At 43.4% G+C, this 72,089-nt stretch overlaps 1 protein-coding gene across 1 annotated transcript; it reads right to left on the bottom strand.

Annotated features, from left to right (window-relative positions):
* Window positions 1–3,993: 3,993 nt before the first annotated feature.
* LOC143776041 (ADP-ribosylation factor-like protein 8B-A) lies at window positions 3,994–59,085 on the bottom strand. The gene is made up of 7 exons (XM_077264931.1): window positions 58,131–59,085; window positions 57,767–57,847; window positions 51,243–51,316; window positions 46,310–46,403; window positions 7,934–8,001; window positions 6,638–6,708; window positions 3,994–5,435 (listed from the first exon to the last, which is right to left on the bottom strand). The coding sequence occupies exons 1-7, from the start codon at window positions 58,251–58,253 to the stop codon at window positions 5,386–5,388; spliced, it is 561 nt and encodes a 186-aa protein (XP_077121046.1). The 5' UTR covers window positions 58,254–59,085; the 3' UTR covers window positions 3,994–5,385.
* Window positions 59,086–72,089: the final 13,004 nt, after the last annotated feature.

The raw sequence follows: 72,089 nt of genomic DNA on the forward strand, positions 1-72,089 counted from the left end.
CTTTTATTCTAAGAACTTCTGACAACATGTCTCCGAAGTTCCAAGCAATACATTTGTATTTATTTTCTGAAAATGAGAAATGGTCAAAATAGCAAAAAAAAAAAAAAAAAAAAATGTACTGCATGTAGGCCTTCATAATCATTTAGAAACAACAATACTAATTTTAACTTCGGAAGAGTTCAGAAATCAATAATTTGTGGAATAACCATAATTTTTAATCCCAACTTTCATGCATCTTGGCATGCTTTCCACCAGTCTTTCACACTACTTTTGGGTGACCTTATGCCACTTCTGGTACAAAAATTTAAGCAGTTTTTCTATGTTTGATGGCTTGTGACTATCCATGTTCTTGTTGATTACCTTCCAGATGTTTTCAATGGGGTTTAGGTCTGGAGATTCCGCTGGCCATGACAGGGATTTGAAGTGATGGTCCTTCATCCACACCTTGATTGACCTAGCCGTGTGGTATGGCGTATTGTCCTGCTGGAAAAAACAGTCCTCAGAGTTGAGGAACATTGCCTGAGCAGAAGGAATCAACTGTTTTTGCAGGATAACCTTGTATGCGGCTTGATTCATATTGTCTTTCGCAAAGATTAACCTGCCCAATTCCAGCCTTGCTAAAGCATCCCCAGGTCATCACTGATCCTCCACCAAATTTAACAGTGGGTGCAAGACACTGTTGCTTGCACGCCTCTCCAGGTCTCGGTCTAACCATTAGATGACCAGGTGTTAGGCAAAGCTGAAAATTAGACTCATCAGAGAAGATTACCTTACTCCAGTCCTCTATGGTCCAATCCTTATGGTCTTTGGCAAACTTCAACCTGGCTCTCCTTTGCTTCTCATTGATGAAAGACTTTTTTCCAGCTTTACATGACTTGAGTCATGCCTCTAGGAGCCTGTTACAAACTTTTCTTGCCGTGCACTTCACCCCAGCTGCTCTTTGCCATTCCTTTTGTAGGTCACTTGATGTCACCCTGCGGTTGCCGAGTGACATTCGAATAAGATGACGGTCAGTAGAGAGTCGTTTTTGCCCTCTGCCGGTCTGTAGCTTTGATGTCCCCAATGTCTGCTGCTTGACCTTGTTGTAATGGACTGCCGTCTTTTAAATTTTAACCCCTTCATGACATGTGCCGTACTATTACTGCGCATGTCGTGTCTCCCCCTTTGATGTGGGCTCCGGTGCTGAGCCCACATCAAAGTTGCGACATGTCAGCTGTTTTGTACAGCTGACAGGTGCGCGCAATAGCGGCGGGTGAAATCGCAATTCACCCGCCGCTATTAACCTGTTAAATGCCGCCGTCAAACGCTGACAGCGGCATTTAACTACCGCTTCCGGCCGCGCGGCCGGAAATGAGCGCATCGCCGACCCCCGTCACATGATCGGGGGTCGGTGATGCGTCAGGATGGTAACCATAGAGGTCCTTGAAACCTCTATGGTTACTGATGCCGGCCTTCTGTGAGCGCCCCCCTGTGGTCGGCGCTCATAGCACACTGCAATTCAGCTACATAGCAGCGATCTGATGATCGCTGCTATGTAGCTGAGCCGATCGAGTGGTGCCAGCTTCTAGCCTCCCATGGAGGCTATTGAAGCATGGCAAAAGTAAAAAAAAAGTTTTTAAAAATATGAAAAAAATAAAAAAAAATATGAAAGTTTAAATCACCCCCCTTTCGCCCCATCCAAGATATATATATATATATATATATATATATATATATATATATATATATATATATATATATATATATATCTCAAACCTACACATATTTGGTATCGCCGGGTTCAGAATCGCCCGATCTATCAGTAAAAACAAAGCATTAACCTGATCGCTAAACAGCGTAGCGAAAAAAATAGAAAAGTCAAAATTAAGTTTTTTTGGTCGCCGCGACATTGCATTAAAATGCAATAACGGGCGATCAAAAGAACGTATCTGCACAAATGTTGTATCATTAAAAACGTCAGCTCGGCACGCAAAAAATAAGCCCTCACCCGACCCCAGATCACGAAAAATGGAGACGCTACGGGTATCAGAAAATCGCGCTTTTTTTTTTTTTTTTTTTTTTTTTTAGCAAAGTTTTGAATTTTTTTTCACCACTTAGACACCAAACATGTCTAGGTTATTTTTTATCTATGAACTCATAATGACCTGGAGAATCATAATATCAGGTCAGTTTTAGCATTTAGTGAACGTAGCAAAAAAGCCAAACAAAAAACAAGTGTGGGATTGCACTTTTTTTGCAATTTCACCACACTTGGAAATTTTTTCCCATTTTCTAGTACAAGACATGGTAAAACCAATGATGACTTTCAAAAGTACAACTCGTCCCGCAAAAAACAAGCCCTCACATGGCCAAATTGACAAAAAAATAAAAAAAGTTATGGCTCTGGGAAGGAGGGGAGTGAAAAACGAAAACACAAAAACGAAAAAGGGCCGCGGCATGAAGGGGTTAAGGATGGAGAAAACATGACGCTCACTGTGCCCCTCTGCTAGTAAAGCCAGATTTGAGCCCTTCTTTTCCCTCACTCAAGACTTTTCTTTTCAACTCCTTTGGCATGGTTAAAAGTTATTTTTTCATTCCTATTACTTTTGGGATATTACTAGCACTTGTTTTGCCATCCAGCATGTCCTACTGCAAGAAGATTGTGAACACCACAGCAGGGGTTTTTATACTTTCCTTCGTTAAATAAGATTTGGTTCAGGTGATCACCTAATCAGAAGCACATTAAGTAGAATGAGGTGTACTCTGGTTGGAATTCAACTGACACTGGATTGGAATGGCTGTCAGACATGAAGAGAAGCTGGTTTTTATAAAACTGTGCAGTGGTCTCTTAATTTTTGCCAGAGCTGTATGTTTCGAAGGAGACCCAAGTTACGTTCTACTGTCCCGTTCTAGTGGAGGCACATTCTGCTTAATATGGATAACTAGCCCTCAACTTTCACATGAAGTGAGAGGAGCTACTGACATGGCATTCATCAGCTTCTTGTTGTGTCTGGTGCATGACTGGTTAACCTCATGCGCCTGCACTGTTAATTTGACTGTGGGGAGACATGTACAATACAAGGCAAGAATCTGACGGATGCCCAGCCAGTAGCACCACACATCTGAATGTGCAAGTGAGACACCAGATAATCCTCTTATTGGGGCCTTTAAGATGAGTTATCCTATTTTAAAGCAACCAGATGTTTCAGGATATCAGTGTGTCCTTACACAGTGATAGTCACTATTAATTGGACACAGTCAGTGTAAGGACACAACCCCTGGTTCCCAATTCATTTGTGCAGTTCCTGGGGGAAGAACAAAAGGATGAGATCATGAGAGTTGTAAACAAATTGTTTTTTTTTAATGGGGTAACCAGTACTTACTAAAATACAATTATCTTGCTTACCTCTTTGCTATAGCGTTGTTTTAGTATCACGGATGTCACCATCGCGCACAGTGACTGATGCAAGGGTCCCATGTCCAGATGCCATAACAGCATTGAGCTGGGTAAACAGACCGGCAAAACACCAGGGAAGCATATGTACAGGAGTAGTAGAGGCGTGGTAGCATTAACCCTTATGTTATATTATACTATCGTCCGCAGTTTGTGAAAGATTTCTTACCCCATCTGATAGCAACATAATGTAGGGGCATAAACACAGATTCCAGCAACATTACTTACTGGGCTACTTCTTGACATTTTGATAAAATTACTGTTTTAGCTGGTGCAAATCTACTACTTCTCTGATTATGAAGCTCTGCATTACCCCTCCCACACCACTAATTAGCAGCTGTGTACACTGTGCATAGGCAGAAAGCTGCCATTCAATGGTGGGAGCAGGGTTATACAGAGCTCATGAATATGGAAAACTACATGTCAGTAGTTTTACTAGTCCTCTAGTGATAAAATTATAACAACTATACAGTGTGCTGCTTTCAGATTAAGTGGCAAAAATCTGGTTAGAAGCTCCTTTTAAATAGCATTTAAGTTTAGTAACACAAACAGAATTATCATTAGGGATCACAGAAACTCTCCACCTTTTTATTGAAACAAAGTTCATCCAAATGTAACAATTGATGGCTGTTGACATGCGTGGACAAACATCAATACTTAATAGAGATTCTTCATAATTTATTACCATGGTATAATAGAGTTGTGTTTTGTGCCTCAGGGCAGCTTGTTGCAGAGCGGCAAGTTATAGGCACAGACAATCATTTTCACCACATTCACATACTGTACTACAGCAGCAACACCACAAATAAGAAACTAAAGGATGCACAGTCTTCTATGTATTTCCAGGGTCCATTTTAAACTGTTCCTGGAAAATGAAGGGGGCAAGAAACACAACCCTCCTAAAGTGCTTATTCCATACTGGTGGCCTGTCCGGTGACCCGGCACAAATTTGTCACCTGGTGTAGTCCATACATGTTTGTGTTAGAACTCCGTACAATCGGTAGGAAACATCGTCAAAGAATGACAAGTGATTTACATTGCTAAAACATTAGGGCAAAAAAAAAAAAAAAATGATTAATGAAAAAAGAAAATATATAGATGTCATGAATAAGGGTTCTCTAAGTGCACAGCTATGAAGTTAGCAAGAAAGGACATAGTGGGAACGTTTGCATAGGGTATAAAAAGTAGTGAATCCAACATTTCACATGCAATACATTTTTGCTTTTAGATTTCATTAAAGAAATGCAAGTTACATTGGAAAGAGATACTAAGTAGGCTGTAAATTCAATTTACTGAATTACCAATGATTGAACTTCTTAAGAAAATACCTTTGGCAGACACAACATTATGCATATTATATTTAAGGCAACCCTGATGAGTCCTAGTGATATTTACAGCAACTTAATTAAAAAGTATCCAAGGCAAATACGTACACAATCATGTTCATCTCATTTTTCACTATAAAGTTAGATATGGATTTGGTGAAGCAAAGCAATGCCACGTATAGCTCATATAAGCAATACATAAATCCAATACATGGTTGTGATAGAGCAGTAATTGCACAAAAAGGTAAATCAGGTTTGCATGGGCAGGAGAATGCACCTCTGTGTTGACCCATCTTGTAGAAGGGCCCTTTTACCATCTGTATATTATGGAACAAAATGGCTAAATTTAACTGTACATCAAATATTAAGTAGGAATTCAGTGAAATGCTTTCCTACACGCAAGTGCTAAAAGGGTCAGAAATGCGGAGTATGACAAGATCAAACCACATTCCCAGTTTTGTAAAGAGAAACAAAAAACAAAAGCATCAAAAACCAGCAGTTGAACCTTCCATAAACTCCAAATGATGTGTGAATTCCAGTAGCAGCAGCAGTCTCGAATCCTCTTCTGCCAGTGTATAACAAGCAGAACAGAGAAGAAATTGGGAAAGATCGCTTGGTGGTGGAACATCAGTAATGTCTGGACTTGGAATGCTGAATAAGCCACTGCAATGTGATGTCTGAAACAGAAAGGCAGGCTCATGGTCAGTGCAGCACCACACCATCAGGCACTTCTTTATACAGACAACTTCACTCATTAACCCAAATCCTTTATAAACCGTATGGTGTGATATCTGGCACCAGTCTGCACAGAAGGTCTGCAGATTAACCCCTTCTGCCTTATTTTTCCCCTTTCCTTCTTATAAAAGGCCCACAATTTTATTTTTCCACCAATATAGCCGTATGAAGGCTTGTTTGTTTTTTTTTGTTTTGCGGGACAAGTTATACTTTTGAGTGATACCATCCACTTAATCATGTGATTAACTGGAGAACGGGCCGAAAAAAAAAAGGCTAAGTGTGCCGAGATGGCAGAAAGAAAAAACCCCACAAAAACCCTTCCTTCCCACCAAACACCACTTTTATGTCCACATTTTTACTTTGTTAGCCCATTTAGGCACTAAGAGCAAATACAAAGAAATTGTTGTGTATTCCAAAATTCAGAGTCTCCTCAAAGCCTAACCACAGCCTGGACTTCAATGGAGCAAAGACACGAAAGGCATGGGAATATCAGATGTCATGGTGACCCATCAGCATCATGTAATCGCATCATGGGAGGTCCTATGGGTACTTAAAGCTGCGCCCCCCGGGATGCATAAATATTGCTGATCTTGATGTTATAGAGCAGGAGGAGCTGATCAGACTGATACCCCACAAATTGTGTCAGTTTCAGGAAGCCTTGCACTTTATTCACGAGTCCACTGGGTGGTGCTACTCAGAGACTGACAGCCATCACTACATACACCATAAATACAGGAAAGACTGTCCAAGTAGGACTAAGTAAATTCACCGGCCTCATCTTGTCTAATATTATAGGCAGGTTGTATGATCAAATCTGGTGACAGATCCGCTTTAGAGGGAATAAAATCACGTTTCTGTTACCCCATCTGACAGCAGCATTATACAGGAGTAGAGACCCAGAGTCGAACCACTTCACGGGGCTTCTCGCTGCAGTTCTGATAAAATCATTGTTTTATATGCTGCAGATCTACCAGTTCACAGATTGCTGAGCCCTACCCACACCACCGATTGTACAAGTTATAAGCAGAAAGCTGCCAAAGTTACACAGAGCTCATCAATCTCATGAATATGCAACATGTAAAAATGTTACTTATTTGCATGTTTCAATAATAATAATAATAATACGGACTAAAAATAAAATTACCTATATTATCTTTTTCTTTACAGGAAATAGAATAACAACAGATTTCTCGATCTTGAATTGCTGAAAGGTTTCTGTAGTGAAAACACAAAACAGAAGAAAAAAAAATAGAAAGTAAGAATCCCAGACAAAACAGATTTAATGACAAACGCTCGTTTGTGGCAGTGGTATATGTAATTACAAACACTTGATTACAGGTTTATACAAAATGTCTAGGACTGGTGCGGATGAAAACGTTACTAAATAAGAATGCTTTCAAAAATAGACGTTACTAGTTTGATTTGGATTTCTTTTGTTCAATCACATTGCGTCCTGTAAATGATAAATATAAATCAATATTTGATGTCACAATCCTTTGCTTTAAAAAAATCGAGTTAATTCTTTTTAGGTACTTGCACAGAGTTTTTGAAGGAAGTCAGCAGGGAGGTTGTTTCAGACATCTTGGAGAACTAACCACAGGTCTTCTGTGCACATAAACTTGCAAAAATTCTCATGTCTCCTGTAATCCCACACAGATTTGATGTCGAGTTCAAAGCGCTCTATATCATCACTTCCAGGACTCCTTGTTCTTTAGGCCGAAGATAGTTCTTAATCACATTGGAGAACTAATCACATTGGCTGTATGTATGCTACAGAATACATACAGCCAATGTGATTAGTTCTCCAGACAGACCCCTCCTTGATTTTGTTATTGCAAGATGGATAAGCATCTCTGCACTTCTCAACATTACAGACACCATGAACCTTGACCAAATCCCCAACTGAAATGCAGCCCCAAACTTGAAAGGAACCTCCTCCATGCTTCACAGTCAGCAGACACTCATTGTACCGCTCTCCAGCCAGTCTGACAAACTGCCTTCTGTTACAGCCAAATATTACTCATTTTGACTCATCATTCCAGAGCACCCGAGGCTAATTTTCGGCATTCCAATTCCTATGTTTTTGATCAGGTTTGGTCTTTGGCTGCAATTCTTCCATGAAGACCACTTCTGGCCAGGCTTCTACAAACAGATAGCAACCAGTGGGACCCAGTTAAACCTGACAGTTCAGAGTTGACTTATTTAAAAAAGTAAGACAGTTCCACACAGTTACAAAACAAGCTCATACAGCTACCTGCCACTACTAACTGTCACATTAAAGCCCACTTTTTCCTGTGAGAGTGGCCATTTTCCCATCAGTGGTCAATTGCTGAAAGATAGAACATCCCTTTCCTTGTGTGGTCAACAAAAGGTCATGAAAAGCCAATTAAATTCTAAAGTATAAAGGTTGGTTCAGTATTGATGCTGAACATGAACTTACAGTTTTTCAATAAGTTGTTTCTCGTCCAGTGCACCCGCAAGGTCCCTCTTGTTTCCTAGAACCAAGACCTATTAGAGAGGGGGGTTGGGAGGGAAAAAAAAAATAAGCAAATAAGGATTTAATAACATAGGGAATCTTTAGCAGGATTTCACACCCTAAACTATTTATATGCACATGTAGCTTTTTTTTTTTTTTTTAAAGATAAGTCCAGCAATACCTTTAATGGTCGGTCCGTTCCTCAGTTACTGAAAAATCAGTGTTTGAATTGATATGCAAATTGCCATGGTAGATCTGAATGACTGCTCCTTTACCTGATTTGACAATATGGAGGCTGTCAGTCAAGCAGGAGGAGGTGGCACTGTGCGAGGAATAGAGCTGGAGTGACAGGCTTCGCATCTACAGTTTCATTTGGGTATCAAGTCAAACATGGATCTCTTAAGAATGAAATAATTAATTGGCTATGTAAAGGTATTGTGGACTTTTCTTTGAAAAAGTCATATGCACATCTAAAATAATTAAGGAGGTAGGAATCACTGACAGATTTTCTTGAAAAAAAAATAATAATTACAACGAAAACTACACAGTTTATGCTTTCACATAACATTTGCAATGCACAATCCATTCTCCAAGTGTGTAATGAATGGACTGGATGAGCAAGTTCAGAAGACCTCTTGATAGAGACTTTTTTCATGACATATTGTACTGCATGATAGTGGTAAAAATTTGATATGACTTGCAAAATCTTATTTTTTTCACAAATAAATGCAAGTTTCAAACTTTTAGTTTGTATGCCCTTAATTCAGAGAGTTAAGTCACACAAAATTGTTAAGTAACATTTCCCACATATCTACTTTACATAAGCACAATGTTTGAAACAATTTTTTTGTTATAATTTCCTAAGAGTTAAAAAGTTGACCAGCAATTTCATTTTTAAAAAAAAAAAAAAAAAATTATAGAAGTTTTTTTTTTTTATGGAACCATATTACATTTGAAGTGATTTTGAGGGATCTAAATGACAGAAAATACCCAAGAGTGACACCATTCAAAAACTGCACCAATCAAGGTGCTTAAAACAACATTCAAAACGTTTATTAACCCTTCAGGTGCTTCACAGGAATTTTTAGAATGTGGAAGGAAAAAAATGAACATTTAACTTTTTGTGACAACATTTATTTACTTTAGAACCAATTTCTTTTTATGGTAACAGAAAAAAAATGAGCCCCATAATTTGTTGTGCAATTTCTCATGTGTATGCAGATACCCCATATGTGGGGGCAAACTAATGTTTAGGCACATGGCAGGGTTCCGAAGGGATTTAGCGCCATTTGCCTTTTTGAATGTAAAATTTACTGGCATAATTAGTGGATGCCATGTCACATTTGGAGAGCCCCTGATGTGCCTAAACAGTGGAAACCCCCACAATGACACCATTTTGGAAACTACACCCCTCAGGGAACTTCTCTAGATGCGTGGTGAGCATCTTAAAATCCCGGGTACTTCTCCTCAGAAGTTTGTAACATTAAGCCATGAAAATAAAAAAAACATTTTTCTCACAAAAAAAATAAAAATTAGCGCAAAATTTAGCATTTTCACAAGGGTAATTAGAGAAATTGTACAACAAATTGTGTGGTGCAATTTCTCCTGAGTACAGCAATACCCCTTACGTAGGGAAAAACTATTGTTTGGGCACACACCACTGCTCAGAAAGGCATGAGTGACGTTTTGGAACGCAGACTTTGAGGAATTGTGTGCATGTGCCATGCTGTGTTTGGAGAGCCCCTGATGTGCCTAAATAGTGGAAATCTCCACAAGTGACCCCATTTTGGAAACTAGACCCCTCAAGGAATTTATCTAGACATGCGGTGAGCACCTTGAACCCCCAGGTGTTTCACACAAAAACACATTTTTCCCCCCACAAAACTGTTTTAGCTCAAATTTTTCTCATTTTCATGAGGATAGCAAGAGAAAGTGGACCACAAAGTTTGTAGTGCTATTCCTTCTGAGTAAAACGATACCCCATATGTGGTTGAAAACTACTTTTGAGGCACCGTGCAAAGTTCAGAAGGGAAGAAGCGCCATATTGGAGTTCAGATTTTGCTGAACAGTTTGAGGGTGCCATGTCACCTTGGCAGAGCCCCTGGAGATGCTAGAACAGAGACCCCCCCCCCCCCTCCCATATATGACCTAATTTTACAAACTACACTCCCCAATGAATTAATCTAGGGGTGCAGTAATCATATTGACACCACCTGTGCCTCACAGATATTTATACTATTGGGCGTGAAGAAATAATAATTACATTACCAATAAAATGTTGTTTTAGCCCCAAGTTTTAATTTTCCTAAGCGCTAATAGGAATAAATGGACCTTTGTTTGTAAAAACTACACTTGAATGCACCAATTCCCTACATGTAAACGGGAAATACTTTTCAAGCACAATACAAAGCTCAGAAGGGAAGTAGTGCCATATTATATTGCAGAGCTTACTGTTATAGTTAGCAGGTGCCATGACCCACTGAAACAGTCACTGAGGTGCTAGAACAGCAGAACTCTTCATAAGTGACCCTATTTTACAAGATACACCTCTGATGAATTAATCTAGGAGTGAAGTGATCACATTGACATCCCGGGTGTGTCAGACTTTTATACCATTGGGCTGTGAAGAAAAAAAGAAAACATTTTTTTTTCTGTGGTAAAATTGTTTTAGCCCCAGATTTTACATATTCACAAGGAGAAATGGGTAAACATTTGCCCAAAAATTTTGCTGAATGTAGAAATACCCTAAAGTTGGCTGTATATTTGTACTGCTTAGCCATACATAGAGACTCGGGAGGGACAGAGCACTAGTTGCCTCTTGGAGCCCAGATTCTCCTAGAATAGTCTGCGAACTCCATATATAGAGCCCCCAAGTAGTAGAAGAACAGAGTTCCCCCTCAAGTGACCCCATTTTGGAAATTATACCCCTTTGGGAATTTATCTACAGGTGTAGTGAGAATTTTGACTCCATGGGCATTTCCCAGAAACAAGAAGCAGTGATTGTTACTGAGTAAATTGTAAACTGCCACTGTAGTGACCAAGTGACCAGTACGTTATGCCCAGCTTGTGCTTCTGGAGACACACCAATAAAATCAGGTGGCCTGTCATCGCTACAGAAATGCCAAACATGTGGATGCTAAATGTGTTTTAAGCTACTTTCACATTAGCGTCGTGCACTGCAAGTCGCAATGCGACGTTGCGGCGTACCGACGCATACTGTGGAAGCGCCGCACAACGGGGGCAGCGAATGCTGTTTTTCAACGCATCCGCTGCCCCATTGTGAGGTGCGGGGAAGCGGGGGTGGAGTTCCGGCCGCGCATGCGCGGTCGGAAAAGACGGGTACGACGCACCAAAAAACGTTACAAGCAACGTTTTTTGGTGGCGACGGTCCGACGCAACCGTTGCACGACGGTTGCGACGTGTGGCAATGCATCGCGCTGCGTCGCTAATGCAAGTCAATGGAGAAAAAACGCATCCTGCAAGTACTTTTGCAGGATGCGTTTTTCTACAAAACGACGCATAGCGACGTGCAGTGCACGACGCTAGTGTGAAAGTAGCTTAAGGCACACTGTGGTTCTCCGAAGGGTAGGAACCATTTGGATTTGGGAGTACAGAATTTGCATTTTTTTTTTTTTCTTTTTATGGGGGGCGAGGGCCATTTTATTTCACTTTTCCAGAGCCTTTGCGCTGATTCAGATGAAACCCCAGAGGGACCCATTGAAGTGTCTGGCACAGAGTCAGGCGTCAGCTGTCTGAATCAGCTGACACCCGGCAGCGATTGCATGCAATATTGCCTGGACATACTCAGAATGTATAAGGTCGGTAAGTACCATCCGACCATGACGTACTAAGTCGGTCCAAGATTGGAAAGTGATTAGAGGATCTGGGAATGTTTAGCTTGCAAAAAAGGCGGCCAAGATTAGATTTAACAGTGGTCTACAAATATTTGAAGGGATGTCACAGTCATCCTTATTCTGATTTTCACATGGAAACGAGAGGTAATGGAATGAAACAAAGGGAGAAGATACAGGTTAGATAATATAAAAAAACTTTTTGACAATCAATGAGTGGAACAAACTGACACAAGAGGTGAAGAGTTCTTCTTTAATGGAAGTCTTCAAACAGAGGCTGGACCGACATCTGTCTGAGATGGTTTAGTGATTTCTGCATTGAGCATGAGGAGGTTGGACACGATGACCCTGGAGGTCCCTTAGGCTACGTTCACATTTGCGGTCAGCGCCGCAGCGTCGGGCGCCGCATGCGTCATGCGCCCCTATATTTAACATGGGGGCGCATGGACATGCGTTGTGCTGCGTTTTGCGCCGCATGGCCGCAAGCGTTGGCCGCAAGAAACGCATCAAGTTGCATTTTTTTTGCGTCCAATTTTCGGCCAAAAACGACGCATGCGGCGCAAAACGCAGCGTTTTAGCGTGCGTTTTGCCGCGTTTTTGTTTGCGTTGTGCGCTGCGGCGCCGACGCTGCGGCGCACAACACAAATGTGAACGTAGCCTTATAAACTCTAAAATTCTATTAAATCAAATGAAAGTCTCTAATCAGAAGGAGTGCAAAAATTTTATATCCATTAGAGCAAAAATGTAATTCCCGTAATGCTTTAACACTAGCATAAAAACTATTTCTGGCATAAAACAGAACATTCTGTTATTTCTGGTAACACTTCCTGCAGTCCTCTATTTTAGGAGTAATAACAGGTTTTACTTGAAGAGAAGAGACAATACAGTATGATCATCAAAAGAACTTACCGTATTTTTCGGACTATAAGACGCACTTTTTTCCTCCCAAAATGTGGAGGAAAATGGGGGGTGCGTCTTATAGTCCAGATGTATGGGCTCTGGTGGGGAGGTGAGGGAGCGGTTTTGGTGGCGCATCGGGACACAGGAGGCTGGAGCCGGCGGCTCCGGCTACCTCCTGTGCCCGCTGCTAAAGAGAAATGAATATGCACTGCATTCCACGCTCATGGGCGTGGAGGGCAATGCATATTCATTTTTCTGGCATCCCTGGTATAAATGGCCTAATCCTGTTCCTGGAATGTTGGTTCCATCCTTTTTCTTTTAGGATTGGCCCCATCAGGAAAATAAAAAAAAAACGAACAAACAAAACAAAAAAAACCACACACGACACTCACCTATACGGCGCTCCCTCGCAGCATCCTGCTCCGGTGCCAGCAACTGCTTAATGCTTGAAAGCAGCGCATGGCAGGGATGTCATGCGCTGCTCACAAGCAGAGCGAGCACAGCTGCCAGAATACTCACAGGGACCGAACATCGCAGAGAGCTGTGTGAGTATCCATTCCTCTTCAGTATCGGCACACGTGACCGCTGGTCCTAGCAGGAAGCAGGCGGCTGACACTGCGAGCTACTGAAGATGAGTGGATACTCACGGCTCTCTGTGATGTTCGGTCCCTGTGAGTATTCTGGCAGCTGTGCTGGCTCTGCTTGTGAGCAGCGCATGACATCCCTGCCATGCGCTGCTTACAAGCATTAAGCAGTTGCTGGCACCGGAGCAGGATGCTGCGAGGGAGCGCCGTGTAGGCGAGTGTAATGTTTTGTTTTTTTAATTTTTCCTGATGGGGCCATGGATACCAGGAACAGGATGAAGCCAATTATAAAATAAAAAGGATGAGGCCAAACATACCATGACCGGGATGGTGACAATTATACCAGAATAGGGATGGGACCAATCAAACCAGGACCCTGATGGGGCCAATCATAACAGGACTGGGATGGGGTCGTGCAAACCAGGACAGAGATGGTGCCATGCACACCAGGATAGGGATGAGGGAGCCATGCATACCAGGATAGGGGATATTACAGTACAGAATTGACCTTTTGATTCAATTTTTTTCCCCTAATTTCCTCCTCTAAAATCTAGGTGCGTTTTATAGTCCGAAAAATATGGTATGCCTTTATAGGGTCTGGAACATGATCAGCAGCTGAGCCTGCACTGTACACTATAAGTGTTTTACACAGCCAGTATATGCCTCTAACATCTTGCACAAGCCAAGCATATTTGATCTGTAGAAGTGTGACCTATCAATATATGAAATTAAATTATTCCAAAAACATATTGCAATAAAAAAAAACGTTATTAAATCATAATGTGGACAACAAATTTGGGAGAAATAAAAAAGCCCTCACACAGTTGCAATGAAAAAAATTAAAATGTTAAAGGTCCCTGAAGAGGATGAAAAAAAAAAAAAAAATGTTTCCCCACACTTTTTCAGTACATTATATGGGAACGTGGATGGAGGCATACCAAACGAACTCATCCCAACAACAACTCATACAGCCATGCAGACGAAGAGGAAAAAAATATAATATTATACATATATAAAAGCATAAAAACTAAAAAGTTGGCAGGAAGTAGTCTATTGTAGTCTGTTGCACAATAGTTATTGCTGCATATCATATTTCTGTATGTTGGCACTCCTGTCAGTGGTGTAATTTCGGTTACAATGGATTTCCCTGCCTCTCATTATATCAATTGCCGGTTACCACATACAAATTTACTCTGTGATCGCAAAAGAGAACGTATTGAAGAATATTGCAATAAAGCCACGAAAGAGCCCCACCTTAACATGAGCAGGAAAAGACAACTTTGTTGACCACCAGCCTGCAGTCTAGCCATAAAAAGGCACATACTATTTACAGGAACACTTGGAAAATTGCTTATTTCAGTTTCACTTAGTTTATTGTGCCTGCAGAACAGACGCCCAGAATTCTCCATGAGGCCTGGATTAACAGTATGCTCAGCATGCAGATTATGCCACTATGGCACAGAGGCTCCTTTCAGCGCAGTGTTGGAGCCTAAACTGTGCAATGTCTCTTGGACAATTGGACCAGGACATGCACACACTTATAAATGAGCATTAACCCCTTCAAGTCGCGGCCCTTTTTTGTTTTTCTCTTCCCTCCTTCCCAGAGCCATAACTTTTTTATTTTTCCGTCAATATGGTCATGTGAGGGCTTATTTTTTGCGGGACGAGTTGTGCTTTTGAACACCATTGGTTTTACCATGTCTTTTACTAGAAAATGGGAAAAAAAATTCCAAGTGCGGTGAAATTGCAAAAAAAGTGCAATCTCACACTTGTTTTTTGTTTGGCTTTTTTGCTAGATTCACTAAATGCTAAAACTGACCTGCCATTGTGATTCTCTAGGTCATTACGAGTTCATAGACACCTAACATGTCTAGGTTATTTTTTATGCAAGTGGTGAAAAAAATTAAAAACTTTGCTTAAAAAAAAAAAAAAAGTGCCATTTTCCGATACCCTAAGCGTCTCCATTTTTCGTGATCTGGGGTCGGGTGAGGGCTTATTTTTTGCGTGCCGAGCTGACGTTTTTAATAATATCACTTTTGGGCAGATATGTTCTTTTGATCGCCCGTTATTGTATTTTAATGCAATGTCACGGCGACCAAAAAAACGTAATTCTAGCGCTTCGAATTTTTTTCGCTACGCTGTTTAGCTATCAGGTTAATGCTTCTTTTTATTGATAGATCAGGTGACTCTGAACGCGGCGATACCAAATACGTGTAGGTTTGATTTTTTTTATTGTTTTATTTAGGATGGGGCGAAAGGGGGGTGTTTTAAACTTTTATATTTTTTATATTTTTTTCATATTTTTAAAAACATTTTTTTTTTACTTTTGCCATGCTTCAATAGCCTCCATGGGAGGCTAGAAGCTGGCACAACTCGATTGGCTCAGCTACATAGCAGCGATCATCAGATCGCTGCTATGTAGCTGAATTGCAGGTGTGCTGTGAGCGCCGACCACAGGGGGGCGCTCACAGCAGGCCGGCATCAGTAACCATAGAGGTCTCAAGGACCTCTATGGGTACTGTCCTGACACATCGCCCGACCCCCGATAATGTGACAGGGGTCGGCGATGTGCTCATTTGCGGTAGTTAAATGCCGCTGTCAGCGTTTGACAGCGGCATTTAACAGGTTAATAGCGGCGGGTGAATAGCCATTTCACCCGCCGCTATTGCGCGCATATGTCAGCTGTACAAAACAGCTGACATGTCGCGACTTTGATGTGGGCTCAGCGCCGGAGCCCACATCAAAGGGGGAGACACGACATGCGCAGTACTAGTACGGCGCATGTCGTGAAAGGGTTACATTTTCAGGGATAGGGTTTTGTGACATTATAGGCAGAGCTGATCACTGGTCGTCTGTCAAGTGTCAAAATGGATCATCATTTCTCCCTGACCAGCACTGGAGTTATTAGCAGGCAAGTATATTCAAAAGAATTAAAAAAAAAAAAAAAACCTCCAAAAGTTGCAAACTTAAAAATATCCTGTGGGGAGGTGTAGAGAGACATGCTTTGAAACAGAATGATTAAGCTATGTTCACACGTTGTGTTTTAATATGCAAATTGTAAGCTACTTTTCACAGCACCAGCAAAAGCCATGAGGTTTTAGAAATCTCATGTCCACATGTTTTTTTTTTTTTGCACGTCACTGCTTTCATTGCTTTTCACCCATAGAAAGCAATGAGTTAGGGTACCATCTCACAGTGGCACTTTGATCGCTACGACGGTACGATCCGTGACGTTCCAGCGATATCCATACGATATCGCTGTGTCTGACACGCAGCAGCGATCAGGGACCCTGCTGAGAATCGTACGTCGTAGCAGATCGTTTGGAACTTTATTTTGTCGCTGGATCTCCCGCTGTCATCGCTGGATCGGTGTGTGTGACACCGATCCAGCGATGCGTTCGCTTGTAACCAGGGTAAACATCGGGTTACTAAGCGCAGGGCCGCGCTTAGTAACCCGATGTTTACCCTGGTTACCATCGTAAATGTAAAAAAAAAAAAAACGTACATACTCACATTCCGGTGTCAGTCAGGTCCCTAGCCGTCTGCTTCCCGCACTGACTGACTGCCGGCCGGAAAGTAAAAGCAGAGCACAGCAGTGACGTCACCGCTGTGCTCTGCTTTCACTTTACGGCCGGCACTCAGTCAGTGCGGGAAGCAGACGGCGAGGGACCTGACTGACACCGGAATGTGAGTATGTACGTTTTTTTTTTTTTTTACATTTACGATGGTAACCAGGGTAAACATCGGGTTACTAAGCGCGGCCCTGCGCTTAGTAACCCGATGTTTACCCTGGTTACCCGGGGACTTCGGCATCGTTGGTCGCTGGAGAGCTGTCTGTGTGACAGCTCTCCAGCGACCACACAACGACTTACCAACGATCACGGCCAGGTCGTATCGCTGGTCGTGATCGTTGGTAAATCGTTTTGTGTAACAGTACCCTAAGGCTATGTTCACACACATTGCTTTTTTGGCACTTTTTTTCCTGCAGCCAAAACCTAATCTCTTAAGGTACCTTCACACGAAGCGACGCTGCAGCGATAGCGACAACGATGTCGATCGCTGCAGCGTCGCTGTTTGGTCGCTGGAGAGCTGTCACACAGACAGCTCTCCAGCGATCAACTATGCCGAGGTCCCCTGGTAACCAGGGTAAACATCGGGTAACTAAGCGCAGGGCCGCGCTTAGTAACCCGATGTTTACCCTGGTTACCAGCGTAAAATCTAAAAAAAACAAACAGCACATACTTACATTCACGTCCCCCTGCGTCCACTTCCTGACTGACCGAGCGCCGTACAATGAGAGCAGAGCGGTGACGTCACCGCTGTGCTGCTTTCACTTTCACTTTGCGGCGCTGAGTCAGAGGAGGAAGCAGACTGCAGGGGACGCAATGTGAGTATGTGCTGTTTGTTTTTTTTACATTTTACGCTAGTAACCAGGGTAAACATCGGGTAACTAAGCGCGGCCCTGCGCTTAGTAACCCGATGTTTACCCTGGTTACCAGTGTAAAATATCGCTGGTATCGTTGCTTTTGCTTTCAAACACAACGATACACAGCGATCGGACGACCAAATAAAGTTCTGGACTTTATTCAGCGACCAGCGACATCACAGCAGGATCCTGATCGCTGCTGCGTGTCAAACGAAACGATATCGCTAGCGAGGACGCTGCAACGTCACGGATTGCTAGCGATATCGTTATAATGTCGTTTCGTGTGAAGGTACCTTTAGCAGGAACAAAAAACAAACAAACAAACAAAAAAAAAAAAAGCTGCTTTTGTTGGATTTTTTTCTGCTTTTTTCAAGATCCCAAAGTGTAGCTTTCCTTCCACCATCCAAGAATGAACAATTCAAGGTGTTAGGGTACTAAAGCAAGATGTAGGTGAACCCATAAAACATTTTTGTATAAAAGGGCAAATTGATCCAAATTATTTAGTGGAAAAATATTTTTTGTGTTCAGAATACCGTAGTTACTATTTTTTCAAACATAAAATCTTTTTCTACTAAATTGTTTGATCAATTTTCCCAAATTTTTTTTTATGGTGTCACATAGGTCTTGCGTTGGGGGCCCAACACCATGTATTATTCAAGATTATTTAGTGGAAACAAAGCTGGACCTTGGGATCCTGAAAAACGCAGCATGAAATGCCTGCAAAACATGATTTTTGTCTGCAGCTTTTTTACTGCCAAGAGATCAGGTTTTGGATGCAGAGGAAAATAAATCAATCAAGTGAATATAGCCTTAAAAAGGGAACTGGTCAGCAAAATTAACGCTATAAACTAAAGGCACGGCCCTAATGGCACGGTCATGCTGATTAATAGGATACCTGATGTGAAAGGATCCGCTCAGTGGTGGTTTAATACTCACATGATGTCTTGCATGTGTCGAGGCAGGACATGGAGGCAGGGTCTTCTCATTCATGGCCCCCCACCAGCCTCCTCTGCTTCTTGTGCAGGTCACTGATTATTCAGTGACCTGCCTTTTTAAAATTCTGCACCGCCGCTATCATTGTGTGTGGTGCGTGCACAGTGGGAGCTGGTGTCCTGAGTGCAGGACAAATAAAATGGCGCAGAGGCAGCGCATGCACAGATCGAAATTTTAGCGGCGCCATTTTATTTAAGTGCTGCACATAGGAAGCCAGCTCCTACTGCGCATAAACCACCCCACTCAATGATGGCGGTGGCGCAAAAAGGAGGTAGGCCATTGAATAATCAATGACCTGCACAAGAAGCAGAAGAGACTGGGGGGAAAAGCGGAGAACGAGAAGAAAACCTTGCCATCACATCCCACCACAAAGCATGTCATTTTAAGAAAACTTTATTAAGGGAAGCATTAAATAACCACTGAGCGGATCCCCTTGACATCAGGTATCATAAGCAGCACCACAGTGACATTATGGCCATGCTCTTTAAACTAAAAAGGTACGGGCAGAATGGTACCGTCATGCTGATTTAATACATACGTGTATTTAAGAGAAGAAAAAAAAAAAAAAAAAAAAAAAAATCAGCAACCTGGTTTTTGTTAAATCAACATGAGAACTTTCGATTCGACACAGACACGGCCCCTCCGCTGCATCCATCATCTTTGCAATTTAAAATTTTGGGTTGGCGCTGTCCTAGCTGTGGGCGGCACTCTTGCAGATTCATCTGGTGGTGGTCTTCATGAAAATGGCGATGGCGCATGCACAGAATGAGATCTCTGCTAGTCACCGAGTTGAGATCTCATTCTGCACATGCGCCACTTTCCTAAAGCCTTCTGGAGGCAGATTTGCATATGCGCCATTTTCATGGAGAACACCACCAGCCAAATTTGCAAGAGTGCAGCCCATAGCTAGGACGGTGCCAACCCAAAATTTAAATTACCAAGATGAGGGGCCGTTGCTGAGCCCAAGACCCTACTCACAGTCCTGCCCTTAAGCACAAAGATGAGGAAACCGAAATTTATCATGACAGCGCTATTCTGCCCATACCTTTAGTTTAACATGTAGTATTGTGAGTAAAAAGGGAGAGAAGCGCAAAATAGGGTCTTATCCCACAAATAGAGTAAGTGATTTGACAGAAAACTGCTCACCTGGTATTAGGTATTGAAAGCATGTATAGGTAAGGGCTACCGCAGATCCACAAGTTGGTCACCGACTGCATGAAACAGAACTCTGCAAAGGAATACGTGGATTTCATCCGCACTGCAAAAATGATGAGATTTCCTGAAGAAGAGGTTGCAGAAAACCTTGAAACGCTAGAATAACCCACTGTCAAACTAATTACTTTCTGGAATCTCATCATTTGGGCAGCGCAGACGAAATCCACGTATTCCTTTGCAGAGTTTAGTCTAACATGGACATTCCTGCTGAGCAGACGTTCTCTTTAAAACCTTAGAGCTAATTGCGAAAAACTTGCATTAAGATCGTCCAAAATATGCCAAATTTATAGAGGCATGCTCCTTTTAATCCCTTTACCCCAAGGGTTGTTTGCACGTTAATGACAGGGCCAATTTTTACAATTTTGACCACTGTCCCTTTATGAGGTTATAACTCTGGAACACTTCAACGGATCCTGATGATTCTGACATTGTTTTCTCGTGATATATTGTACTTCATGATAGTGGTAAAATTTCTTTGATATTACCTGCGTTTGTGAAAAAAAAACAACGGAAATTTGGCAAAAATTTTGCAATTTTCCAAATTTGAATTTTTATGCCCTTAATTCACAGAGATATGTCACACAAAATACATAATAAGTAACATTTCCCACATGTCTACTTTACATCAGCACAATTTTGGAACCAAAATTTTTTTTTGTTAGGGAGTTAATAGGGTTAAAAGTTGACCAGCAATTTCTCATTTTTACAACACCTTTTTTTTTATTTATTTTTTTTTTTTTTTAGGGACCACATCACATCTGAAGTCATTTTGAGGGGTTTATATGATAGAAAATATCCAAGTGTGACACCATTCTAAAAACTGCACCCCTCAAGGTGCTCAAAACCACATTCAAGAAGTTTATTAACCCTTCAGGTGTTTCACAGGAGTTTTTGGAATGCAAAAAAAAAAAAAAAAAAAAAACACAACAAAAATAAACAAAAACGAACATTTAACTTTTTTTTTTTTTATTATACACAAAAAAATTTACTTCAGCTCCAATTTGTTTTATTTTACCAAGGGTATCAAGAGAAAATGGACCCCAAAAGTTGTTGTACAATTTGTCCTGAGTACGCAGATACCCTATATGTGGGGGTAAACCACTGTTTGGGCGCATGGCAGAGTTCGGAAGGAAGAAGCGCCGTTTGACTTTTCAATGCAAAATTGACTGGAATTGAGATAGGACACCATGTTGCGTTTGGAGAGCCCCTGATGTGCCTAAACATTGAAACCCCCCACAAGTGACACCATTTTGGAAAGTAGACCCCCTAAGGAACTTATCTAGATGTGTTTTAGGAGCTTTGAACCCCCAAGTGTTGTTTCACTCTGTTAACGCACGCAGAGCCGTGAAAATAAAAAATAATTTTTTTTTTCCCACAAAAATGGTTTTTAGCCTCCCAATTTTTATTTTCCCAAGGGTAACAAGAGAAATTAGACCCCAAAAGTTGTTGTCCAATTTGTCCTGAGTACGCTGATACCCCATATGTTAGGGTAAACCCCTGTTTGGGTGCACGGGAGAGCTCGGAAGGGAAGGAGCACTGTTTTACTTTTTCAACGCAGAATTGGCTGGAATTGAGATCGGACGCCATGTCGCGTTTGGAGAGCCCTTGATGTGCCTATACAGTGGCAACCCCCAATTCTAACTGAAACCCTAACCCAAACACACCCCTAACCTTAATCCCGACTCTACCCATAACCCTAACTACACCCCTAACCCGAACATGCCCCTAACCCTAACCACGCCCCTAACCAAACCCCTTACCCTAATCCCAACCGTAAATGTAATCCTAACCCTAATGTTAGCCCCAACCCCAATGGGAAAATGGAAATAAATACATTTTTTTAATTTTATTATATTTCCCTAACTAAAAGGGTGATGAAGGGGGGTTTGATTTACTTTTATAGCTTTTGCGTCTCCACATTTTGAGAGCCATAATTTTTCCATATTTTGGTTCACAGAGTCATGCGAGGTCTTGTTTTTTGCGGGACGAGTTGAAATTTTAATTGCTAGCATTTTCGGGCATGTGACATTTTTTGATCGGTTTTTAATTCCAATTTTTGTGAGGCAAAATGACCAAAAGCCAGCTATTCATGAATTTCTTTGGGGGTTGTTTATACCGTTCCACGTTTGGTAAAATGGATAAAGCAAGTTTTATTCTTCGGGTCAGTACGATTACAGCGATACATCATTTATATCATTTTTTTCTATGTTTTGGTGCTTTTATACGATAAAAACTATTTTATAGAAAAAATAATTATTTTTGCATCGCTTTATTCTGAGGACTATAACTTTTTTATTTTTTGCTGATGATGCGGTGTGGTGGGTCGTTTTTTTGGCGGGACAAGATGACGTCTTCAGCGGTACCATGGTTATTTACATCCGTCTTTTTGATCGCGTGTTATTCTACTTTTTGTTCGGCAGTAAGACAATAAAGCGTTTTTTACCTCTTTTTTTTACGGTGATCACTGAAGGGGTAACTAGTGGGACAGTTTTATAGGTCGGGTCGTTACGGACGCGGCGATACTAAATATGTGTACTTTTATTTATTTATTTTAGATAAAGAAATGTATTTATGGGAATATTTTTTTTTTCTTCATTTAGGAATTTTTTTTTTTTTTTTTTACATGTGAATATTTTTTTTTGTACTTTATAACACCGCCCCGGGGGGAGGAGAGGGGGCATCATGCTATAATGTCAGATCGCTGATCTGACACTTTGCAGTGCACGGTGTCAGATCAGCGATCTGACAGGCACTGCAGGGACGCTTGCAAGCGCTTGCTCTGAGCAGGTGCTTGCAAGCCACCTCCCTGCAGGACCCCGAAGCAGCCCTGTGGCTATATTGGACCCGGGGCCTGCAGGTAGGAGACCCTGAGAGCAACGCGATCACATCGCGTTGCTCCGAGGGTCTCAGGGAAGCACGCAGGGATCCCTGTCCCTGCACGATGCTTCCCTGTACCGCCGGAACGCTGCAATCATCTTTGATCGCAGTGTGCTGGGGGTTAATGTGCCAGGAGCGGTCCATGACCGCTCCTGGCACATAGTGCCGGATGTCAGCTGCGATAGTCAGCTGACACCCGGCCCCAATCGGCAGCGCTCCCCGGTGAGCGCGGCTGATCGGTGATGACGTACTATCCCGTCGGTGGTCATACGGGCCCATGCCACCTCGACGGGATAGTAAGTCATATGTCAGAAAGGGGTTAATAAATTTGGAGCAATATACTCCAAATTTAAAACCCTAGTGATGAGCGAGCTTGGATAAGATGTGATCTGAGCATGCTTGTGTGCTAATAGAGTGTCTTCGTCATGCTCGAATAATATATTCGAGTTCCCGCACCTGCATATCTCACTGCTGTTCCACAGCAGCAACACATGCAGAAATTTCCTAACAGGCAATCTTTGAATGTGTTGTGGCTGTCGAACAGCAACAAGACATGCAGCCTCGAACCCATTTTTCGAGCACGCGAGTATTTAGCAGCACACGATCATTGAATAACATTTATGATACACTGCATACATGAATAGCCCAGACTGCGAAAAACAAACGTCTCAAGAATTCATTATTTATGCAAAAGCAACAGATGTAACAAATATTGTTTTAGACCTGCAAGCAAAATGAAATACCTGGAAATGAACGTGGCTGCTGGAAAAGCTACAATAACTGGTTTTGTTCTCTAGAAATCTGCCTGTGGCCATTCACTACAACCTCTGATACGAGTTTATTTCAACTTTACCAAGATGAGAAGCTATCCCCCCACACCATGCACAGGATACGGGACTTCCTGACCAAATGGGGGCCAACCGCTGGGACATCCGCTAACCCCAAGAGCGGTGCTCTAAAGAGACTGAGCATGTGCAACTCTACTCCATTCATTCTAAATGGGATCACCAGAGACAGAAATCCCATAGAAAATTAATTGAGCATGTACACTTCCATTCTGCTCAATAAAGAACCCTGCAGAGCCTTGTTGTAAGGATCACTGGGTAGGGGGTGGGGACATCTTCACATGGTATGGACCATTTAAAAAGGGTCCTTTCTGCCGCCTTAGTTTACACAGGGAGAAACAACCCTTTGACTAGAAGTGTAGGAGCCATGCAAAACTTGCAATTAGCCCAAGAGTTATTCTCATGGTATAAAATAGTTATAGCTCTGCTGCATTTATTCTGAAAGATTATAGCGAACAAGCATTCTTTCAGCTTTTTCTATTTACTGTCATTACTGTGCTGAAAGAGCATTTTCGCTTACTTACAAAATGGACAGCTTGCTAGCAAAGAGATCAACCCCAAGAGTTAACTCATAAGATCCCAGATGGCTCTACAGGTCATTGATTTTTCTACACCAGTTAGCTGCTCGCTTTCCTCCCTTTCCTGGTCAGCTTTTGACTGACCTAATCTCATCAGTCCTACGTAATCATGATCCCCTGGTGACCAGCATCTGCAGTTTGCAGAGTTCTTCTAACCACTCTTCACCTTTTTAAACAAGCACATGGCATAGCGAAAGTGAGCTGTTCTCTCTACATGCAAATACAGTGAGGGCAGTGTAGACTTCAGAATAAGCACTGACAAACTGTTAATCTGAAGTAAAAATACAGTGGAAAAAAGTAGATATGTTGTAAGCAAGTGAACGTTCAGAATCTAAGGAGGCACAATAGACTCATAACCGCAGTCTGTGATTGGCAGACCCAAAATCGAAGGTGAGCTAAGCCCACCAGCATCAGGGGCTTATGTACAGCATTCTGGAATGCTATAGATAAGCCCATGATGTATCCTAAAAAATGAGAAAAAGAGGTTAAATTATACTCACCCAGGGGCGGTCCCGGTACGATGGGCATCAAGGTCCGGTCCGGGGCCTCCCATCTTCTTACGATGACGTCCTCTTCTTGTCTTCACTCTGCGGCTCCGGCGCAGGCATACTTTGTTTGCCCTGTTGAGGGCAGAGCAAAGTACAGCAGTGCGCAGGCGCCGGGAAAGGTCAGAGAGGCCCGGCACCTGCGCACTGCAGTACTTTGCTCTGCCCTCAAAAGGGCAGACAAAGTACGCCTGCAGCGGGGCCGCAGCGTGAAAACAAGAAGAGGACGTAATCTGATGAAGATAGGAGTAGGGTTGAGCGAAACGGATCGTTCATTTTCATAAGTCGCCGACTTTTGGCAAAGTCGGCGTCTCATGAAACCCGACCCGATCCCTGTGTGGGGTCGGCCATGCGGTACGCGATCTTGGTGCCAAAGTCGCGTTTCGTATGACGCGTTTAGCGGCATTTTTTCAGCCAATGAAGGAGTGTGGGCAGAGTGATGACATAGGGGTTAGGGGCGTGCACGCCTATCATCATTTTATCGCTTGTGCGTAGCAGGGATTTGCAATGTGTAAAACGAAATTTTCGGGGCTGGGACGGAAGAGAGAGAGAGAGAGAGCGAGAGCGAGAGCAAGAGCGAGAGAGAGAGAATAAAAAGAAAAAAAATATATATAATAATCCCCATTGACGTGCATAGGGTTTCGTGTTCGCAGTAATCGGCCGATTTCGCCCGACTCGACTTTTCAAAAAGTCGGGTTTCGCGAAACATGACTCGACCCTAAAAAAGTCAAAGTCGCTCAACCCTAGATAGGAGGTCACGTCCTGGAAAGCGACGCCCATCGGACTGGACTGGGACCGCCCCTGGGTGAGTATAATCTAACTTCTTTTTCTCATCTTTTAGGATACATCGGGGGCTTATCTACAGCATTCCAGAATGCTGTAGATAAGCCCCTGATGCTGGTGGGCTTAGCTCACCTTCGATTTGGGGGGTGACAGGTTCCCTTTAAATGATTCAGAAATACACTCTATACATTGTTAATGTGGTAAATGACTATTCTAGCTGCAAACGTCTGGTTTGTAATGCAATATCTTCATAGGTGTATAGAGGCCCATTTCCAACAACCATCACTCCAGTGTTCTTATGGCACTTTGTGTTTGCTAACTGTGTAAGAAGGCTAATGGATTTTTAGAATACCCTTGAAAACCCCTGTGTAAGTATGTTAGCACAGCTGAAAACAGTTTGGCTGATTAGAGAACCTATAAACCTGACCTTCCTTTGAGCTAGTTGAGAATCTGGAGCATTACATTTGTTGGTTCCATTAAACTCTCAAAATGGCCAGAAAAAAAGAACTTTCATGTGAAACTCGACAGTCTATTCTTGCAAGAAATTGCCAAGAAACTGAAGGTTTCCTACAATGGTGTGTATTACTCCATTCAGAGGAGAGCACAAACAGGCTCTAACCAGAGTAGAAAGAGAAGTGGGAGGCCCCGCTGCACAACCGAGCAAGTACATTAGAGTCTGTAGTTGGCGGGGGGGGGGGGGTTGGGGGGGAACGATGCCTCACAGATCCTCAACTGGCAGATTCATTAAATAATACACGCGAAACGCCAGTGTCAATGTCTACAGTGTAGAGATGACTTCGGGATGCTGGCCTTCAGGGCAGAGTGGCTAAGAAAGAGCCATATCTAAGACTGGCTAATAAAAGGAAAAGATTAAAATGGGCAAAAGAACAGACATTGGACAGAGGAAGATTGGAAAAAAGTGTTATGGACAGACAAATCCAAGTTTGAAGTGTTTGGATCACACAGAACATTTGTGAGATGCAGAACAACTGAAAAGATGCTGGAAGAGTGCCTGGCGCCATCTGTCAAGCATAGTGGAGGTAATGTGATGGTCTGGAGTTGCTTTGGTGCTGGTAAAGTGGGAGATTTGTACAAGGTAAATGGTATTTTGAATAAGGAAGGCTATCACTCCATTTTGCAACGCCATACCATACCCTGTGGACAGCGCTTGATTGGAGCCAATTTCATCCTACAACAGGACAATGACCCAAAGCACACCTCCAAATTATGCAAGAACCATTTAGGGAAGAAGCAGGCAGCTGGTATTCTATCTGTAATAGAGTAGCCAGCGCAGTCACCAGATTTCAACCCCACTGAGCTGTTGTGGGAGCAGCTTGACCGTATGGTAGGCAAAAAGTGCCCATCAAGCCAAACCAACTTGTGGGAGGAGCTTCTGGCAGCATGGGGTGAAATTTCTCCAGATTACCTCAGCAAATTAACTGCTAGAATGCCAAAGGTCTGCAATGCTGTAAAGGGAACATTCTTTGACAAAAGCAAATTATGAAGGAGAAAATTATTTCAAATAAACTTGTTTTTGAACCTTGTCAATGTCTGGACTAGATATTCAATTCATTTTGCAACTCATTTGATTAATAAAAGTATGAGTTTTCATGGAAAACACAAAATTGTCTGGGTGACCCTAAATTTTGGAACGTTAGTGTATGTAATGGTAAGAACTTGCTAGTTGTACATGAAAATGGTAGTTACCTGCCGATAACGGTATTTCTCTGATCCCATGATGGCACCACGGAGAGAGGGGTCCGCCCCCAGGGACAGGAAACCTACAGATGAAAAAGGGCGTACCTCTCTCCCACATCAGTTGGATTACAGAGCCTTATACAGAACTTCAGCTGCAACTCAATATTTACACAATTTAAACTTAACCTATTAAACTTAACAGAGGCACCGTGACTAAGCTAATGACCAATACTTTATAATGTGCACACCTGTGTGTGAAAAAAAGGGAGGGAATATACGGGTGCCATCATGGGATCAGAGAAATACCGTTATCGGCAGGTAACTACCATTTTCTCTATCCCCATGATGGCACCACGGAGAGATTTGAATAGATAGAGCTATTAGGGAGGGACCACTGCCTCTAGAACCCTTCGCCCAAAGGTAGGATCAGAGGAGGTCAAGTCTAAGCGGTAATGCTTGAAAAATGTAGATTGGGAAGACCAAGTGGCCGCTCTACATATCTGCTGTATTGATGCGCCAGCTCTCTCTGCCCAGGATGATGCCACTGCTCTGGTTGAATGAGCCTTTATGTTCTCTGGGATGGCTGTCCCACAGGATGAGTAGGATAGGGCGATGGCATCTCTTATCCATCTTGCTAATGTTGCTTTCGACGCTTTTTGTCCTTTGCGTGGACCCTGGAAGCAGACAAACAGAGCCCTATCCTTTCTGCACTCCCTAGTGGCTGATAGATACCTAACTAGACACCTTCTTACGTCTAGGGTATGCAGTGTTTTCTCCCCCTCATTTTTTGGTTTGGGACAAAAGGAGGGTAACGAAATTTCCTGCGTTCTGTGAAACTGTGACGCTATTTTAGGGAGATAAGCTGGGTCGGTTTTTAGGATGACTCTGTCATCAAGTATCTGGGTAAAGGGCGGGCATGAAGATAACGCCTGTATATCGCTGACACGGCGGGCTGAGGTTAGAGCCACTAGGAGTGTGGTTTTCAGAGACAGAATTTTTAAAGAGACTTCTGTTAGGGGCTCAAAGGGAGGTTTGGTTAGAGCGTTTAGTACGAGGTTTAGGTCCCATGGGGGAGAGTTGTGGAGGGGAATGGGTCTAGACCTAGATGAGGCTTTAATAAAACGCATGACCCAACGATTTCTGGCCAAATCGTAATTATACAGAGCTGCTAAGGCTGCTACCTGCACCTTTAAAGTACTTGTAGCCAAGCCTCTTTCCAGGCCTTTCTGTAAAAATTCAAGGACTTTCCCAATAGGAATTTCCCCGGATGGGTCTGCCCCTGATACCGATATGAATTTTTTCCACACTTTCCCGTATATTCTAGTGGTTACGGGTTTTCTACTTTGTAACAGGGTGGACACTAAGTTGGGAGAGAACCCTTTGTCTCTTAGTAACCTCCTTTCAAAAGCCACGCTGTCATGTGTAGATTTTTCACGTTGGGGTGAAACACTGGGCCCTGGGACAGAAGTTTCGGAGTGTCTGGTAGAACCCATGGACTTGATATGGACATTTTTCTTAGCCAAGAAAACCATATTCTGCGGGGCCAGAATGGCGCTATTAGTATCACTGTAGACCTCTCCTCCCGAATTTTCCTCAACACTAAGGGGATGAGTGACATTGGAGGGAACGCGTAGGCAAGGTGATAGTTCCAAGGAATTGTCAAAGCGTCTAGAGCTACAGGGTTCCCCCGGGGATCGATTGAGCAGAATGTTTCTACCTTGCGGTTTTGGCTGTTCGCGAATAGGTCTATTACTGGTAGGCCCCAGAGACTCACGATCTCCTCTTCGCTGCCTTCCCCTGCAACACTCACCCGTAGGGCCCGCCGACCCCCGTGGTGGTGCATCAGGGTCGGATAAAAGGGGGGAGAAAACCGGCTGGGCACAGCCGTGACAGGGCGCCCCCTGTCAGGAACCGACCGGCCAGCTCCCTGGAATCCCACGAAGAATCCTTCAGGTACGTCGCTGTAGGTTCCCCGTCAGGGACAGGAAACCAACTGATGTGGGAGAGAGGTACGCCCTTTTTCATCTGTAGGTTTCCTGTCCCTGGGGGCGGACCCCTCTCTCCGTGGTGCCATCATGGGGATAGAGAAAACACAAACGGTATATACGTTATAATAATGCTTCCACAAATGGAGAAGATTCTAAACCAGTATTACCGTATATTGTATAATTAGAAAGAATATACAGTGGACTCCATTTTTAGCACCAATATTACTGTATACAATCCAATACAATGGTAGCAGGCAAAAAAAATTCTCATAATCCAGGAACTCTGATTAGTGGGAGGTCAGCAATCGGAAGTCGCTAGGCCCTACAGTTAGGATGCTACAAATAAAAAAAATAAAAAAAATCTTAAGACAGGTTGTACCAAGTTTTAAGGTTATCTCCTGTCATGGACAGGGTATGATTTCTCGACCACAGGCAGTCGGCTACTGTGACCCTCAGAGCTCCCAAGAACTGGTGCTCTGAAGAGCATGTTTGAATAGCGAGATGGCCGATTATGCACACTGCCACACCATTCATTATGTTTGTGACCACTGAAGATAGCAAAGCACTGCGCTTAGCTGGTCTTTGACATTCCCATTAAAAATGAACGGAGGGCAGTGAGCATGATCAACCACAGTCCCTACTCACAGTCTATGGGACTTCCACAACTAGCAGATTGTTGAGGGAACCAACTGCAGCCAGGTATATATTTTTCTGAAATGCCAGAGCATTTAAGAGACAATAAACTTTGCAAGTCTCTCAGGATGGAACTTTAATCACCAAAAGCAGTGCTGGGAAGAACTGGCCAGGGGAAGAGTTGGGCTGGTCTCTTTAGAGTATGGGCTGCAATTGTCCGTGGTTTGAGCAGCATGGATCAGCTGACTGGTTCTTTATGGGCTTCACAGTCTCATGTTTCATACCCCATCCTGATTTATTATCATAGCAACCATGGTTTCCAGGCAGTATTCATCCATCATGATTTGCCATTTATCCATTGACATAACCATGTATAGATGTTTACACCTTACAACCATACTTCAGATATGCACCAAGAGATTTGTAATCAATCAGTGCACATAAGCTGCCATTGTTTTTGGCAACGTAGAGTCTTTTTTTATACAGGGTGATGAGCTGCCGAGAACCATGATCTTTTGTGTAGCACAAAAAGCCATTTGTTCATGGTCATTGTGCAGAGTAAATTGCACTTAATTCAGGCCTTAACTCAGTACTGCAGGAACTGCCTGCAGCTCTCCTGCTCCACATTTCAGGGGAAGCAGTCAGTCCATGCATCATGTTCTGTACTCTGACGTCTGAATTCGGCTAAAGACTGATTTTTAAGAAACGGATTTCCTCTGTAATAAAAAATAAAATATGAAAGTGGCCAACCCCTTTAATAAATATTTGTAAGGTGATGATGACCAGCATGCTGTGTGCTTAGTGCTGTGTGGCAGTATTAATTGATGACTTTTGTAGAAAAAGGTCAAGTCTTGTTGAATGACAAGGCATCTGTTTGTCACAAGGACCCGTTGTAGAAGAAAAAAAAAAAAACTATACTGCACGGTATGTGTTTGTTTGCAACGTAGCCAGCTAATCATTCCTATACAATTAAACTACACTGCTCGACTGATCCTGAGGGATCTCCTCCCACACCTGGATTAAAGCATCAGTCAACTCCTGGACAGTCTGTGGTACAATAGGGCGTTGGTGGATGGAACGAGACATGATGTCCCAGATGTGCTTGATTGGATTCAGGTCTGGGGAACGAGAAGGCCAGTGCATAGCATCAACACCTTCATCAAGCAGGAACTGCTAACACATCAGCCCCACAAGGCCTAGCTTTGTCAGGCATCAGAAGGAACCCATGGCCTACGGCACCTGCATATGGCCTCACAATGAATCTCATTCTGGTACCTAATGGCATTCAGGCTAGCACATGAAGACATGAAGGGCCATGCTGGGGGGGGGGGGGGGGGGTTTGTTGCAGGCAGAACATTGTCCACGACATCTCCAGACTTTGTCACATGTGCTCAGTGTGAATCTGCTCTCATCTGTGAAGAGCACTGAGTGCCAGTGTCGAATCTGCCAATCTTTGTGTTCTAATAAATGCCAATCACCCTGCATGGTGTTGGGCTGTAAATCACAACACTCACTTGTTGACATCAGGCCCTTATACCATCCTCAAGGAGTACATTTCTGACAGTTTGAGCAGACACATGGATGTTAGTGCACTACATGAGCAACTTATGTGGGTTGTACTGTAGACATCGTCTCATGCTACTGCACCTCTAGGGGTGAGAGAAATGATAAAATGCGAAAGTGACCAAAACAGCCAAAAAAGGATGAGCATAGGGAAATGGTCTGTGGTCACCTCCTGCAGAACCACTCCTTTTAGAGAGGTTGTCTTGCTAATCGCCTATCATTTCTACTTGTTGTATGATCCATTGACAAAAAAGTAGGAACAATTGATTCACAATAGGGGTTGCTTCATAACTGGACAGGTTGATTTCATAGAAGTGTGATTGACTTGGAGTTACCGTATTTTTCGGACTATAGGACGCACCGGACTATAAGGCGCACCCAGGTTTTAGAGGTGGAAAATAGGGAAAAAAAATATTTGAAGCAAAAAAATGTGGTAAAATATTTAATAACATAAATAACATACTATTATATGTGGTGTTATTATATATAATAGTATGTTATTATGTTGGAAGCTGCGGGACCAGTGTGGTGTCTGTGAAGTACTATATGAAGACGCTGGAGGGTGAGTATAAGAATGGGGGCACAGGGCTTATATTGAAAGCACCACTCCAGCACTGCAAATAACACTGGAGTGCTGCTTTAAAATCCCATGGGAGAACTATAACTCCCAGCATGTCCTGCAGATCCTATGACATGCTGGGAGTTATAGTTCACCACAGGAGTGGCAGAGTGCTTTATTGTGTATTGTAAAGACTAACCTCTTAATTGTGGCAGCCTGCCAGCCACTGTGGTGAGGTAAAGGCATCCCATGGCTGCACACACAGAGCCCTCCCTCTTGTTGCCTCTCCACAGCACAGGTTATGAGGAAGCTGCAGATTCTAGTGGAGAGCCTGAAGGACCTGTGATGATGTCAAGAAGAGGGAGGGCTCTGTGCTGCCATGTGATGCTCCAGCCCGCCCACTTCTGACATCATCACAGGTCCTGTTTGTGCACAACACTCGGCGTCCAAGCATGGCAGGCAGGTACGCAGCGATCTCCTCTCTCCTCTGGCCCCTGCTGCTGCCTCCTCCCCAGGACACACAAATATCCCTAGCTGCTGCAGGAGTCAGTGCTGAGGAATCTGTGTGTGTCGCTGCTTAAGTGCAGCATTCATTTGCTGCTCCCGGCTCACCGCTCAGCTGATCGGGCGGGGAGCAGCTAATAAATATTCACTGCACTTAATTAGCGGGGCCATGTGCTTTCCCCAGCAGCTGATTCTGGCAGCGGGGACATCCTGAAGTGGGATAACAGTGCGATCCCACTCGCTGCTGCCCCCCTCCCCACATGCTATATCCGTACTATAAGACGCACCCACACTTTCCTCCCAAATTTGGAGGAAAAAAGTGCGTCTTATAGTCCGAAAAATACGGTACATTGTGTTTAAGCCTGCCATATATCTTTTTGAGACAGAGGCCTAAATGCCACACTTTTGATGTACATCTGATTTCTTCGATTAACCCCTTTGAGACGAAGCCTGTTTTCACCTTAAAGGGAACCTGTCACCTGAATTTGGCGGGACCAGTTTTGGGTCATACGGGCGGGGTTTTCGGGTGTTTGATTCACCCTTTCCTTACCCGCTGGCTGCATGCTGGCCGCAATATTGGATTGAAGTTCATTCTCTGTCCTCCGGAGTACACGTCAGTGCAAGGCAATATTGCCTTGCGCTGGCGTGTACTCCGGAGGACAGAGAATGAACTTCAATCCAGTATTGCGGCCAGCATGCAGCCAGCGGGTAAGGAAAGGGTGAATCAAACACCCGAAAACCCCGCCCGTATGACCCAAAACTGGTCCCGCCAAATTCAGGTGACAGGTTCCCTTTAATGACCAGGCCAATTTTTACAATTCTGACCACTGTCACTTTATGAGGTCATAACTCAAACGCTTTAACAGATCCCGGTGATTCTGAGAATGTTTTCTCGTGACAAATTGTACTTTATGACAACGGTGACATTTCTTCTATATGACTTGCGTTTATTTATGAAAAAATAAATAAAAAAAAAAAAATGGAAATTTGGCTAAAATTTTGCAAATTTTCAAACTTATTTTCTATGCCCTTAAATCAGAGAGTCATATCGCACAAAATAGTTAATAAAATTTCCCACGTCTACTTTACATCAGCACAATTTTGGAAACAATTTTTTTTTTGTTAGGAAGTTAAGGGTTAAAAGTTGACCAGCGATTTTTCATTTTAACAAATTTTACAAAACCATATTTTAAAGGGAATCTGTCACCCCATTTTATGCCTATAAGCCAAGGCCACCGCCATTAGGGGCTTATCTACAGCATTCTGTAATGCTGTAGATAAGCCCCCAATGTAACCTGAAAGAGCAACAAGTTAGATTATACTCACCCAGGGGCGGTCCGGTCCGATGGGTGTCACAGTCCGGGTCTGACACTTCCCATCTTCATGCAATGACGTCCTCTTCTTTGCTTGATGTCGCAGCTCCTGCGCAGGCGTAATCTGCCCTGTTGAGGGCAGAGCAAAGTACTGCAGTGCGCAGGCGCCGGGAAAGGTCAGAGAGGTCCGACGCAGATGTTCATAGACTAGTTTGTGGATTCCATATAAAGAGCCCCTAAGTGCCAGAAGTGCAGAATCCCCCCCAATTGACCCCATTTTGGAAATTATAACCCTTTGGAAATTTATCTACAGATGTATTAATGATTTCGACTCCATGTGTGTTTTCCAGAAACAAAATGTTTTCCAGAAGAAAATTGCAAACTTCCGTTTTAGAGACCAGTACATTATGCCCAGGTCATGCTTCTGGAGACTCGCACCTGTAAATTAGGTGGGCTCTCATCACTACAGAAATGCCAAACATATGGGCGCTAAATGTGGTTTAGGCACACTGCAGCTCAGAAGGGAGGGGGGGCATTTGGAGATGGAAGCGGAGAATTTGCTGAATTTCATTTGGCGGCTGAGGAGCCATTTCGCTTTTCCAGAGCCTTTGTGCTACCAGTAACGTGGAAGCCCCTATATTTCCGTTAACAAATGACAGACCTGAGTGAGGACTTGCTTTTTGTGGATTGAGTGGAAGCTTTTATTGGGAACATTTTACATAACATTTGGGATCACAGTTATCCGGCGCTCTACACTGACCACTTACTTTGGGGTTTCCACCTACTGTAAATCTCTGAGTAACTTGATTCAAATGAAACCCCGTTGGATCCATTCACTATAATGAGGCAGCAGAGCTACTCTGGACTCCGTTTGGAATCTGTTCCGCGGTGTCCTTTTCAGAAGTGCACAAAACTGTGGCAGACGGCTCTTTTATGCAATCCTAAATGGACGGACACCACCGGATAACAGGTCAAATGGTGCCCACAGTGTCTCCATTTGCCTCATTATAGGGAATCTTCAGCCAGAGGTTCTGCCTGAATCACATATTTCAGAGATTTACATGGAAACTCCGATGCAAGCACAGAATAAATGTGTGTGACGAGCCTTACTGCGAGCTTTGGGAGGCAGAATGAAAAAAATAAATACATACATACATACATACATACATACATGTGAAGGTTTTTTTTTTGTTTTTTTTAACACCATTCCTCGTGTGGTATAAGGGTATGTGCACACGTACAATGGTCCACTGTGGATTTTTCCACAGCGGATTTAATAAATCCGCAGGGCAAGTGTACTGCTTTTTTCCTGCGGATTTACTGAGGTTTTTGTGCGGATTCCACTGCGGTTTTACACCTGCGGTTTTCTATTATGGAGCAGGTGTAAAACCGCTGCGGAATCTGCACAAAGAATTGACATGCTGCGGAATGTAAACCGCTGCGTTTGTGCGTTTTTTTCCGCAGCATGTGCACTGAGGATTGCGTTTCCCATAGGTTTACATTGTACTGTAAACGCATGGGAAACGCTGCAGATCCGCATCAAAATCCGCAGTATGTGCACATAGCCTCAGTGATTAGGTGACTTTATTCTTTGGGTCAGTGCGATTACAGCGATACCAGATTTATATCGGGTTTTTTAGGTTTGGCAGCTGTCACACACTAAAAGACGCTTTTTATTGCGAAAACAAGTTTGTGTCACCATAATTTGAGAGCTATATTTTTTTTTTTATATTTCAGCCGACAGTCATGTGAGGTCTCGTTTTTTGCGGGACGAGCTGACGTTTCTATTGGTACCATTTTTGAGCACGTCATTCTTTGATCACTTTCTATTCTGATTTTTGGGAGACAGAATGAACAAAAACCAGCAATTCCGATTCAGGAATTGTGTTTTTTTTTTTTTTCTAAATACCGTTCCGCAAGTGGTAAAATGTATTCTTCAGGTCAGTACGATTGCAGCAATACGTCATTTATATATTTTTTCATGTTTTGGCGCTTTTACACAAAAAAAAACTATTGTATAGAAAAAAACTATTTCTGCATTGCTTTAGTCTGAGAGTTATAACTTATTTTTCTGCTGATGAAGCTGTATGGTGGCTTGTTATTTGCGGGACAAGATGAAGTTTTCAGCAGTTCCATTTTTATTTATAAACAAATAAATAATTAACCACAAGGCGCTGCACTGGAGCCTGAAAATAATTTGCAGCAAATATGAGGATGAAAACCACTCAATTCATCCAGGGAATAAATAATGTCAAAATATTAAAAATATTTGCGCTAAAATTTCAGTGAAAAATAAATATAAACATGACAAGGAGTGCAAGAGGTAACAGACAGACGGAGTACAAAGTGCTCTGCCCTATAATATCTTACAAACACATGCTTGTATGGCTAGGATGGCTACCAATGTTCTGTCACTCACAATGACAGCTGAAGTCACACAGCGGTGAGGATGCAATATCCAAATATTAAAAATATTAATGCTAAAATCTCAATAAAAATGTGTAAACATAACACCGTAATTAACCTTTTGTAGGTAATGACATGGGTGCAAGGCGGTAATACCTCACTCTTGTAGACTGTATAAAGATATTCACCCCTGCATCATGGAAGGTCCTTCAGGCGGCTTCCGTTCGTTTTCAGTGTCCCAGTTAAGTAAAATCTCACTCCTTTTTTTCCAGATAGGCCAAAAAAAAAAAACACGAAAAAGGGGCTGTAGGGGCGGGAAATCAACCAAAAAAAAAGAGGAAATTATGCCAGTACCAGGAGGATATCCCAACCCAAGTAGAACAAAAGATTTTTAATTTAAGTGATCATGTATTGAATGAAAATGAGATTTGTCTATTGAATAAGGGCCTTAAATATGCACCAAGTTTGATAAGTTCCAAGCATTTATTGGGATTAAACAATTTATGAGGAAACTAGCAATTAAAAAGTATTATATAAAAAAGAAAATAAGCCGGGAAAATAATGATGGTTCTATAGACACATTTGACCCATATAACCATACTACCTTAAGAAAGAGATCTAATTTTAACCCCATCCAAGAGTACTCCAAGCATTTGATGCCTTTCAGAATAATGTCATACGTGACATTAGGAGTATTTCAAACAAAAAGTGTTTCAAATTCAAATATAACTTATCTAACCAAGAACGCAATGCGATCCAGCGAATTCAAAACAATAAAAATATTACTATCAGACCGGCTGATATAGGCGGTGGGATAGTGGTTCTGAACACGGACGACTACAACAAAGAATCATTGCGTGTTGGGGGATACATGTACCTATAAAACGCTTGAGGCAGACCCAACAAGTCAATATTTGGGGGAAATGCAGAATTTAATCAAAACTGGTTTTCAAAAGGGGTTTCTGAACAAAAATGAGTTCGATTTTATTAATATCACTCACCCCAGAAAGCCGTATTTTTATTATTTACCAAAAGTGCATAAAGACCCCATACATCCACCTGGCAGACCGATTATCTCAGCTATAGGGGGCCTTACATCTAACCTCTCTAGATTTGTGGACTGTCATCTTCAGAAATTATGTCCTGAGCTCCCATCCTACCTGAAGTTCACATATTTTAAATATTTTACAGAATATATCATGGGAGGAACATTACATAATAGGGACCTTAGATATCACCTCACTATACACCGTAATTGAACATAAAAAAGGGTGCGAAGCAGTACGGCATTTTATGACTAACAACAGTCAGATACTAGAGGATCAAACCTCCTTTATTTTAGACTGTATAGATTTTATACTAACACAATTATTTTAAATTTGGGGCACACTACTACTCCCAGGAGTGGGGTACTGCCATGGGTACCAGGTTCGCCCCCAGTTATGCCAACCTATACGTTGGTAGGTGGGAAGAAGAAACCATTTTCCATCAGGGCATACTGCGGGCGGGCCTGGTCCTATGGCAGAGATTTATAGACGACATCATATTCATATGGTCAGGTGGTCCCCTTTTATTAAATAATTTTATTGACGAATTAAATAAAAATGAGTATTTTTAAAAATTTACGGCCATGACCAGTAATAAAGAAATCAACTTTTTAGATCTAAAATTTTTTGTAGAAAATAGCACAATCCAGACTCCGATATACCACAAACCCACCGATTCTAACAACTATATCGCCCTGGACAGTTGCCACCTTCCAAGTTGGCTACTGAATGTCCCGAAAAGCCAATTTATAAGAGCTCATAGAAACTGCTCAAGGCCGGAGGATTATGACATGGAAGCAGATATGTTAGTGGAGAGATTTGAGACTAAAAGGTTATGACAAGCAACTCTTAACGGCAACTAAGAATCAGGTTGGAGAATATCCACGTGAGAAACTTAACTCAGAAGGAAAAAAATATTAGCAAAAGATGGGAAATTGGTGAAATTCCAATTATAACACAATACAATTCCAATAGCAAATTTTTGAATAAGATTGTCAGCAAACATTGGAATATTTTGAAGGAGGACAAGGTAATTGGGGAATTATTATCCATTCGTCCAAGATTTGTCTATAAAAAAGCCAATAACTTAGGTAATATTATAGCCCCCACTAGTGGCAGATCTTGGAATACGTTCAATTCAGTTTTATCCCAACGCCCTAACGGGTTTTTTTCCTTGTAAAAAAATTTTTACCATGCAGGAAACTGAGAACAAAAAAGCAAATCTCAATCTCCAATAAATCAGCGGTAATGAACATCAAAGATTTTATCACTTGTTCTACTAAAGGCATAATATAAGGCCTAACTTGTCCCTGTGGCAAACTATATATAGGCCGGACCATAAGTCCAATGCATGTCAGGATTGGAGAACACTTGCGGAACATCAGCAATAAGTTCATGGGACACCCTTTATCTATGCATTTTGCGAAACACCATGGTGGCTCATTGAAGAACATCAGGGTCACTGGACTTAAAATAGTTAAAAAGGACGGACGTGGTGGTAACTTTATTCATCAAATGTGCCGGGCGTAAACCAAATGCATTTTTGAAATTAATACCCTGGCACCACATGGTTTAAATAACGAAGTAGAATTGTTGGCCTTTAACTTATGACCTGATCAGCAAGAAATCCGGCATTCTATACAAGGCACACACCATGCATATCGTACCATCCCTGAGGAAGGAATCAGAGATTCCGAAACGCGTCGGTAAAGTTTGGTACGGTGTGCGCTCTCTTAGCCGGTCACGTGACTCATCACGTGACAGTGACGTCACGCAAGGTCCTGCAGCCACGCTGCGCCTTGTCGGCTCTATCTTAGGATTGAGCCTTCTTGCCTGTGCACGGCTGATTTGCTTCATCTCTGGGAGGTACGCCTGTCACCGGCCAGGACGGCGACACCCGGACAATCATTCTTCTTTTTTAAATATCACAATATCTACTGCCTCCGGCATTTTACTTAACTGGGACACTGAAAACGAACGGAAGCCGCCTGAAGGACCTTCCATTTTTATCCATCTTTTTGATAGCATTTTATTGCACTTTTTGTTTGGCGGTATGATGATAAAGCGTTGTTTTTTGCCTCCTTTATTTTTGTCACGGCGCAATCACGATGTCCTGATGGAAGAGTGCAGGGAGCCCCCTCCCTGCGCGATGCTTCTGTATGCTGCTGTCACTACAGACAGTGGCATCAGAGAGGTTAAATGGTCGCGATCAGTGCTAGCAACGACCGTGGGCATTGTTGTGGGGTGTCAGCTGTCACATACAACGAACACGAAACTGAGGGTGCTCTGTGCATGCTCGGTTTCACCCCCTTATTTGCATACCCCACCAAACTCAATGGTAATTATAAAATTACAAAAAAAAAAATCCAAAGTGGTAGAATTTTTTCTTAAAACTTTTCATCAATGAAAAAAAAAAAACAGCTGTAAAATTTCAGCCACTTGTGGCATTTATTGAGCAAAATGTAACAAAAGAAAATATAGCAAGTACAGATGCTGATAGCTTACAGCTTGTTATACACCAATGCTAATGGGCTCCACCTTTTCCTTCTAACCCAATCCCCATTGCCACTGTCAAGCTAAATTAAAACATGTCCATCAAAATGTTTATTTACTCAATATATTGCAATCATACATATAATATGATTGCAATATATTGAGTGGATAAAAATGTACACTGCTCAATTTTCCCTTCAACCCTGCTAACTTTCCTCTTTTCCATTAGGTCTATGACATCACGTGATTAAACAGACCAGCTGAATCCTTCTAAGCTCTATGAAGAAACAAAGAAGTTTTCTCTTACCCCCATGACGGCACCACGGAGAGAGAGGGATCCGCCCTCAGGGACAGGAAACCCACAGGTTAAAAAGGCGGGACCTCTCTTCCACCTCAGTTCGGTTTCCTGTCCCTGACGGGGAACCTACAGGTGAACATACCTGCATCACGGGATACCGGGGACCATCTGACCGGATTCAAGCACCGGGGGGCCCTGCCGCGGTCAAGGTGGATCTTCGTCCCCGAGGGCACAATCCGGGGTCGGCGGGCCCCGAGTAGGTGCAGGGAAGAGGCAGTGAAGGGGAATCCGGTCTGCCTCTGCCCTTTTATCACACGACCGGTAATAGGTAGCAGCGGCTACCTGGTAAATTACCGCCGGTCTGGGGCCCTGGGGGGAAGGGGGGGGATGGTGGCAGCGGCCACCGACAGGAACAGACGATATGGAGGCAGAGGCGGCTGCAGCGGCACTTCCGATACCCCCAGGCGCCGGCGGCCAGCATGGCGGCAGAGGCTCTAGTGGCGCGCGAGACTGGCCGCAGTTTAGTGCGCAGGCGCAGCGGGAGTACTTCCGGGTCAGCGCAGGGGCGCCTGGAAACCGGAAGCTAATGGTACTGCGGGCGGGGGATTTAAACAGCTGAGCAGCCTGGAATCGCTGCTCAGCTATTTTCACCATGAGTGGATCAGAACAACCCGCAGAAGAAATTCTGCAACCCCTACCGAAAAAACGGCCGCAGCAGGACCCGCAACCACAGCCTACTCAGCGCCACAGCTCTGGATCACAACGCAGCAGAGGCTCCAGTGGATCCAGAAGGAAGGCAACGGTTCAAATTGAGGACGCATCTCCAAGACCTGAACCGCTACCTCCCTCATATCAGGAGGGTAAGTGAACTCCGTGAATGTACATATTCTAAATGGGGTTTTTTGTTGTGTCCCTAGGGAAAGAAATGTACGGGGAAAACTAAGCACAAAGTGTGTGCAATCTGCTCTGCAGATTTACCTACCACATGGGTCAAAAAACTCTGTGCGATTTGCATAGAGAGAACTTTAAGTGAAGAATCCCCAAGATTTGTATCCGACCTTAAAGAACTGATTAAATCTCAGGTGGAAGATGCGTTGGAAAACGCAAAAAGCCTTAAAAGGAAACGCAAATAGAGACGTAAATCCCCGGATCCCAGTTCTAGTGAGGACCACAGTATCCAATATAGTTCTGATAGTTCCCTGTCCTCTTCATCATCCTCGACATCGTCAGAGAGTGGTCGTAACTGTTTCCCTATGGAAGAAACAGATGCGCTAATAAAAGCGGTTAGACAACTATGGGGCTGGCAGACACTCGGTCTAAAAAAACGGCAGAAGATCTTATATTCAGCGGCTTAGAGCAGAGAAAATGTCGGGCATTTCCGTTGAACGAAAAAATACAGACCCTAATAATAAAAAAAAAAATAAAAAAAAAAAAGAGTGGAAGAGGCCAGACAAGAAAGTCCTCCTAGCTCCAAAGAGGAAATATCTGTTCGACGACCCTGCATGTTCTTCTTGGGGAAAAGCACCTAAAATAGATGTCGCTATTGCGAAGGCCTCTAAAAAAAATTTGCGTTACCCTTTGAGGATATGGGGACCCTTAAGGACCCTATGGACAAGAAGGCCGAGGTGTTCTTAAAAGGCTCCTGGGAAGTAGCTAGAGGGGGTTTAAAACCAGGAATAGCCGCTACATGCACGGCAAGAGCATTGATGGTGTGGCTGGACCACCTAGAGTCTCAGTTGAGGAACAAAACCTCGCGGGAAACAATATTGGATTCTGTGTCGGTAATGAGGGGTGCTACTGCATATTTGGCAGACGCTTCCATAGACTCTGAGACTGACGGCAAGGTCAGCTTCATTTTCAAATGCAGCCAGAAAAGCATTATGGCTCAAATGCTGGCCAGGAGACCTACAAACAAAAGCAAAATTATGCTCCATACCATGTGAGGGAGAATTTTTGTTTGGGCCTACCCTAGATGACATCCTCGAGAAGGCCGTAGACAAAAAGAAAGCCTTCCCAGGGTTTCTTAACCAATCTTACAAACGGCCCTTTTGGGGTAGGAAGTTCATGCGTAAACGCCCTCCAAAAAAACAAAAAGAAGGATGGGAAGATAAAAGATTTAAAGGCAGAGGCTTCATGTTTAACAAACCGGACAACAAGAAGCAATCCCAATGAAGGTGCGCCCCAGGTGGGAGGAAGACTAACATACTTCCTTCAAGCCTGGGAAAAAAAATATCAGGGAGCGTGTGGACACTGAGTATAATAAGAACAGGTCTAAAATTGAGATTCTATACAATGCCACACAACCATTTTGTGATAACACCACAGAGAAAATCAGAGGTCGAACAACTGGCCCTACAAAAGGAAATATACAGTCTCCTCGCATAGAATAAAAACCTGTGTCAGATGATCCCTTCATCCGTCTTGTTTCATGACTGCAGTCGATCTGAAAGACGCATACTATCATGTGCCTATCCATCCCAGTTACCAGAAATACCTCAGAGTGGCGGTGATAATGCAAGGGGAACTGAAACATCAGTTCAGAGCTCTCCCATTCGGCCTTGCTATAGCCCCGAGAGTATTTATGAAACTGATGGCAGAAGTGATGGCCCATATAAGGGAGCAAGACGTGCTAATAGTCCCATATCTGGACGATCTCCTGGTAGTGGGCAGATCCTCACACCATTGCAGTCAACAGCTAGACAAGGTGATGACAGCCTTGTCAAATTTGGGTTGGATGTTGAATCTAGAGAAATCCAGAATTATTCCAGTACAAATACAACAGTACTTAGGAATAATGATAGATTCGACAAAACAAGAATGTCGTCTTCAAGGAACGAAAGTTACCAACATGATACAACTAATAACTCAAATAAGGCTTTCTCCAGTCATCACTTTATGGAAGGCAATGTCTGTGTTAGGGTCAATGACAGCCTGTATGCCAGCAGTCCAATGGGTCCAGTACCACTCCAGAGATTTCCAGTGGGAGATACTAGAAGCACAACTCCGATTAAAAGGGGATTTAGAAAGTCTCCTCACGAACAATATGTTCCCTAGGTTGGTGGATAGACCCGACCAACTTAACCAGGGGGGTTCCATGGGTATGGCCAGTTTTGGTAACCCTAACCACGGATGCGAGCCCATGGGGTTGGGGGGGCTCATTTGAAAGATCAAATTGCCCAAAGCCCTTGGTCAGAAACAGAAAAACTATGTTCAAACATGAAAGAACTCTTGGCGGTAAAATACGCACTCGAACACTTCCTAGTTTTCGTCCGCTCCCATCATGTAAGAGTACTATCAGACAACAGGGTGGTGGCGGCATACCTCAATCACCAGGGGGAGGGAACAAGATCCCGCTCGTTGATGGAAGTGACAAAATCTATCTTGACATTGGCAGAAACAAATCTGTCTTCTCTGTCAGCCCTTCACATCAAAGGGACAGAGAACCAGGCGGCAGATTTTTTAAGCAGAACACTGTTAAGACAGGGGGAATGGGAGTTGAACCAAGAGATATTCAACAGCATTGTAGCTTGCTGGGGAGTACCAGAAATAGTTTGCGAACAAATCTATCTAAACCGGAAAACACAGGCATTTTGCTCAATCGACCCACGGGGGAACCCAGTGACCCTAGATCAGAGGTGTCAAACTGCATTCCTCGAGGGCCGCCAACAGGTCATGTTTTCAGGATTTCCTTGTATTGCACAGGTGACAATTTAATCACCTGCACAGAATGATTCCAGCACCTTGTGGAATGCTAAGGAAATCCTGAAAACATGACCTGTTGGCGGCCCTCGAGGAATGCAGTTTGACACCTCTGCCCTAGATGCTTTTCTGATTCCCTGGAACTTCCAACTGGCTTATGCCTTTCCTCCGATAGCATTAATTCCATTAGTTCTGAGGAAAATCCGGGAGGACAGGGCAAGAGTGATTATGATAGCCCCGTTCTGGCCAAAGAGTGTGTGGTTTCCATGGTTACGCTTGATGTCGGTAACAGAGCCATGGGTTCTCCCGGACATCCCAAATCTTCTACGCCAAGGGCCAATAAACCATCCACGAGTAAAAAACCTACACATGACAGCATGGAATTTGAGAGGGAACTTTTAGCAAAAAAGGGGTTTTCCCTCAAATTTAATTTCAACACTCTTGTCCAGTAGGAAACCAGTAACTACCAGAGCATATGGCAAGGTCTGGAAGAAGTTCCTCTCTAATCCAAATGTCAGTGTGTTGGGGAAAATCCCAATTAAGGAAGTGCTAGAATTCCTTCAGAAAGGATTAGAAAAAGGGTTAGAAACAAGTACCCTTAAAGTTCAAATTGTAGCATTGGGTGCCTTATACAACTGTGACCTAGCAGGGAATCACTGGATAAAAAGGTTTGTAAAAGCCTCAATTAGGTCTAAACCAGTCATACACCACACTTCGCCTCCCTGGGACCTAAACCTGGTACTTTCTGCACTCACGAAAGCGCCTTTTGAACCCTTGTCTCAAGCTTCCTTAAAGATAATCTCCCTGAAAACCTCTCTCCTGGTAGCATTAACCTCAGGACGCAGAATTAGTGACTTGCAGGCTCTCTCAGCTTACCCGCCTCTAACCCAGATACTAGAGGATAGAGTAGTCCTTAGGACTGACCCGTCTTACCTGCCCAAGGTAGCATCACGTTTTCATAGATCTCAGCAAATATCCTTACCATCGTTTTGCCCAAATCCCAAAAACGAAAAAGAGAAGTCCCTACACACACTAGATCTTAAGAGATGCTTGACCCAATATATAACAGCCACAATGGAGTGTAGGAAAGACAGGTCTCTGTTTGTATGTTTTCAGGGTCCAAATAAAGGGCACAAAGCGTCAAAAGCAACATTGGCGAGATGGGTAAGGGAGGCTATCACTCTAGCATACGCCTCGTCCAATGAAGCCGCTCCAGAAGGGATCAAAGCTCATTCAACCAGATCGATATCAACCTCTTGGGCAGAGCGGGCAGGAGCATCGATCAACCAGATATGTAGAGCAGCCACTTGGTCTTCTCCCTCTACATTTTTCAAACACTACCAACTGGACCGATCCTGCTCTTCAGACCTAACCTTTGGTAGGAGGGTTCTGGAGGCAGTAATCCCACCCTAATATACATTCTATGAAATTCTCTCCGTGGTGCCGTCATGGGGGTAAGAGAATATCGTAGTTACTCACCGATGACGGTATATCTCTGATCCCATGACGGCACCCGTATATTCCCTCCTTTTCACGTGTGGGTGTGCACACTACTAATGTTTAGTCACGAGGTGCCGCAAAAAAAAAAAAAGAAAGATTTAATTATTTTGTTGTTTAATAACCATTTAAGTTACAGCTGAAGTCCTGGCAAGGCTCTGTAAACCAAACTGAGGTGGAAGAGAGGTCCAGCCTTTTTAACCTGTGGGTTTCCTGTCCCTGAGGGCAGATCCCTCTCTCTCCGTGGTGCCGTCATGGGATCAGAGAGATACCGTTATCGGTGAGTAACTACGATATTCCCCTGCATGAGTCAGCAGTAGAACTACAATTCTACTCACTGCAATGTCCTCTGGCAGGAGAGAGGAGTGGAGCAGCTGGGTCAGGAGTTGAAGAGAGATGACTCCTGCAGGGAAAAGAGACTTGTTTCTACATAGAGCTTAGAACAGTGCTTCCCAAACTCCAGTCCTCACAGCCGCCAACAGGTCAGGTTTTCAGGATTTTCTTCATATTGCACAGGTGATGTAAAAATTATCAGGGCATCAGAACTTATCACAGGTCCGCACACCTGTGCAATATTAAGAAAATCTTAACAAGATGATCCATTGAGGGCTGTGAGGACTGGAGTTTGGGAACCACTGCATAGAAGGATTCAGCTTGTCAGTTTTTAATCAGGTCATAGACCTAATAGAAAAAAAGAATTAACTGGTTAGAAAGGAAAAATTAGAAGTTTTAAGTACACAGTGCTATGTAATATGATGGTTGCAATAGATTACAAAAATACAAACTTTGATGCGAGGGGCTTCTTTAAGAAAACCAGAGGATAAGATCAATGTAAAGCCATCTACATAGTCATTGTAAAATATACAGGATCAAGTTGTACTTGTACGTGGATGTACACGAAAACAAAACACGAGATGGACCTATACCTCTGGGAGCTGAACCAGGGTGTATATATACACATACATACACACAGAACTATATTGCAAGAGTGCATTCTTCTACATATATTTTGGAGTGGCCTTATAGCTGCGCACACACACACTTACCGGGATACCGTGCAACTGTGGCTTGTCAAGCAAGTTGTGCAATTCATATTTTGACGCTTCCACTTTATCCAAGTCTGCTGCATCTACCATGTACCTACAGAAAAGAAAGGGGAGGGAGGAGAAAAAAAAAAAAAAATGAATCTTATGGTAATTGTCATACATCTTGACTTCATCAGTAGTTTGACAATAACTCTGTGAGGTTGGCTAACCCATTAGTGATAACTTTGGCCTGTCGCCAAGCTCTATTTTTCTAATCTAACTAAAAACTAAAGCAATACAGCAAGGACTAAATACCAAAAAATAATATCGAAGCATAGAATTATTAAAATGTGCCTTTATTTATGGGAATGGCAATGGTTACAATATATAAAAAATAAATTTTTTAAAAAAAATATAACAGATTAACATTAACAAAATTGCGCGGCACCAGGTATAATTATCGTTCCTTAATTATCCCCTTATTACTGTTTCAGAATATACAGGTCCTTCTCAAAAAATTAGCATATAGTGTTAAATTTCATTATTTACCATAATGTAATGATTACAATTAAACTTTCATATATTATAGATTCATTATCCACCAACTGAAATTTGTCAGGTCTTTTATTGTTTTAATACTGATGATTTTGGCATACAACTCCTGATAACCCAAAAAACCTGTCTCAATAAATTAGCATATTTCACCCGTCCAATCAAATAAAAGTGTTTTTTAATAACAAACAAAAAAAAACATCAAATAATAATGTTCAGTTATGCACTCAATACTTGGTCGGGTATCCTTTGGCAGAAATGACTGCTTCAATGCGGCGTGGCATGGAGGCAATCAGCCTGTGACACTGCTGAGATGTTATGGAGGCCCAGGATGCTTCAATAGCGGCCTTAAGCTCATCCAGAGTGTTGGGTCTTGCGTCTCTCAACTTTCTCTTCACAATATCCCACAGATTCTCTATGGGGTTCAGGTCAGGAGAGTTGGCAGGCCAATTGAGCACAGTAATACCATGGTCAGTAAACCATTTACCAGTGGTTTTGGCACTGTGAGCAGGTGCCAGGTCGTGCTGAAAAATGAAATCTTCATCTCCATAAAGCATTTCAGCCGATGGAAGCATGAAGTGCTCCAAAATCTCCTGATAGCTAGCTGCATTGACCCTGCCCTTGATGAAACACAGTGGACCAACACCAGCAGCTGACATGGCACCCCACACCATCACTGACTGTGGGTACTTGACACTGGACTTCAGGCATTTTGGCATTTCCTTCTCCCCAGTCTTCCTCCAGACTCTGGCACCTTGATTTCCGAATGACATGCAAAATTTGCTTTCATCAGAAAAAAGTACTTGGGACCACTTAGCAACAGTCCAGTGCTGCTTCTCTGTAGCCCAGGTCAGGCACTTCTGCCGCTGTTTATGGTTCAAAAGTGGCTTTACCTGGGGAATGCGGCACCTGTAGCCCATTTCCTGCACACGCCTGTGCACGGTGGCTCTGGATGTTTCCACACCAGACTCAGTCCACTGCTTCCTCAGGTTCCCCAAGGTCTGGAATCGGTCCTTCTCCACAATCTTCCTCAGGGTCCGGTCACCTCTTCTCGTTGTACAGCGTTTTCTGCCACATTTTTGCCTTCCAACAGACTTACCATTGAGGTGCCTTGATACAGCACTCTGGGAACAGCCTATTTGTTGAGAAATTTCTTTCTGGGTCTTACCCTCTTGCTTGAGGGTGTCAATGATGGCCTTCTTGACATCTGTCAGGTCGCTAGTCTTACCCATGATGGGGGTTTTGAGTAATGAACCAGGCAGGGAGTTTTTAAAAGCCTCAGGTATCTTTTGCATGTGTTTAGAGTTAATTAGTTGATTCAGAAGATTAGGGTAATAGGTCGTTTAGAGAACCTTTTCTTGATATGCTAATTTATTGAGACAGGTTTTTTGGGTTATCAGGAGTTGTATGCCAAAATCATCAGTATTAAAACAATAAAAGACCTGACAAATTTCAGTTGGTGGATAATGAATCTATAATATATGAAAGTTTAATTGTAATCATTACATTATGGTAAATAATGAAATTTAACACTATATGCTAATTTTTTGAGAAGGACCTGTATTAAAATGTGCTGTACAAAAATAGATCTCCCTTGTGTAAGAATAGCATAAAACTCATTCATTGTGAAAAATAAAAAATATATAAAAATATAAAATTATCCGCAAAATCACAAAATATATAAAGTGTGCAAATATATCACAATACAACTGAAGTGACCAAGTGCTTCAGTGTGAATTTTAATTATTTCCAATCTCCAACAAAAAACCTAGAGAGTGTGCAGGAACCTATCACTAGGTTCATGAATGCCAGCATATGCTGGAATCACGTGTATAGAAAAAACTTTTTGTACAGCCACTATGTATAGTTATATCTACCTTAGGGATCCAGAACCTGTGCCTGCGCCTCGCCCGACGCGCGTTTCGGAGTTAATTATCCTTCGTCAGGGACACTCCCCCCTGCACACTCTCTAGGTTTTTTGTTGGAGATTGGAAATAATTAAAATTCACACTGAAGCACTTGGTCACTTTATTTGTATTGTGATATATTTGCACACTTTATATATTTTGCGGATAATTTTATATTTTTATATATTTTTTTTTTTTCACAATGAATATGAGTTTTATGCTATTCTTACACAAGGGAGATCTATTTTTGTACAGCACATTTTAATATATTCTGAAACAGTAATAAGGGGATAATTAAGGAACGATAATTATACCTGGTGCCGCGCAATTTTGTTAATGTTAATCTGTTATATTTTTTTTAAAAAAATTTATTTTTTATATATTGTAACCATTGCCACTCCCATAAATAAAGGCACATTTTAATAATTCTATGCTTCGATATTATTTTTTGGTATTTAGTCCTTGCTGTATTGCTTTAGTTTTTAGTTCGGTCTTTCACTGTGGATTCCACAGTATTTGTCACACAGTGCACCCTGGTGGTCTATCTAAGAATATATCTTTCACTATAATTCTTATAAGTATACAAATACAAGATAAAGTGTAATCTTGACCAACCATACGTGGACTGTGATATTTATTTTTCTAATCTGTCAAGTGTGACATTGTGAGAATAATGCTGTGAAGTTTCTACATATCCCAGTGATTGATGATATTTCTCCTGGCACACTGTGCTTTATGTTCATAGTAAATTTAGGTCTATATTTTTATATAAAAGCAAACTATATTAAAATTTGACAAACTTTGAAAAATAAGCAAGTTTTAAACTGTTAATGTTTGCATCTGTAGACCAGCTGGTCATAACCAAAATGCAATGTTAAATACAGACTGCACGCTGATGCCATCTGTGAGCGCTCCATGATTTTGATTTTCACGGACCCATAGACTTATATTAAACACTTCCCATCAGTTCGGTCACAGAAAAAAAAAAAAAAAAAAAGAGAAAAATGGACATGCTTACGTGGTTTGGAACAACACATGGTCCGTGGGAAAAAAAAAAAAAAAAACACACCACAACACACAGACATGTGAATGATAGCATAGATTTTAATGCATACATGCTCTAGCCGTGAAAAACATGGCTAGAAAACACACGTCTGAATGAGGACTGATGGCGATTATGGGTAACTCTGCAATATGGACGAACGGGCAGTCTGGGGCATCATGATTTGAGCATCAACGACCAGATAATCAATACCTACAGGTGGTAAGTGTAGGTTCCAAGAAAACCCCCGACATTGGGAAAAGTTATAATGTAGCCGTATGAAGGCTTTTTTTTTTTTGCGGGCTAAGGCCACCGGCATCAGGGGCTTATCTACAGCACTCTGTAATGCTGTAGCTAATCCCCCGACGTATCCTGAAAGATGAGAAAAACAGGTTATATTATACTCACCCAGGGGCGGTCCCAGTTAGTTTCGGGTCCGATGGGCGTCGCGGTCCGGGGCCTCCTATCTTCATACGATGACGTCCTCTTCTTGTCTTCCTGCTGCGGCTCCGGAACAGGCGTACTTTGTCTGAACTGTTGAGGGCAGAGCAAAGTACTGCAGTGCGCAGGGCCTCTCAGAAAAAGTACGACGGGGCCAGAGCCGCGGCAGGAAGACAAGAAGAGGACGTCATTGTATGAAAATAGGAGGCATCGGACCCGGACCGCGATGCCCATCAGACCGGACCACAGCGGACCGCCCCTGGGTGAGTATAATCTAACCTGTTTTTCTTATCTTTCAGGTTACATTGGGGGCTTATCTACAGCATTATAGAATACTGTAGATAAGCTCCTGATGCCGGTGGCCTTATCTCATATATGATTTTTGGGGTGACAGATTCCCTTTAACATGAGCACCGCTTCACCCGAGGCTTTTAAAGCACATGATGGCTGCTTAAAATCAGCTGTCAAGTGAAAGGAAAGATGCAGGCTCGGCATGTGAGCCTACATCAAAGGCTGGGACATAACATATGATGTAAATATATGTCATAGATTATGAAGAGGTTTAGGATACACTAGAGTTCCCCTTCTCATAGAGGAGTAAACTTTCAGTCATAGTAAATTGAAGAAAACGCCTACATATGCATTTTCTATTGCTTTTGCTGTACAGAGTATCAGCTCTGTGCAGAGATTCTATGAAGTATGATGGGCCCTGTAGGCCGAGGGAAAGTTATAGCTACACCTACATCAATCACAGCTTGTGTAATTGGAGAATGCTCCCCTTCCCCAGCAGTTACAGCATCTTACAATAAGCAGGTCTACTGTGACTGGCAGCATCTTTACGTAATGCTTGAGAAAAAAAAAAAAATCCAAGTCAAGATGTTTAATTCCTCAGGTGTTTTGTTCAAAAGGCTCAAGTGACAAAATTCCAGTAGGAGAAAAAAAAACAAAAAAAAAAACACACAACTTTGACGAATATTAAATACTATATAGTCAAATATAGTGTCTTACTTACACAACTGCATTAACACCTCTACAGTAGCGCTCCCACATACTGCGAAACCTTGGCTGACCTCCAATGTCCCAAACCTACAAATGAATGAATACAGTAATAAGGAATTCATTTTATAGGCACAATATATTTATTTCACTTATATAGTGTAAAGTTGGGGTCCCACTAGCCAATCACATCTGATGAAAGAGCATCGGATGCGATATGCTAATGACCCTCGGCTCCAGCTCTGCTGCCAGCGGCAGTGTCAGTGCTCTGATCCTCTGGCATAACAGGTTTGCAACACTACTAAAGAGACTGAGAAAGTAATTTCTCAATCTCCGTTGACGGCGGGAATCCCACTGCACTCGGGTGACATCTGATTGCAGTGTGATGTCTCACAAGCACCCATAGACTAATATGTGTGCGCGCAATCCAAATTTGGCGTAAAATCACAACATGCTGCTTTTTTTTTTCCCAGTCCAATCTCAATGGCGTTTTGTTAGGTTTTTTTTTCCTGCTCCAATCGTGAACAGATGCATAGGATTAAATTGGTATGAATGCAATCTCAGTGTCAGTTCCTGAGAATGCCGCAGACAGCCCATCAGAACTTACGAGTTAAAAGTGTATTTTCAAGCCGTTTTGTCACAGTCCATATGCTCTCCCACAAGCCCCCACTTTACCTGTACTCTAAGGATAAGTTCATATTTGCATTCGGGGGCTTTGCGGAGGGCTATATACTTCCTCTGTTAAGCTCCGCATACTTCTGCATGCGTCCTGTGTACCTATCTTTAACATTGGGTACGCAGGACATGCGGATGCGTTGTTTTGATGCGCCCGCTGACCGCAACAAGTTGCGTCTTGTGCGGTCGGTGGGTGCATCAAAACAACGCATCCGCATACATCCGCATGTCCTGCGTACCCAATGTTAAAGATAGGTACGCAGGACGCATGCAGAAGTATGCGGAGCTTCACGGAGGAAGTATGCAGCCCTCAGCAAAGCCCCCTAACACATGTGAAACCAGCCTAAGCTGCATTACCCCATCTAACCCGATAGAAACAGATTGGCCTTACACCCTCATACAAGTCAGCAATAGTAAACATTTAGGCGGACTAGGAAGGCTTCTCCTACTTACTAACTTAGGCTACTTTCACACTAGCGTCGGGCTCGGTCCGTCGCAGTGCGTCGGGCCGAGGTCACCGACGCTAGCGTTGTCTCTGCCGCACAACGGGGGCAGAGGATGCATTTTTCCAGCGCATCCGCTGCCCCATTGTGAGGTGCGGGGGAGATGGGGGCGGAGTTCCGGCCGCGCATGCGCAGTCAGAAAAAGCGGACAGTCGTGAGCAAAAAACGTTACATGTAGCGTTTTTTGGTCCCGACGGTCCGCCACAACACGGCGCAACCGTCGCACGACGGTTGCGACGTGTGTCAATGCGTCACACTGCGTCGCTAATGTTAGTCAATGCAGAAAAAACGCATCCTGCAAGCACTTTTGCAGGATGCGTTTTTTCGGCAAAACGACGCATTGCGACGTATTGCAGTTTACGCTAGTGTGAAAGTAGCCTTAGGGAACAGCCAGATGGACGTATAACATATATATATATATACACACACACACACAATAAACTTTGCCTATAGCTAAAAAACGACATTGCATGTATGTATACTTCCTAAAGTAATCTGCACGCTCGTTAACCGGGCCAGCTATCTGATGCCAGAGACATCTGAACCTCGCACATGATCAGAAATCACCATCATATGACTTGAAGTTGAGCTCAGAGCTTAATAACTTACGCCCCGCTTGGCATTCTTACTTATTGCACGGAACAAATCAGATGAGGAAACATCAGATACAATGATGTTCAGAGGCTCCCAAGCATAACAGTACAAGAAACACAAAATGGACAATTACGGGGTCATTAACATTAGGTCTACCCATGCACACCCATCTACCTTTACTAAATCCTAAAGACTAAATGCATTCATACAGGAATCTTTAAAAAATGAGTTGTGTCAAGTTCAGGTAAAATAAGAAAGGGCTTGTAAAAACATGCAGCTTCAATGTATCCCCTACAGTCCCAAGAGAAGGAATTGGTAGGCTACGTGCACACATTCAGGATTTTCTGCAGAATTTTCCTGAAAAAAAACTGGACTTTTTCTGCAGGAAATCCACATGAGTTTTTCGCGTTTTTTGTTGTGTGTTTTTGACGCGTTTTTTTCCGGAGCTTCCCAATGCATTAAATAGCGGGAAAAACCTGCAAAATTAATGAACACGCTGCGTTTACCGCGATATGTTTTTTTCGCGGAAAAAAACGCATCATGTGCACAAAAATTGCAGAATGCATTCTAAATGATGGGATGCATAATGTATGCGTTTTTATAGCGAAAAAAACGCGAAAAATCAGCAACGTGTGCACACAGCCTTAATGTTATAGTGTACAGCTTGTTACCTAGGTTAATCTGCAGACAGAGTGGGTGGTTACTTATGGAATTTAAAGAACAAAAAAAAAAAAAAAAAAGTTCAGTTGTCCAAAATTGAAAAATTAATTTAGTGAATATTTGTCAAGAGGATCAACCCTCCCAAGCCGTCTATATGTACCTGTAGGTCACAGGAAGCTGGACAACATGATACCCTGATATCTGCGATCTGATGTCTTATTCCAGAGAAATCCACATTTTACTTATATGTAAATGACCTGTAAGCTCTATGGCCCGGACAGCCATCTGCATGAAAATCTGCCTCCAGAGCTAATTATAAATAAAAGGGGGCTTTAACAGTGTGAGACATGTAACTAAAGAGCTGAACTGTCTCATAACAAACATGTTAGCAGCTGCAGCTCTGCTGTATTACAACCCTGCCTGTCTGTGAGATGGAAGCGGAGAGGAACCAGCAAATGTGTCAGTTATAATCAAACACAGCTCTGCAGTGAGATCAGGAGAGCGGCCATCACACTCTGGAGGCAGAATCTCCTGTAGACCAGTGTGGTGGTGCTGCTGCTGCTCCTGGGTGAGCCTAGGTGGAATAACAGGTAATCCAGCATCCATAGATTTAAAGAAAAGGGTACTTAAGACATCTATTTGAAAAGGTTTAAAACCAGGATGTAGATAAAAAACAAACAGCTATGCATGAGACACCTTCGAATGAAAGCTCTTAATTGTGGCATGATGTCTTGCTACATATCTGTCTTCACCCACTTCCTGTTTTTTAAACCTTTTCAACTAAATTCTGTTCTAAACATCCTTTACCCCCCCCCCCCCCATCTCTGGCGATGCTGGATTAACTGTTTATTTTCTTCCCCCCACATGGAACCCATCATCATTATAACAGGAGTCTGGGGCTCCTGGTTTGTCCCCACGGCATGACCAGTTACAACTATGAGTGGAGAGGTGGACAAGCATGCAACATGCTACTCAATGTATAAAGGGTTAAAGGAAGCAAAGAACGGTTCTCCGTTCTCCCCAAAAATTCTAAATAGAGCTGCAAAGCTCAGCTAAACCACGGCTACAATCAACTTCTAACGATGGCCATGCATGCAAAAGCAACAATCTCGCCGTAGCCCTGCTCCTGTGATCAATTGGTTTTCAGCAGTGGGTGTCCAGTGATCACACATCACCCATCCTGTGGACAGGTGATCAATATAGAAAAAAAACAAAAAATGTTAAAAAAAAGTTATTAACATCATTAACATCGGAAATAATAAGGATCAAAAACAAGCCAGAGATTTAAATTAGGTCAACAGCTTTCACAATACAAATTGCAAACATTACTAAATAGTTCACAGACCTGTAAGGTGGCGGTACTAACTTTGAAATCCATGACAGAACGACTGCATAATGGTTTATGTTTAATGCACTCTCCGCCTACCTGGCAGCTGCTCAGTGTCCCTCTTTCCTGTTGAGGTCTCACACCGCACAGTACAAGCTGCTGCCGTCAGACTGGTGGAAGGAGATAGCATATACTTGGATTCATGAACCATTTCATTCAATATAGCAGCACGGTGGCTCAGTGGTTAGCAGCACTAGGGTCTTCGGTTCAAATTCCACAGAGGACAAGATCTGCAAGGAGTTTCCTCCCACACTACAATACATACTAATAGAGAATCTAGATTGTGAGCCCCAATGGGGACAGTGATGTTTATGTCTATACAGCACTGCAGAACATGATGGTGCAATGTGAGCTAAACATAAGTCATTCTGACATTGCTTTTCAGAGTAAGCATGTCAGCCTCATCAGTTATAAGATCTACTTAATAATAGATACAGGTTGTATTGTGGAAAAAAAAAAAAAAACATTTTAATATAACATTCCAAACTCGGTAACAAGGTAAGCTTACCCTTTAATTAAAAAAAAAAAAAAAAAATCCCCACCCCTCCCCTAACAGACTAAGTAGTAGTAAAATAAAAAGCCCCCTATGTGCACTGAATCACTGCACGAGAATCATCAAGTATAACGCTGTCTCAAGGCTTCTGCAAGATAGTGGCTGACTGAAAAGGGATTTAACTAATGTGCAGATTACTTATTGTCCAGCGTCCTCAGCAGCGAGGGCTGACCCCACTCTTCTGGATGCCTATATATTCTATTGGGGACAAGTAGCCAGCTGCTGCCCTGAGGCCGAGACCAGGAGGAACCATAAGTAGGGGGCATGTAGCAAGCTGCTGCCCCGAGGCCGAGACCAGGAGGAACCATAAGTAGGGGACATGTAGCAAGCTGCTGCCCTGAGGCCGAGACCAGGAGGAACCATAAGTAGGGGACATGTAGCAAGCTGCTGCCCTGAGGCCCAGACCAGGAGGAACCATAAGTAGGGGACATGTAGCAAGCTGCTGCCCTGAGGCCGAGACCAGGAGGAACCATAAGTAGGGGACATGTAGCAAGCTGCTGCCCTGAGGCCGAGACAAGGAGGAACCATAAGTAGGGGGCATGTAGCAAGCTGCTGCCCTGAGGCCGAGACCAGGAGGAACCATAAGTAGGGGACATGTAGCAAGCTGCTGCCCTCAGGCCGAGACCAGGAGGAACCATAAGTAGGGGGCATGTAGCAAGCTGCTGCCCTGAGGCCGAGACCAGGAGGAACCATAAGTAGGGGACATGTAGCAAGCGGCTGCCCTGAGGCCGAGACCAGGAGGAACCATAAGTAGGGGACATGTAGCAAGCTGCTGCCCTGAGGCCGAGACCAGGAGGAACCATAAGTAGGGGACATGTAGCAAGTGGCTGCCCTCAGGCCGAGACCAGGAGGAACCATAAGTAGGGGACATGTAGCAAGCTGCTGCCCTGAGGCCGAGACCAGGAGGAACCATAAGTAGGGGACATGTAGCAAGCTGCTGCCCTGAGGCCGAGACCAGGGGGAACCATAAGTAGGGGGCATGTAGCAAGCTGCTGCCCTGAGGCCGAGACCAGGAGGAACCATAAGTAGGGGGCATGTAGCAAGCTGCTGCCCTGAGGCCGAGACCAGGAGGAACCATAAGTAGGGGACATGTAGCAAGCTGCTGCCCTGAGGCCGAGACCAGGAGGAACCATAAGTAGGGGGCATGTAGCAAGCTGCTGCCCTGAGGCCAAGACCAGGAGGAACCATATGTAGGGGACATGTAGCAAGCTGCTGCCCAGAGGCCGAGACCAGGAGGAGCCATATGTAGGGGACATGTAGCAAGCTGCTGCCCAGAGGCCGAGACCAGGAGGAACCATAAGTAGGGGGCATGTAGCAAGCTGCTGCCCAGAGGCCGAGACCAGGAGGAACCATAAGTAGGGGGCATGTAGCAAGCTGCTGCCCTGAGGCCGAGACCAGGAGGAACCATAAGTAGGGGGCATGTAGCAAGCTGCTGCCCTGAGGCCGAGACCAGGAGGAACCATAAGTAGGGGGCATGTAGCAAGCTGCTGCCCTGAGGCCGAGACCAGGAGGAACCTTAAGTAGGGGGCATGTAGCAAGCTGCTGCCCTGAGGCCGAGACCAGGAGGAACCATAAGTAGGGAACATGACTGCAGCGTTCGAGAGTTACTGAGATAATTGCAAATATCCTCTTCAGAGAGAAACAGGAACTGAAGCGCCACCTACTGGTTGTAGCAATCCTTAAAGTCAATAGCGCCCCATGACCCAGGATGTGTGTGCAGTCAGACAGCCACAGACTGAGACCGGAATGCAGTGCACGGACAGGCCGGCGGCTCTCCCGACCGCTCCATATATATACGCAGCAGTCACACTTGGGTGAGGAGAGTACGGCCAGGCCCAGCACTACGTTCGCTTTATAGGGCCATCTGACTGCTTTCCAAACCAGAAACTCCAGATGTAGACATTGGTTTCACGGTGTTTGCCCCTCATCAGTGAAAAGCAGGAGAGCAGGTTAGGAAGGGTGAGAGGCCTGTCTCCTTATACAGAGTGTGAGGAGACTTAGAGGCCACGCAATGCTCCTGTGGGAATGTAAATATGCACACAGCCGGTCACAGAGGAAGCAGGCAGGACCTGGAGTGTACAATGCCAGGGAGGTTGGCCTTAATCACAGTGCAAACATTGTTTCCACAGGCGGGCGGTGCACGGACAGCAGCCGGAGCAGGGACTTACCTTGATGGTGACGTTTCCTTTGGTAACTTTTCTCATATTGAAGCCCACGGTAGGGATCATGTCTTCCGTGAACTGGCCGGACTGCAAGAAAAGAGGAAGGTACAAAGGCGATCATTTCACGAGTGCTGGGAGGCTGCGGTCACAGGTCACTGCCCTGCGGGGATGGCAGCGGCGCCCGCCGGGGTCACACAGCCGGCAGCTCACCGCCCGCCGGGGTCACACAGCCGGCAGCTCACCGCCCGCCGGGGTCGCACAGCCGGCAGCTCACCGCCCGCCGGGGTCGCACAGCCGGCAGCTCACCGCCCGCCGGGGTCGCACAGCCGGCAGCTCACCGCCCGCCGGGGTCGCACAGCCGGCAGCTCACCGCTATCACGTTCACGAAGGTGGTCTTCCCGGAGTACTGCAGCCCGACCAGCGTCAGCTCCATCTCCTCCTTCCAGAACAGGGACTTGAACCAGTCGAGCAGCTTGTTGATGAGGGCCAGCATGGTGCTATAGAGCGGTGCACTGACGAGGAGAGCAGGACGCAGCCCTTACCGCTCCGACTCCCGGAACCCGACGGTCGGCTACTGTACAAAGCTGCGCGGCCGCAAGTCATATGACAAGCGTGACGTCACTGCCCCGGCTTCGTAATGGGAAGTTAGGAGAGCGCGGGGAGGCACATGACGCAGTCACGTGACAGCACCATCACATGATGCTAAGCGTGCAAATAGGCGGGATTAGCGTGACGTAAAGTGTCGGTAGTCATGTGAGAGGCTTGGGGCGAGGCCGGGACAGTAGCTCTGGTGGTGCGGTGGCTGATGGCTCCTTGCCTTGTGGCTAGGTAAACTGTGCCGCGCTGTACCAGTCCGTGGGGTCTGTCACGTTACACTTGGCTGGTCCTCGGCCTCTCACGTTACACTTGGCTGGTCCTCGGCCTCTCACGTTACACTTGGAAGGCTGGTCCTCGGCCTCTCACGTTACACTTGGAAGGCTGGTCCTCGGTCTCTCACGTTACACTTGGCTGGTCCTCGGTCTCTCACGTTACACTTGGAAGGCTGGTCCTCGGTCTGTCACGTTACACTTGGAAGGCTGGTCCTCGGCCTCTCACGTTACACTTGGAAGGCTGGTCCTCGGCCTCTCACGTTACACTTGGAAGGCTGGTCCTCGGTCTCTCACGTTACACTTGGCTGGTCCTCGGTCTCTCACGTTACACTTGGAAGGCTGGTCCTCGGCCTCTCACGTTACACTTGGAAGGCTGGTCCTCGGCCTCTCACGTTACACTTGGAAGGCTGGTCCTCGGCCTCTCACGTTACACTTGGCTGGTCCTCGGTCTGTCACGTTACACTTGGAGAGATGGTTACTACTTACGGTCTCAACAGTTTCCAAAAGGATTATTATAAAATTGTAAATTGTTTGTTGAAGCCTTGACTCTGGGCTTTTACGTTGTGGCCACCACATGTATCTGTAAAAATCGGTGCGTGTGGCCACCGATAGTAATACCACGTGCCAAATTGTACAGCCGCTAGTTTCTTCATGTAATTTTGGCTGAAGCAACAGCATAAATCCCTCATATTTATTTCAAAGGCTAATGTAACTTTCACAATGAAGCCGTGCTTCTACCGCTTGGTGCTTCGCCGTAAATCATGTAAAAATCAAGTGATGGCTACCTCATTACTTGTCATGCTTTGCATATGTTCTGCTGCACTTTACATACGGGTGCGTCTTGCAAAAATAGAATATCAAAAAGTTAATTTATTTCAGTTCTTCAATACAAAAAGTGAAACTCCTGTATTATATAGAGTCATTACAAACAGAGTGATCTATTTGAAGTGTTTATTTCTGTTAATGTTGATGATTATGGCTTACAGCCAATGAAAACCCAAAGGTCGTTATCTCAGCAAATAGAATAATTAGCAAAAAACACCTAAGGGTATGTGTCCACGTTCAGGATTGCATCAGGATTTGGTCAGGATTTTTCATCAGTATGTGTAAGCCAAAACCAGGAGTGGAACAATTAGAGGAAAAGTATAATAGAAACATATGCACCACTTTTGCATTTATCACCCACTCCTGGTTTTGGCTTAAAAATACTGATGAAAAATCCTGACCAAATCCTGATGCAATCCTGAACGTGGACACATACCCTTAGCTTTTATAAAGGTCCCTTAGTCTGTTTCAGTAGGCTCCACGATCATGGAGAAGACTGCTGACTTGACAGATGTCCAGAAGGCAGTCACTGACACACTCCAAAAGGATAATAAGCCACAAAGAGTCATTGCTAAGGATGCTGGCTGCTCACAGAGTGCTGTATCCAAGCATATTAATGGAAAGTTGAGTGGAAGGAAAAATGTGGTAGAAAAAGGTGACGAGCTAACGGGATAAATGCAACCTTGAAATGATTGTTAAGAAAAGGTCAAAAATTTGGGGGAGATTTACAAGGAGTGGACTGCTGCTGGACTCATTGCTTCAAGAGCCACCACACACAGATGTATCCAGGACATGGGCTACAAGTGTCGCATTGCTTGTGTCAAGCCACTCATAGACAGCATCAGAAGCGTCTTAGGCTACGTTCACATTTGCGTTGTGCGCCGCAGCGTCGGCTCCGAAGCGCACAACGCAAACAAAAACGCATGCACAACGCTGCGTTTTGCGCCACATGCGTCCTTTTTTTCATTGATTTTGGACGCAGCAAAAATGCAACTTGCTGCGTCCTCTGCGCCCGGGCGCCGCAGAGACGCATGCGGCGCAAAACGCAAGTGCGACGCATGTCCATGCGCCCCCATGTTAAATATAGGGACGCATGCGGCGACGCTGCGGCGCCGACCGCAAATGTGAACGTAGACTAACCTGGGCCAAGGAGAAAAAGAATTGGACTGTTGCTCAGGGGTCCAAGGTGTTGTTTTCAGATGAAAGTAAATTTTGCATTTCATTTGGAAATCAAAGTTCCAGAGTCTGGAGGAAGAGTGGAGAGGCCACAATCCAAGCTGCTTGAGGTCTAGTTTGAAGTTTCCACAATCAGTGATGGTTTGGGGAGCCATGTCATCTACAGGTGTAGGTCCACTGTGTTTTATCAAGACCAAAAACAGTGCAGCCGTCTACCAGGAAATTTTAGAGAACTTCATGCATCCCTCTGCCGACAAGCTTTTTGGAGACGGAAATGTCGTTCTCCAGCAGGACTTTGCACCTGTCCACACTGCCAAATGTACCAATGGTTTAAAAAACAACAGTATCACTGTGCTTGATTGGCCAGCAAACTCGCCAGACCTCTATTGTCAAGAGGAAGATGAGAAACACCAGACCCAACAATGCAGACAAGCTGAAGGCTGCTATCAAAGCAACCTGGGCTTCCATAACATCTTAGCACTGCCACAGGCTGATCACCTCCATGCCACGCCGCACTGATGCAAAATGAGCCTCGAACCAAGTATTGAGTGCATTTACAGAACATACACTTCAGTAGACCAACATTTCGGATTTTAAAATTATTTTTCACGCTGGTGTTATACCTCTTTAAACAATATTCATTAGTAAAGCAAATCTATTACCAGCTGCCCAATGGCAGCCACATCAGTCTCACATCATTTCATGCCCTGCTTGTAGGCAAAACCTAGTGACATTAACCACAATCGCATGAGTAGGTGCTACTGGGGTAAATTATCACTGTCCCATTGTAATAAACATTTGTCCAGGTCACGTGATCGACAGGTGCATTGCTCGCTAGTTCTGATTTCTCAAGTGACTGTAATGAGTCCTACACCTGTGAATCCATCAAAAAATCTGGACAGATTTTAGGCTAGGGCTATACAGCTGCGACAGCTATTGCACAGCCAAGGTTCATTCAGTGCCTCTGCTACATCGCAGCACAATAGAAGTGCATGGGGTGGCATTGTGACCCGAAAGGTTCTCCCAACAGGCAAGTCGCAAGAAGTCCAACATTGTCGGATTTGGAGCAGCAGCACTGAACGAACTTAGGTCACATGACAGGTGTGGTCAAAGTCGCCATGTAGCCCCAGCCTAAATCTCATAACGTGATGTCAGTTCTGCAGACAAATATCAGAGTGGCAGAGATACCGCTCCGGACACGAGCAGGATGAGCAAAGCTCAGTTTGTGTTTTACTACTCGCAGAGCTTATGGGGAAAAAGTTCTGATAGATTACAATTCTTTTTAAAAAAGTGCTCTTATCCTGTGATTTATTTTGTGTGTGTTTATCCTACGGATTCTATGGGAAGCCTAAAAAATGCATGTAAAAACACATTGTCTTTTTAGTGCAGAATCCAAATGTTTTTGCCCCCCCCCCAAAAAAAAAAAAAAACGCTGTATGAACTCTGAACAAAAATAACACATTATAAAAGAGGAAAAAAGCAATAATCACTGCTATTACGTACCACGGTATGCAATCTGCAGATTTCTGTAAGCAAGTTGAAAAACAGTTGTCATACTTGGGTACACGGCTTAAGGTCACATTTTCATCTCCTGCCATAAAGCTTATTTCCCCTCTACAGTGTAATAAAAAATACTGAGGTTGAAACTAACTCACTCTTAGACACTGCAAACTTAGATTACATACTCTTAAAATGTGTCAGATTTATCACACTGGTTCATGTTGCTTGATAAATTTGTTCAGTCTAAGTTTCAGCCCCTATTAGTTGACTTACGGTACTTTGAGCCAGAAATGAGGTCCACAATTTTGGAGCATTGTGTTGCATGTTAATTAAACCACGCTCCTTTTCAAATAAGTCACTCCCTCTAGTCTGATAAGTCAAAAAAGAGTCTATAACACATCATAAATATCCTGCAAGTCGTTAAAGATAGCTTTTTTTGTTCCAAAATACAACCGGATTCTTACACATTTAGCATGATAAATATGCCCCATTGTGATTTTTCTTTCCATCTCACCGCTTTTGCAGTACAAACTTAGAAAAACGCCAGACGACGACTCATGTTGTTTTGACATCAGTTGAAACAAAAAAACTGATCCTAGGGCATGATTCATCACAACGTTTTCAACACTTCTATGGCATAAAACACCCTGAAATGTCACTATTTTAGCATAACTTTAAATTGCGCAAAAACTTAGCAGCTTTTGTCGTTTTTCATTATTCCTGGCCAGCTTGGTGAAAAGTGATAGGAGTTTGGACACGGCATGGTGAGGCCAGTCTGGCAAACCTAAAATTTGAGCCTCTTTCCTGTGTCCCTGACTGATGTAACATTTCTGGCGGAGGTGCACGCTGTAAGATGCACTTAATTTATTAAGTGGCTATCTCTTAATTAGGTGCATCTTACTCCAGCACTCTCTTCGTTAAGACTGGATAACAAAATCGGGCCAATATTGTGCATGACTTTCTTTATAATGCTCTCTCCCTTTATACAGGTTCTTCTAAAAAAATTAGAATATCATTAAAAAAAAAGAGACCATAACATAACTGCTGCATGAGTGAGGTGGGTGTAGTAAGACATGATATAAGGCCATCAAAGTCACAATCTTTGCTCAATGTCAACAAAGGGAGAAAAACAAAATAAAAACGTATGAGCTAATTAGAAATAAAATGTGCTGCATAATTAATAGGTCATCACATTGCTAGAACATAGGACACACTAATAAACAGGGTTAACTAGAATGTAACATAACATATTTGTCACAGTAACTTAGCTGTAACTTATAACTTATCCGTGGCATCGGGGTCAGTTTTATTGAAACATACAGGTGCTTCTCATAAAATTAGAATATCATCAAATAATTTATTTCAGTTCTTCAATACAAAAAGTGAAACTCATATATTAGTCATTACAAACAGAGTGATCTATTTCAAGTGTTTATTTCTGTTAATGTTGATGATTATGGCTTACAGCCAATGAAAATCCAACAGTAATTATCTCAGTAAATTAGAATACTTTATAGCAACAACTTTAAAAATGATTTTAAAATCCGAAATGTTGGCTTACTGGAATGTACGTTCAGTAAATGCGCTCAATACTTGGTCGTGGCTCCTTTTGCATCAATTAATGCATCAATGCAGTGTGGCATGGAGGCAATCAGCCTGTGGCACTGCTGAGGTGTTATGGAAGCCCAGGTTGCTTTGATAGCAGCCTTCAGCTCGTCTGCATTGTTGGATCTGGTGTCTCTCATCTTCCTCTTGACAATATCCCATAGGTTCTCTATGGGTTTAAGGTCAGGCGAGTTTGGCCCAGGTAAGACGCTTCTAGCGTTGTCTATTGGTCATGAGTGGCTTGACACAAGGAATGCAACACTTGTAGCCCATGTCCTGGATACGCCCGTGTGTGGTAGCTCTTGAGGCAATGACTCCAGAAGCAGTCCACTCCTTGTGAATCTGACCCCAAATCTTTAAATGGACTTTTCTTAACAATCCTTTCAAGGCTGCAGTTATCCCGGTTGCTTGTGCACCTTTTTCTACCACACGTTTCTCTTCCACGCAACTTTCCATTAATATGCTTGGATACAGCACTCTGAACAGCCAGCTTCTTTAGCAATGACCTTTTTGTGGCTTACCCTCCTTGTATAGTGTGTCAGTGACTGCCTTCTGGACATCTGTCAAGTCAGCAGTGTCTCCCATGATTGTAGAACCTACTGAAATAGACTAAGGGACCTTCTTGAACACTTAGGAAGCCTCTGCAGGTGTTTTTTGTTAATTGTAATTTACTAAGGCCTCTTTCACACTTCAGTTGTTTGGCGTCAGTCTAAAACCGTCATTTTCCTCAAAAAACGGATCTGTTTTTTTTTTCGACGGATCCGTTTTTTTCCCCATAGACTTGCATTAGCGACGGATTGTGACGGATGGTCGTCCGTTCCATCCGTCATGCGACGGATCCGTCAAAATTTAGCGGACGTCATCTAGACATTGACGGTCATTGCAACGTTTTTTGTCTCCGTTGAAATGACAGATCGCGACGGATCCGTCGCGTCCGTCATTCCATAGAATGGCCACCTATGGGCGACGGATCCGTCGCAACCGTTATTTCGACGGATCCGTCGCCCCAATCCGTTTTTTCAATTTTTTTCAATTGCGCATGCTCCAAAAAGTATATACAACCCCCGAGTAACGGATCCGTCAAAAAAACGGATCCGTTACATCCTTTTTTTCAACAATTGTGACGGATCCGTCGATCCGTCACTTTGTCGGAAGTGACTGACGCCAAACGACTGAAGTGTGAAAGAAGCCTAAGATAATGACTTTTGGGTTTTCATTGGCTGTAAGCCATAATCATCAACCTAAACAGAAATAAACACTTGGAATACATCACTTTGCTTGTAATGACTCTACATAATATATGAGTTTCACTCTTTGCATTGAAGAACTGAAATAAATTAACTCTTTGATGATATTCTAATTTTGTGAGAATCACCTGTGTATGATGTTTCAAGAAAATTGACCCTGATGCCATGGATAAGTTATAAGTTACAGCTAAGTTACTGTGACAAATATGTTATGTTACATTCTAGTTAACCCTGTTTATTAGTGTGTCCTATCTTCTAGCAATGTGATGACCTATTAATTATGCCGCACATTTTATTTCTAATTAGCTCATACGTTTTTATTTTGTTTTTCTTCCCGTGTTGACAGTGAGCAAAGACTGTGAATTTGATGGCCTTACATCATGTATTACTACACCTACCTCAGTCATGCAGTAGTTATGTTATGGTCTGGTTATAGCCTAGTAACAGAGTACCTCCTCCCATGCAAAAATTTTCTGTAAATCTAAGACCTTCTGATGTCTAATTTTGCAAATTGGTGAAAATGATATTCTGGGTTTACTCAGAGCCAAGGGCAGCACATGCCTTCTGAAGCCCTGACATGTACTTCAGAGACCATGCTGCTATTGTTTTATCTTGGGATTAGTAGTTCAGTGTATAATAAAGAGCAAAGACTGATATATTTTTTAACAAGTTTCCAAAGTGGTACATTTGTTTAGATTGGGATAGGTTAGGGTTATTAACCCCATCACCTCTGCCAGCTGCTTTCTTGTTTTTGGTGGATTGCAGTGGCAAAGTGATAAAACTGGATGTGGAAATACTATACAGTATAAAACTAGGTCTGGGTGTCTTTACTATAAATACTTTGCCTTAGGCTGGAATCAGACGAGCATATAGCATCCTATTCGATGGCATTGGATGTGATATGCTAATGACACTTGGCTCCAGCTCTGTTGCGAGAGGGAGCCAAGTGTCAGTGCTCTGTGCTCCTCTCGCGTTACAGAATCGCAGCACAGGTGCGGAGGAGACAGGGAAAGTCATTTCTCCATTTCCTCTATTGCCTGTCTTGGCGTATATTTTACTGCACTGGAATGACATCAGAGTGCAGTCCGATATGTGACACACTTCTAGAGACTTGTATGAGTGAGTGTGATCTGATTCTCACTGCCATTCGCAGCATGCTGCAATTGTTCTCTCATGCCGAATTGTCATAAGAAAATAATCGCAGATTTGAGCTGCCCCATAGAATAACACTGGTCCGAGTGCTATACAATGTTTTATCTCATAGCATTTGGCTGTGTTATATGCTCATGTGACCCTGACCTTTGTAATCCACTCATGTGGTGTCCTTTTGATCTTCTTTGGTCTTCTATATAGGAACATGTTCTCACATTAATGTGATGTATGACATTGATGAGCAACACTAATACTGATAAAGTGACAAAAAAATGTTTTCTTACAAAGTAAAAAAGTCACAGATAACAGAAAAAACAACCCATTGCTGCATCAATTGTATGATTCTTACCTCGGCCCTACTAAATTATAGTGGGATCTGTTTGACATCTCAAATGGATAGCTTCTCAGATTTGAGTGAAATAATAGCAATGTGTGCATTGATATTTTTTTCCATTGAATTGACAGACAACTTCAAAGGGCTATTCAATAAAATAGGAAGGAGCCATAAAAAGGATTAGTTCCACTTCCCAAATCTTTATTATAAAGCAAATGGCCCTGAGGAAGCCACCACCTGTGTCACGGATTGGGCTTACCCTGGAGGGGCGTGGCTAAGCAGCTACCTGGAATTTGTTAGAGCTACTGTTGGTGGAGTTAGGCTAGGCTGCAGGTAGCCACCAGGTACCACTCCAAGGGCAGTCCCCTGTACTGCAGCAGCTGACCCCAAGGGTCAAGATCACAGTCACGGACTTGGAGTCACTGGCAGGACAGGATTCAAAATCACAGGTAGACTAAATATCAGAACATGTGCAGACAACACAGATTCTGGGTCACCAAATAGAAGGGACACTGGTGCTGGTTCAGGTACCGCCGGAGCCGTTAAAGTTTTGGGTAACAGGAGCAGGTTCTGTTTTAGACAATATGACTAACAGGGACATGGCAACAGATTAGTTGCACCAACACTAACCAGAGGAGAAATGTTGCACAGGCGCCTCCCTACATAGGAGCATGCCTTAAATACCTAATGCCTCCCAGCTATTGGTTGGGTGCATTTCCAGAGAACGCTCTCTGCCCTTTTAAGAAGCAGGGAGAATGCACTAGGTGCGTCACTGGGAGATATGGGCAACGTGCGCAGGCCCAGGGGAGCAGAAAGTCAAGGCAGAGAAAAAACACCACAGAGCAGCCGGGGCGGTGATTATATGGGCGTCCCTGCCAGGAGGAGGGAGAGGGACTCCAGCATTGGCATTACAGTACTCCCAACTTATGTCCCCTCTTTATACAACCCTCAAGAAATCGTTACAGAAGAAATGGGGCATGAATATTGTCCTTGGATTCCCACAATCTCTCTTCGAGGCCCAGTTCTCTCCAGTCAACTAGGAAAATGGTTTTAGCTTTCACCTTCATGGTAAGGATGCTTCGCACTACCAAGACATCCTCAGAACAGACTAAAGCGGGCGTAGTACCAGGATCCTTAAATTGCAAATTCTGTCCCTGCCTGGCACAACCAGCCACCAGCTTGGAAGAATTGATGACAAGTTGGGGTTCTTCCTCTTGGTCTGTGGGTAGGAAAGACCTGGAAAGCGCATCCGCCTTGATGTTTTTGTCAGTGTCACATGTTGACCATGACAGAGATGAGCCAGAAGACAGCAGCTTCTGATTTTTCCTACTCCTGCACTGATTAGAAGCACTTCACCTTCATATTAAAAGGTGTAAATTTCTTTTAGCAGTGCAGGGGTTAATCGGCTCTGATGAGAGCTCCTCTAAGCTTTCCTGCTTTAAGGTTCTCAGCTGTACACTGTTAGCCACTCCCATCTCCTATATAATCCGGGCCCTGGCTAGAACTCATTGTCAGAGTAGCTTATGCTGCATGGCTGGAGATGGTTAGTGGTTGTTATTGGAGAAGGCGTTTGGCAGATTTATCTGTGACTGTTGCTAGGTTTTAAGTGTGTGAAGTGTGTGGTAATTACATTTCTTCTCTTACTTAGGTTTAGCCCCATCCTTCTTCACTCCCCAGTGTTGTTTATGTGTGTATATTTGTATGATTAGTATTTTACTTTATCCCTGTTTGTATTACCTTGTTAGTCTGGTTGGTGTATTACAGTACAATACTACTCCTCTCTTCCCTGTGTGGGGAAGGGTACAGATTGAGGGCAGATTCAGGAGCTAAGGTACGTGGCCCCGGCGTCTTCCCCATCAGAAGTAATCTGGGGAACAGAGCACCCTAGGGCGCCCCTAGCATTAGGGACAGGGAAGGAGCCCCTGTTCCCAGGACACCAAACAACACTGTCGTGACATTAGCTCTGACCGAAACCATTTTTTGATCCATTATGGATCCTATCACTGCTCTGATAGGGCAACTGCAGCATCTCAGCCTGGAGGTGGCAGATCTACACAATGTTGTTTTACAGCACCCTAACACATCAGGGTTGGGGACTGTGACTCCCAGGCAATTCTTAGTGAAACCCAAGATTGCCTTGCCTGAAAGGTTCTCTGTGGGGCGTGACAAGTTTGTTGTTTTCAGTAAGACCTGTAAGCTATACATCAGTTTATATCCTTGTTCCTCAGGAACCAAGGAGCAACGGGTGGGGATAATCTCTTTCCTTCAGGGTGACCCCCAAGCATGGGCATTCTCTCTCCTGTTTATGTGTGACTTCCAGTTGCTCCAGACGTTAGAGGAATTTTTTCTGGCACTGGGTCATATATAGGACGACCCCTGGTTGACTCCACACCACGTTAATTATAGCAGGGAGACTGGCTGGCAGATGAGTATTGCTCTGAGTTTCGCAGGTCCACTGGCACTAAGTGAAATGACCCCGCACACTGTAGCCAGTTCTGTGAAGGACTACTAGTAAGGGTGAACAATGCCTTAGCCCTGTATGTGTCACAACTTTGATGTCGGGGGACCAGGGGCTCCTTTCCTGTCCCTAACACTAGACGGTGCCCTAGCTCGCCCTGTTCCCCAGGTCACTTCTAAAGGTGAAGATGCCAGGGGCACGTACCTTGCTTTGTCTCCTGAATCTACCCTCCATCTCTATCTTTCCCCCACCCAAGTAAGAGGGGAGTAGTTGTGCACCATAGTACACCAACCAGATGAACAAAGTAACACAAACAGGAAAAATGGAAAATATCAGGCATGCCTATATTCACTCACATATAGCAGAGCAATGCATCGGGAAGTGGAGGATGGAGTAAAACTAAAGTAGGAGAAGGAAAGGGAATTATCACAGTTACTAAACCAAGCAACAGTCAGGCTATGTGCACACGTTCAGGATTTCTTGCAGAAATTTCCTGAGCAAAACTGGACATTTTCTGCAAGAAATCTGCATGCGTTTTTGCACGTTTTTTACCGCGTTTTTGGTGATTTTTTTTTGCGTATTTTTCCGGAGGTTCCCAATGCAATAATATAGTGGGAAATCCGTAAAAAATCCACAAAATTAATGAACATGCTGCGTTTTTTTACCGCGATGCGTTATTTTCGCGGAAAAAAACTCACCATGTGCACAAAAATTGCGGAATGCATTCTAAATGTTGGGATGCATTATGTGTGCGGTTTTTTTCACTTTTTTATAGCGAAAATAACGTGAAAAATCTGCAACGTGTGCACACAGGCTCAAAGATAAATGCACCAAACACCTTCTCATATAACCACCAACTACTATCCTCCCAGCCATGCAGCATAAGCTACTCTGAGATGTGTGTCAGTCAGGACTGAGATTTTTTATAGGGGATAGGAGTGGCTAACAATGCACAACTGAGAGCCCTAGCTCCTAACATGGCTGATTAACCTGTGTACTGCCAGAAGAAATTAACACAGTTTAAAAAGAAGGTGAAGTGCTTCCTTTCAGAGTAGGAGCAATCAGACACTGCTATCTTCTGGTTCCCCTCTGTTTCGGTATCCCAATGACAGAACCCCCCCTTCTATGAGGGACCTCCGGAACCTCAGAACCAGATTTATCAGGGTGTGCCCAGTGAAAAGACCGGATCAGTCTGGCCTCATGGACGTCAGATGCTGGTACCCATATTCTCTCTTCGTGACCGTATCCTTTCCAATGTACCAGATACTGGGGTTTTTCTTTGTAAAGAAAAAAGATGGGGGTTATGCCCCTTCCTAGAATTCCACAAACTCAGTCAGATCACGGTCCGGGATCCGTATCCGCTCCCTCTCATCCCAGACCTCTTTAATCACATTGTAGGAGAAAAATGGTTTTCTAAACTGGATCACAGGGGGGCGTGTAATCTCATTCATATTAAAGAGGAGGATGAGTGGAAAACAGCTTCCAAGACTCCTAAGGGACACTATGAGATCCTTGTGATGCCATTTGGGTTGACTAATGCTCCCGCAGTTTTTCAGCACTTTGTAAATTACGTTTTTAGTCACCTGGTAGGTAGATTTGTGGTAATCTATCTTGATGACATATTAATTTATTCATCTGACCTTGAGTCACATCAGGTACATGTCATGCAGGTGTTACAGATACGCAGAGACAAAAAATTATTTGTCAAACCAGAGAAATGAATGGTCTCGGTTAAGGAGATCTGTCTCGACTCTGTTGTCGGGTGTCCCGGGACTAGGGGCTCCTTCCCTTTTTCCTAATGCTAAGGGACACCCTAGCTCACACTGCTCCCTGGATTACTTCTGATGGTGAAGACAACGGGACCACATACCTTGCCTTAACTCCTGAATCCACCCTGTGTCTGTACCTTTCCCACACCCAGGGAAGACCAGAATAATAGTGTACCGCAATACGCCAACCAGACTTGACAAGGTAATACAAACAGGGGTAACGGAAAATACTAAACATACAAATATACACACACATTTAACAGAGGTATGCACCAGGGAGTGGAGGATGGGGTTAAAACAAAATAGGAGAAGAAAGAGAATTATCACACACTCAAACAAGCAACAGTCACAGATAAATCCACCAACCGCCTACTCAAGTAACTATCAGCAACAACCTCCAGCCATGCAGCTTAAGCTAGCTATGATGATGTGTGTTAGTCACGACCCAGATTAAAAGAGGAGATGGCACTGACCAACAGTGCTCACCTGGGAGCCTTAGCTCCAAGAGCTCTCAAATGAGCAGATTAATCCCTTCATGACTGGAGGTATTTTCATTTTTGCGTTTTTGTTTTTTGCTACCCTTCTTCCCAGAGCTATAACTTTTTATTTTTTTTGTCAAAATGGCCATGGTGAGGGCTTGTTTTTTTTTGGGACAAGTTGGACTTTTGAAAGATACCATTGGCTTTACCATATCGTGTACATGAAAATGGGAAAAAAATCCAAGTGAGGTGAAATTGCAAAAAAAGTGCAATTCCACAATGTTTTTTTTGTTTCGCTTTTTTACTGTGTTCACTAAATGCTAAAACTTACCTGTCATTGTAATTCTCCAGGTCATTACAAGTTCATAGACAGCAAACATATATAGGTTCTTTTTTTATCTAAGTTTTGAAAAAAAAATTGCAAAGTTTGTTTAAAAAAAATGGTGCCATTTTCCGATACCCATCGCGTCTCCATTTTTTGTGATCTCGAGTTGGGTGAGGGCTTATTTTTTGTGCACCAAGCTGACATTTTTAGTGATGCCTTTTTGGTGCAGATACTATCATTTGATTGCCTATTATTGTATTTTAATGCAATGTTGTGGTGACCAAAAAAACATAATTCTGGCGTTTTGTCTTTTTTTGTCGTTACACCGTTTAGCGATCATGTTAATTTTTTAGGAATAGGAATAAGTTCTGGTTTAGACAATACATGTCACAGGTGTGTCAGATGCTACAAACAGTCATTCTGCATCTGGCTGCAGAAGGTCTCTGCGTTTGGCATTGCAGACACCTTCTTAATCCTTCTGACTTTTGGACCCAGTGGCAGCCTCCCTCCGGCTCTAATTGACACACCTGGACCTGGGTGTTTATAGACTCTCAGTCTGCTTCAGGTAGTCGCCAGTGATATTCACATTT

Source organism: Ranitomeya variabilis, chromosome 5, assembly GCF_051348905.1.
Source record: "Ranitomeya variabilis isolate aRanVar5 chromosome 5, aRanVar5.hap1, whole genome shotgun sequence".
In the NCBI taxonomy this organism is placed as follows: Eukaryota; Metazoa; Chordata; class Amphibia; order Anura; family Dendrobatidae; genus Ranitomeya; species Ranitomeya variabilis.

What these genes read in the sequence shown, in the direction of transcription:
- LOC143776041 (XM_077264931.1), bottom strand. Translation starts at nt 58,253, where the DNA reads ATGCTGGCCCTCATCAACAAGCTGCTCGACTGGTTCAAGTCCCTGTTC. An exon ending in CACAGTTGCACGGTATCCCG is followed by an intron (nt 8,002 to 46,309) that starts GTAAGTGTGTGT and finishes CCTCTCTAATAG; the next exon opens with GTCTTGGTTCTAGGAAACAA. An exon ending in TAAAGAAAAAGATAATATAG is followed by an intron (nt 5,436 to 6,637) that starts GTAATTTTATTT and finishes TTTCTGTTTCAG; the next exon opens with ACATCACATTGCAGTGGCTT.